Source organism: Erinaceus europaeus, chromosome 5, assembly GCF_950295315.1.
Source record: "Erinaceus europaeus chromosome 5, mEriEur2.1, whole genome shotgun sequence".
NCBI classification, from domain to species: domain Eukaryota; kingdom Metazoa; phylum Chordata; class Mammalia; order Eulipotyphla; family Erinaceidae; genus Erinaceus; species Erinaceus europaeus.
The window spans coordinates 127,249,364-127,321,452 of record NC_080166.1 but is presented as its reverse complement, the minus strand read 5'-3'; the positions used below and the strand labels follow the sequence as shown (position 1 = coordinate 127,321,452).

Sequence of the window (72,089 nt, the reverse complement as noted above, 5' to 3'; positions counted from 1 at the left end):
GTTCTTTACAGTGAAACTAAACTTTCTTTTTTCATTTTAAAAGTGGCAAAATGACACCGTATTTTTTTATTAGTGACGTAAATGATTTACAAAATCGTAAGGTAACAGGTGTAATTCCATACATTTCTCACCACCAGAGTTTTGTGTCCCACCCTCTCCACTGGAAACTGCAATAGTTCTCTCAGGGTCACTGATATGGGCTGATTCTATAACTACCTGTCTATATTTGTGTGTGTGTGTGTGTGTGTGTGTGTGTGTGTGTGTGTGTATGTGTTCCTCTCTCTCTCTCTCTCTCTCACTCTCTCTCTCTCTCTTTTTAATTGCCACCAGGGTTATCACTGGGGCTTGATGCCAGCATTACAAATTCACCACTCCTGGTGGCCATTTTTTCCTTTTTTCTCCTTCTTCTCCTTCCTCCTCCTCCTTCTTCTATTTTATTTGATGGGGAGAGGGAAATTGAGAGAGAAGAGAGAGATAGAGAGGGAGAGAGAAGGATAGACACCTGCAGACCTGCCTCACTGCTCATTAAGTGTCCCCTCTGCAGCTGGGATCCCTGCACAGGTCCTTGTGCATAGTACTATGTGTGCTTAACCGGATGTGCCACTGGGCTACACCCCAGCCCCTGCCCATTTTTCCAATGGTCCTGCCTTCATTTCCTTTCTAGTTCATCCCTACACCTATTACTACTTCCAAGTGCAAAATGACACCTTATGAAAGTGTCATCAAACACATCATAAACAAGACACACCACAAGTTAACACTCATCACCTTCTGAAGATCTATCTAAAGATGAGTGTTGGAAGTTATCTAGGTGTCCAGCCTTCTGCAATTTTGAAAATTGGGGTGAAGACAGTGTAAGGCTAGCCGAATAGGTCTAGAAGTCAAATTAAAGATGCCAGAAAAAATAGCTATGGCCACAAATCAAACCTTGAGACCTGCAGCTAATGCTGTTAAATTTAAGATTCCTGCCACTTATCTGGTTTGGGAACACCAAAGCTGAAGTCATCCTATGACTGTGATCCAATCCCTGTCCAACGTTGTCTTCTAAAAAGAGAGGAACCAGAGTTGAACTATTGGCTCACCTGGACCTCTTGGGCTGTTTTTTTTTTTTTCCAGTTTTCTTTCCATTTTTTTAATTTGTGATTTAATAGCGGGTTACGAGATTATAATGTTGGGGTATAGTTCCACACCCTCTGCCTAAGCTCTGTGTCACCACCCTTTTGGAAAATTGTGCAGATGTGGTTGAGCTTGACAGGGCTCACAAAGCATCCTACATTACATGCTGCTAATGGCCCGTCCAGCCCCTCCCATTTTTTCCGCCCCTCTCTCCAATGTATAGATTGTAAAGCCACTTCAGGGACAGGTTTGGCTCTTCCTTCGGCGGGGGGGGGGGGAGGCATGCAGGGGGAGGCAGATGCAGGCCATTACAGTTTTTGGCTCCACGTGATTTTAACCAGGTGCCTACACGTGGACTCTGGGGCACCCGCATGAATAAAGATTTATATTGGTACCACCACGAGCTTGCTTCCTGGGTCAGCTCTCTCTCCCGTGAAGCTAGCCTGACACCTCCCCTTCTCTCATATCCCACAGATAACCACCATAGTTTTTGCAAATCTTAGAAACAGTTTGACTTTTTTATAAGTTCTTGTAAATCAGATCTATAGATTCCACATACAAGTGAAACCATCCAGTAGCTGTCTTTCATCTCTTTATATTTATCTTACTAAACATTTTATTCCAAAAGACACAATATCGTATTTTTTGATGGCAAAGTAATATTCTGTGGAATATATATCCCATAACTTCTTTAGCTAGTCATCTGTTGGTGAGCATTTAGGCTGTCCACTTTTCGGCTATTGTGAATAATGCAGCTATGAACATAGGGGTGAATTAGTGTTTGCATCTCCTTTAGATAAATGCCTTAGAGTGATATTGCTGGATCGTAAGCTAATTCCATTTTTATTTGTTTAAGGACTGTCCATACAGTCTTCCAGAAGGGCTACCCCACTTTGCCTCTTGGGTTCATTTACTTGGACTTCCTAGTCCACCATGTATCTTTTTGTCCAAAGTTCAGAGGGCATGTATAATGTTATCCTTAACCTTTCGATCTCAACAGCCAAACATAGTTTCTTTATATAGTCAGTGCCAAGCAAATACTGGATGGGTAGTTGGGTGGCTGGCTGTGGCTGTAGTCATGGATGAAGACAATAGGATTTAGAGTGAAGGGAAAGACCATCTAACTGAAGAATGTTGCCACTACTGTGTGAAATAGAGAGTGGTTGGAGGAAGGAAACAATTGTGATATCATAATGAACAGAGTTTGGGGGCACGGAGCATCTGTAGCTTGGTGGAGCATCTCTGAGTCTTGATCCGTGGCAAGCTGGGCTTCTGTAATGTGTGTGCCTGACCAGGTGCACCCCTGCCTGCCCCACCTAAACTGGGCTTCTGTGTCCTCATGGATGAAACCAAAGGTTTGGACCTAGTGAGCTCTACCTTCAAGTAAAATGATGAAAGGTGTGTTGTAATTTAACTTAAAAAGGAGTTTTGGGGGGTTGGGCGGTGGCGCAGTGGATTAAGCGCATGTGGCGCTAAGTGCAAGGACTGGTGCAAGGATCCCAGTTCAAGCCCCCAGCTCCCCACCTGCAGGAGAGTCGTTTCAAAGGCGGTGAAGCAGGTCTGCAGGTGTCTGTCTTTCTCTCCCCTTCTCTGTCTTCCCCTCCTCTCTCCATTTCTCTCTGTCCTATCCAACAATGATGACATCAATAACAACAGTAATAACCACAACAATGATAAAACAACAAGGGCAACAAAAGGGAAAAAAATAGCCTCCAGGTGCAGTGGATTTGTAGTGCAGGCACCGAACTCCAGCAATAACCCTAGAGGCCAAAAAAAAAAAAAAAAGGAGTTTTGGGGCTGCTTAGGCACGTAAAAGGATTCACAGTGGGAAGCTGAGAACTGGTTTAAACAATACATGGTTTATAGGGTGAAACAGGTAAAAGGCAAAATAAGCACTTAGCATCAAGGGTTAAGAGTATGCTAGGTCCATAAAGTCTGAGTATAGTTATCAAAAGTTTAGTCCCACAAGATAAACAATTGTCAGCTGAGGTATAGGTTGCTCATGGCTATAAAGGGGTCTAAAAGTTTACCAGCTAGCAGAGTCACACGTGTTCAGTTCCTAAGAGAAGCAGCCATGACAGTTACCTGGAGCACCTCTGTCAAGATGCTTCTGACCAGGAGAAGAAGCAGCAGCCAGAGGCCTGACTTCTGTCTGGCTGTGCTTTTTAGTCTATTCAGCCCACCCACAATGCTTTGCACACCAGCACAGACTGGATCCTCCCACAGTCCACCATGCGCCTGCACAGACCACTACACACTCTGTCTCCAAGGCTGACATCAGCACTGTGCCAGGACTTCCATCTGTGGTCACCGGTATACTGCTTTACCACAAAGATGGATAAGGGTAGCTCTGCCAAGGTTTAGTGGTAACTTCAGTGTAGGAATGTTCTGTTATCAGCAAGAAGGCAACTTGTTGTTGAGTTATTTATTTATTTATTTTTGCCACCAAGGTTATTTCTGGGGCTTGGTTTCTGAACAAACAATCCAGGGCTCCCAGGAGACATTGTTTTCCTTTTTTTTTTTCTTTCTTTATTTTTATTTGATAAGACAGAGAGAAACTGAGTTGGAAGGGGAAGATAGAAAGGGAGAGAGGTAGACACCTGCAGCACTGCTTCACCACTCATGAAGATCCCCCCATCCTGCAGGTAGGGATCAGGGGGCCTGAGCTCAGGCTGTTATAGGTGGTAACAGGCGCAATCAACTGGGTGTGCTACTACCCAGCCTCTATGTTGGGCTTTTTAAATGTTTCTTTGAACCCTTCTGCTCATCAAAGGGATTTGTACCACTTGCATTTAAATCCAAGTAGATTAAAATTAACTTCTCTTTAGCAGATGGTTCTTGAGATTCCTGTCCTGTGTGCTGAAAAAATTTGACAAGAATCTTTTTCTTTTTAATATTTGTAGCTGGAATCTAAGAGAATAACTCTGAGAAAAGGGAAGCTTGGGCAGATCTTGAGGATGGCTTGACTAAGTAGTATCTTGGATTAAACAAGAGCTTTCAACATATCTTTTTAACCCATTTTTTTGTTTTTGGATTTTAGTTTCATCTTCTGAGCCAGTATTTTCATTGTCTGGACTGACTGTTTTGCAAACTCAGTAACACTTTCTGCCAGAACCAAATGCACTCTCTTTTGCTCCCCCAGATAATTAACTCACACAACCTTGGACCAAACTCAGCAGCCCCATGCCAGAAAGCAATGTTTTAGCTCCTTGTCTACCAACATTATTATTCTATGCATGAAAGAGAAAGTGAGAGAAAGAGAAATGAAGGAAAGAAGGAAAGAAGGAAGGAAGGAAGGACGGAAGGAAGGAAGGACGGAAGGAAGGAAGGAAGGAAGGAAGGAAGGAAGGAAGGAAGAGAGAGGAGAAAGAGGAAGGGCAGAAGGGAAGGAAGAGCAGTGGCAAACAGTACTGCGCTTTTTATATTGATCCTTCTTTTAAAATTTCTTTTCTTTTTTTTGAATTTTTTAATTTATTGGATAGAAACAGTCAGAAATTGAGAGGAAGGGGGAGATAGGGAAAGAGACAGAGAGACACCTGCAGCCCTGCTTCACCACTTGTGAAGCTTTCCCCCTGCAGGTGGGGACTGGGGGTTCACACCTGGGTCCTTGTGCATTGTGACAGTTGTGTTCAACCTGGTGCGCCACCACCCGGACCCTTTAACATTACTTCCATTATAGACATCTAAATATTTTATTTGTATATGTGTTTTTCTTGTGTTTGCCTCTTGCATCCTCACTTGTTTTTTTTGTCAATGATTAATAATGATTACCAAGATTGTAAGATATCAGGGGTACAATTCTATATATTTCCCACCACCAGAGTTCTGTGTCCCACCTGCTCCATTGGAAAGTTCCTTTTTTTTTAAATTTTTATTTATAAAAAGAAAATACTGACAAAACCATAGGATAAGAGGGGTACAACTCCACACAGTTCCCACCACCAGAACTCCATATCCCCTCCCCTCCCCTGGTAGCTTCCCTATTCTTTATCCTCTGGGAGTATGGACCCAGGGTCAATTTGGGGTGCAGAAGGTGGAAGGTCTGGCTTCTGTAATTGCTTCTCCACTGAATATGGGCATTGACAGGTTGATCCATACTCCAAGCCTGCCTCTCTCTTTCCCTAGTGAGGTGGGGCTCTGGGGGAGCAGGGCTCCAGCACACATTGGTTCAATGGCATACTGTTTTTCTTCTTCTTTTTTAAAATTTAAAAAAAAATTTATTTACTTATTTTCCCTTTTGTTCCCCTTGTTGTATTTTTTATTGTTGTTGTTGTTGTTGTTGTAGTTACTGGTGTTGTTATTGATGTTGTTGTTGTTAGGGCAGAGAGAAATGGAGAGAGGAGGGGAAGACAGAGAGGGAGATAGAAAGATAGACACCTGCAGACCTGCTTCACTACCTGTGAAGCGACTCCCCTGCAAGTGGGGAGCCAGGGACTTGAACTGGGATTCTTACACCAGTCCTTGTGCTTTTCGCCACTTGCGCTTAACCACTGCACTACCGCCCGACTCCCATACTGTCTTTCTTCTGCCACTAGAACATACCTGGATCCCTAAAGCACACAGAACACAACACCATTGCAAAGGTTTGTGGAACTCACACCTAGTGAGGAGTCAACAATTTTCAATGGCTCCCCAAGCAGTGAATTCCCGCAGCAAGTGGAAATGTCTTTGACATGTGCTACATTCGTGCTCTTATTATTTCAGTTGCTACCAGAGTTATCATTGGGGCTTGCAGCCTACAAGATAAATTCATGGCTCCTGGTGGCCTTTTTTTTTTTTTTCCTTTAGTGTTTTTTTCCTTTTATTTGATAGGACAGAGAGAAGTTGAGAGGGTAGGGGAAGATTCAGAGGAAGAGAGAAAGAGAGAATTGTAGACCTGTTTCATTCCTTCTAAAATTTCCCCCTTGCAGGTGGGGGCTGAGAGCTTGAACCCGGATCCTTGTGCACTGTGACATAGATGCTCCACAGGGTGTGTCATCACCTGGCTCCTTCTCTGTATAATTATTACTAACCTTCTTATCGGTTGTTCTCCCGTCCCCTTTGTTTAGACTGGGTATGTATTTTTGAAGAAAATCTGCCTGAATTTTGTTTGGGGAGAAGACTTTCCCCCTCCCCAGGGAATAGTCAGAACTGTTGCAAAGGAAGGAAGGAAAGAAGGAAAGAAGGAAAGAAGGAAGGAAGGAAGGAAGGAAGGAAGGAAGGAAGGAAGGAAGGAAAGAAGGAAAGAAGGAAGGAAGGAAGGAAGGAAGGAAGGAAGGAAGGAAGGGAGGGAGGGAGGGAGGGAGGGAGGAAGGAAGGAAGGAAGGAAGGAAGGAAGGAAGGAAGGGTTGGTTCAAAGGAAAGAACAAAAATTTGATTCCTAGGTTTCTAATTCTTCTGGATTTGAAGGAGGAAAGAATTGGGTAGGCAAATTCTATTCCTTGCCCTAGAAAACTGAGAACACTCTCAACCAGGTCTGTTTCTGAAATGCATATAAAATATTTATGTATTTAGTATTCATCAATCTCTTTAAGGCTAGCTACCCAAGATCCACACCCCCAAATCCAACATTGCTTATATAATTCAAATATCCTGACTCTTCCATTTTTATTGTCTTTTTAATTAGTGAATTAGTATTGATTTATAAAGCTACTTGCCAACAGGGGTATAATTTCACACCGTTCCCACCACCAGAGTTCTGAATCCCTGATCCCTCCATTGCAGTCCACCATGGCTCTCCCAAGTTTGCAGACATGGGCTAACCATCATCTCTACAGCCATCGGCCTACATCTGTACATACTCGTCCCTTTTTCTTCCAGGTCCAGACTTCTCTTCCCCTCCAAGCCGCACATGACCCTATTACTTCATCCAAATCTCTCTCTCCTTTTCATTTACTTTCCTGAGAACTGATGGAGGTGAAGTTCAGAACCCTCTTATCCTCTTCTTCCTTATCACTTCTCCCCCACCAGTAGTACGGATCAAAGTTGTTTCTGGGGTGCAGAAGACAGGAGTTCTGCCTTCTGTAATCGCTTCTCTGCTGGATTCGGGCACTGGCGGGTGGATCCACACCCCTAACCTGTGCCTCTTTCCGTATGTTTTCCAGATGAACTTTAAGATAATTTTCACTAACTTCTTCAGAACTGTCATTTTAACTGATATTGTATTAAAATTAACATCTTAATAATACTGGCTTTTCCCAAAGACTCAATACATGATTTTTTTCAAGTACTTATTTTGGGTTTTTTGTTTGTTTGTTTGTTTGTTTTGTTTTTGCCTCCAAGGTTATCACTGAGACTTGATGCCTGCATTATGAATCCACCATTCCTGGAGGCTATTTTTTTCCCTTTTGTTGCCCTTGTTGTTTGTTGTTGTTGTTATTGCTGTCATTGTGGGATAGATCAGAGAGAAATGGAGAGAGGAGGGGAACACAGAGAGGGGGAGAGAAAGATAGACACCTGCAGATCTGCTTCACCGCCTGTGAAGCGGCTCCCTTGCAGGTGGGGAGCTGGGGGCTTGAACCTGGATCCTTAAGCTGATCGTTGTGCTTTGCACCATATGCACCTAACCCCCTGCACCTCCGCCCAGCCCCTGGGGTTTTGTTTTTGTCTTTTCTTCTTGTAAACTTTTCTCACTTAAGGTATTTTTATGTGTTTGCTTACTTTCTGAGTTTGCAGTAATGAGTGGGGTCATTTTGTTATATTGGCAATGATATACCAATTTGCATGCATGTTACAGTGGTTTTCTGACTCTTTTTTTTTTTTTTTTCTCCAGGGTTATTGCTGGGTTTGGTGCCTGCACCATGAATCCACCACTCCTGGAGGCCATTTTTTCCCCCTTTTGTTGCCCTTGTTGTTGTAGCCTCGTTGTGGTTATTGTTCCTTGTTGGATAGGACAGAGAAAAATGGAGAGAGGAGGGGAAGACAGAGAGGGGGAGAGAAAGATAGACAGCTGCAAACCTGCTTCACCGCCTGTGAAGCGACGCCCCTGCAGGTGGGGAGCTGGGGGCTCGAACCGGGATCCTTACGCCAGTCCTTGCGCTTTGTACCATATGCACTTAACCCACTGCGCCACTACCCGACTCCCTTTTTTTTTTTTTTTTGCTTTTCCCCCAAGCACTGTGGTGCTGGGGATTGAACTAGGGAAGTTAGTGCCTCAGGTATGATAGTCCTTTTTGCATAACCATTATGTTCTCTCTCTAGCCCTCTAATTACATTCCACGCTTCCAAATAGACAACATGAATACTTCTTCTTTTACTTCATACTAATTCTTTCTTTCTTCCCTTCTTTCTTTCTTCTTTTTCTCTTTCTTTTTCCTTTTTTCTCCTTTTCTTTCTTTCTTTCCTTCCTTCTTCTTCCTTCCTTCCTTCCTTCCTTCCTTCCTTCCTTTCTGTCACTAGGCTATTGCTGGGACTTGGTGCCAGCACTATAAATCCATCACTCCTAGCAGCCATTTTTTTCTTTTTTTTTCTTTTTCTTTCTATTTTATTGGGTAAAACAGAAAGAAATTGAGAGGGGAGGAGGAGATTAAGAAGGAGAGAAAAAGAAAGACACCTGCAGACCTGCTTCGCCACTCGTGAAGTGTTCCTCCAGTAAGTGAGGAGTCAGGGACTCAAACGTGGGCCCTTAGATATGGTGATGAGTGTGTTCAACCAGGTGGCCCACCACCTGCCTTGCTCATACTAGTTCTTATCACTCTCTTTTTCTTGTTTTACTGAATTGGGTAAAACTTCTGGGACAGTGTCAAATGTTGATGATAGGGTGATTGTAAGGCACATCTCTTGTCTTTGGATTCTGGGGATGATTTCTATTGTATTGCCTTTAAGTTAGTGTGAATGTATGTGTTAAATGGTAGTAAATCAATGCAGTGAGTAGAAAGCTGTCCTTGACTTTTGGCATTTTGTGGCTTAGTTTTTACTGCTTTACTGGCAATTGAACAGGGAATTGGAAGCACATAGACAGACCCCCAGACTTGCTGCTGATCTAAAATCAAACACATACATTTCAGAAAGACTTTTAACAAATGGTGCAATATATTATTGCCTAATTAACTTGAAAATTCAATTCATGTCCCTAAGCATCTAGTCTCTTGAAGTGAGATTATAATTAGCTTCTCCTAATTAGATTTATCCCACACTCCATTATTTCCATTATATGTGCTCTTTCTACCTCCCCTTAGAATTTCATTTTTCCAGACTGGGAACAAAGAAAACTTGGAGTTAATAAGGGAAAATCTCTCAGACTGAAAGTCTGTCATTCACCTCTCTCCAAAATTCTGGCACCTCAATATCTTCTGTGAAACAGGGTGACTTAGTTCTGGCTCTCCTGAGAGTTCTTGATAACCTCAAGGTCAAGTTTAGCCACTGATCTGCACTAAACTGGCATTTCCTAAGGATAAGAAATGTGGCGATGTGGTGGAACTTTTATTTTTCTTCTCTCTCTCCCCTTTTCATTTATTTACTGGAGAGAGACAGCTAGAAAGAAGAGGGGGGAGACAGAGAGGGAGAGAGACAGAGAGACACCTGTAGCCCTGCTTCACCACTCGTGAAGCTTCCCCCTGTAGGTGGGGACTGGGGGTTCAAACCCGGGTCTTTGCACACTCTAACTTGTGTGTTCAACCAGGTGTGCCACCACCTGGCCCCTTCTTTTTCCTTTTTTTTTTTTATTTGCCTCCAAGGTCATCACTGGGACTTGGTAACAGCACTACGAATTCACTGCTCCTGGTGGCTAATTTTTCCATTTTTTGGATTGGGCAAAAAGAAATTGAGAGAGGAGGGGGAGACTGAGAGGGGGAGAGAAAGACAGACACCTGCAGACCTGCTTCACCACCTGTGAAGTGACTCCCCTGCAGGCGGGGAGTGGGGGCTCAAATCCCGTTCCTTGTGCTTCATACTCTGGTAGGGGAACTTTTCGAAGATGATTTCTTCATCTAGAAAAAGTATCTTGGTCATATATTTATTTGCTATGTATGTTACATACAATGAAGTGTAGTTATAATGGTAAGAGAGCATTTTATCTCTTAGCAGATCCTTACCACATTTTTATTATTGTCGCATTAAACAACATCCCATGAGTCACTAAAGGGAAATGCATTCCATGAATCAACAAAGGGTTGTGCTTTAAATCTGGTAGAGTAACTAATCTACACTGACACCACATTATAAACCTTTAATGGCTACAATAATGCCCATTTCATGCAACATTGTAGAGGGGTAGGCCAGGAGTCAAAGGCGCTGTGGAATTACTGAAATGTAAGTTAACAGTCCCCAGCAAGAGTGTCAGATAAATTTCCACCCTTTGTTGCTATAATTCTATTTCTAAGGATCTAATTAGGGAAAAAAACAGGGCTAATATATTCACCGTTGTATTATATGTAACAACTCAAATATTCAACAGAGAAACTGCAATGTAAAACATGATATCTCCACATGAGAATATTTTTATTTACATATAGTTAACCATATAATTTTTTTCTTTATTGGAGGATTACTCAGTCAAGAGTTTCTTTATTGGAGGTTACTCAGTCAAGAGTAAAATATAGTAGTTGGTACTTATGTAGCATTCCTCAGTTTTCTGTATAGCTAACCTCTCACCTAGGTCCTCCTCCGCTACCATGTTCCAGGACCTGAACACTCCCTCCAGCAATGATAATAATTACTATTGTTATTTTTATTGCCACCAGGGTTATCACCAGGCACCTGTGATGAATATACTGCTTCCATTTCTTCTTCCTTTTTCTTTTCTTTCCTCTCCTCTCCTCTTCTTTTCCTTTCTTTTCGCTTGATAGAGCAAAGAGAAGTGGAGAATAGATGAAGGGTGGGAAAGATAGTATAATGGTTATCCAAAGAGACTCATGTCTGTGGTTCCAAAGTCCCAGGTTCAATCCCCCATGCCACCATAAACCAGAGAGCTGATAAAAACAAAACAAAAAACAACAGAGAGTGGATGGAGGGATAAAGAGAGAAAGAACAACAACTACAGCCCTGCTTCATCGCTCATGACGCTGGACCCCTGAAGGTGGGGACTGGGGTCTTGAACCTGGGTCCTTGTGTGTGTATATGTGTGTTCAACTGGGTGTGTCACCACTCAGCCCTGCAAATAAATAATTATCAATAACATGGTAGAATATGACAACATCAAGAAATTGTACTTAAGTGTCAGTAGCTGTCCTTATAACCCATTATTTCTTCAATAAAATGGTTAGAAAAAAATGTTTGAATTAAAGAAGACATGGCCTTATAGTGGTGGGTGCATGCTGTTATCCCTCAGTCAGGACCCACAGAGGGTCAGACTTCAAGAGGGAGCCATAAGGTGCACTGTGGACTTGAGGGGACAGAGATATCTCAGTAAGTGGCGTCATCACTCTGCTGTGGGAGGCTGAGAGTGGGAGCACTTGTCTGCAGGGAGAACTCTCTGTACTGTGAACCTTAATCAGTGCTACAGTTAAGTTTATTTAAATGTGTCTGTGGGCTGAATCGACCCCAGCAGTAGGCTCAGCGCCCTATCCCAGGAGCTCACAGGCTCCATCTCTGCTCCTGTTGAATGGCTGGGGTCTCGCCATGAAAATTCCTTGGTGTCACCGGAACCAAGGTAGAAAGCTAGATTCAACAGGCCTGTTTTCCCAGAAGGCTCCCCTGTCTGTTCCTGCTCATCTCTCCTTTTGTTTCTTTTTTTACTGTTGCACATTCATGCTCTTGATCCTGAGAGGCCTGAGCAGACGATCCTGTGAGATAATCCTGGTTTCTATACCCTGAGACCTCCTCTAATAATCCTCCTCTCATTCTCCACCTTTTAAAAAATGCACTTCTGAGGGGCCGTGTACCGCATGGGTTAAGCGCACGTGGCACAAAGCGCAAGGACCGGTGTAAGGATTCTGGTTTCTGATTCGAGCCCCCAGTTCCCCACCTGCAGGGGAGTCGCTTCATAAGTGGTGAAGTAGGTCTGCAGGTGTCTATCTTTCTCTTGCCCTCTCTGTCTTCCCCCTTCTCTCTCAATTTCTCTCTGTCCTATCCAACATCATCATCAATGGCAACAATAACAACAAAGGTAACAAAAATAAGGGGAAAAAATGGCCTCCAGAAACAGTGGATTCATAGTGCAGGCACCAAGCTCCAGCATTAACCCTGGAGGCAAAAAATAAAACAATGCATTTCCCATCAGTGGGTATTAGTGCTATACCTGCCATCTGAAACAAACCCAAACTGGCATGTTCCTATAATTTCTAGAATGTTTCAAAACCTGCCCCGTGGCTAAAAGATCTAGGAAATTATCAATATTTTGCTCTCACTTTCTTGGAGGGTTAATAGTTGACAGTCCAGTTGTTGACGCATGCGTATAATTTCTCATCTCCCTGTGACAGGTATCTGGTAACTTCGGTCTCTTCTCACCACCCTGCAGCAGCACCTCAGTGCCCTCTCCACCCCACCCTTCACTTCCTTCCCCTGAGCTTTGGAGCAATACCCCAAGCCCCATCCAAGTTTCATTTCATGGTTTTTCCTTTCTGTCTTTATTTCTTAAATTTCATCTGTAAGTGAGATCATCTGATATTCCTCCTTCAAGCTCCATCCAAGATGAAGCCAAGATGGGGTTATTAATTTTAACAGCTGAGTAGTATTTTATCTGGGAATCTTCTAAGTTTAGGCTATTACAAATTGTGCTGCTAGGCAGATAAGTGTACATCAATCTCTTCTGGAGATGTTTTTGTTTCATCTGGGTAAATCCCCAGGAAACAAATTTCTAGGTCGTAGGGTAGATCCATTTCTAGCCTTTGGAGAAATTTCCAGACTGTTTTCCACAGGGATCAGACCAATTTGCATTCCCAACAGCAGCGTAGAAGGGTTCTTTTTCCTTCCTATATCCTCACCAAAACTTATAGTTTCTGTCTTTTTTTAAAAGAATTTATTTATGTATTCATGAGAAAGATAGGAGGAGAGAGAAAGAATCAGACATCACTCTGATACATGTGCTACCGGGGATCGAACTCAAGACCTCATGGTTAAGAATCCAAAGTTTTATCCACTGTGCCACCTCCCAGACCACATGTCTTTTCTAATGTATGTATGTTTTCTGTCTTTCCTAATTCTTTGTACCCACAGGAGTAGAGTGGTTGCCTTAATTTGCCTTTCTCTGATAATTGGTGACTGAGTAATTACTTTACAAATACTGAGAAGATTTGATGATGAGATCATTGTCAGTGTCATTTGTTGTGATCTGGGATAGGGGTATTTGGGAATATTTAGAGTTGGTTCTTTTCATCTCAGAGGCCATTGAAAACTATCGTTTCGGGAGCCAGGCGGTAGCACAGCGGGTTGAGCATAGGTGGCGCAAAGCACAAGGACCAGCGTTTAAGGATCCCAGTTCGAGCCCCCAGCTCCCCAACTGTAGGGGAGTCGCTTTACAAGCGGTGAAGCAGGTCTGCAGGTATCTATCTTTCTCTCCCCCTCTCTGTTTTCCCCTCCTCTCTCCATTTCTCTCTGTCCTAGCCAACAACATCGACAGCAATAACAACAACGACGATAAACAAGGGCAGCAAAAAGGTAAAAAGTTAAAAATAAATAAATAACATATAAAAAAAGAAAACTATCATTTCCTATTGATTTTAACTGCCAAGGAATTCAGAATTCAGTAGGAAGAGCTCAGCTTCCAAATTCACACAGCCCCTGGCATGTCTCATGAATAATAAACTTAGCCCCCTCAATAAAATAAAATAAATTCCATTGTTTTCTAATTGTTCTGCTTTATAACTCCCTCCAACTTTATTTCCTAGCCAATTAATGCTTTTTTCCCCCTAGTCTCCCAAGACATTTAAAAGAATCACATTGTTTTAAAAGATTTCAGTTCTCAGCATGAGTATTTCTTTGTACATCTTTGCTGGATGGTTCAATGGCATACTGTCTTTCTTCTGCCACTAGAACATACCTGGATCCCTAAAGAACACAACACCATTGCAAAGGTTTGTGGAACTCACACCTAGTGAGGAGTCAACAATTTTCAATGGCTCCTCAAGCAGTGAATTCCCGCAGCAAGTGGAAATGTCTTTGACATGTGCTACATTCGTGCTCTTATTATTTCAGTTGCTACCAGAGTTATCATTGGGGCTTGCAGCCTACAAGATAAATTCATGGCTCCTGGTGGCCTTTTTTTTTTTTCCTTTAGTGTTTTTTTCCTTTCTTTTATTTGATAGGACAGAGAGAAGTTGAGAGGGTAGGGGAAGATTCAGAGGAAGAGAGAAAGAGAGAATTGTAGACCTGTTTCATTCCTTCTAAAATTTCCCCCTTGCAGGTGGGGGCTGAGGGCTTGAACCCGGATCCTTGTGCACTGTGACATAGATGCTCCACAGGGTGTGTCATCACCTGGCTCCTTCTCTGTATAATTATTACTAACCTTCTTATCAGTTGTTCTCCCGTCCCCTTTGTTTAGACTGGGTATGTATTTTTGAAGAAAATCTGCCTGAATTTTGTTTGGGGAGAAGACTTTCCCCCTCCCCAGGGAACAGTCAGAACTGTAGCTACGTCATCCAGCTTTTAATTTTAATGTGACCATGGGAACAAGGAGCAATGCTAATAAACTCTTGATGACTCTGAGGCTGCACTAGATGTTATGCTCGGTTCTTCTGTATTTTCTGTTAACGCTGGGCTGATTGCAGCACATAACTTGCCAGATGGCAACGGGAGGTGTACGGCATTTAATCTTGTTAGGAGACTCATAATGATGTCAGGTACATGTCTGATGCCTCATCATGTTGAGTAAGTGGGTTTGTGATAAAGGAACGGATGGGTGATGACTAAAACTGAGCAGGCTTTAGCTTGAACATTCTGGCAGGCCATTTATGGGAAAGGAATTCCACTGTAGGCAATTCAGATGCATGGGAGAAAACACCTGCTCAAAAAAGAACGTCAAATTCCCCTTGATGTCGCAGGTGCTGAGACAGGGCTTGAGGTTTCTAACATTTCCGTGAACAGTGTATTTAAAGCTAGTCCCCCAATGAGTGCCTCTGATGGTCTCAAGCATTCTTGATACCTGAATTTTGTCCCATATGCCAATAGTTCTTCTTTGTTCTCTAAATATTATAGACAGTGAGTCAGAAGAAAAAGAAAGAGCCAGCTACCAAGAAAGAGAAACCATAGAATTGAGCATCCAAACTCCACCTCATATATGCAAAACTGTTCACACAGTCGGCGGTGTCTGGTGCATACATGCAGAGTCCCTTGTTCAAAATTACTAAGAATTTCAAGTCTGGGTCAAAATGATCAAAAGGTAAATGGCTCTAGGTATAAGATCAGCAAGTCCTGGGAGTATGATGTATAGCATGGCAGCTGTATTTAATGTTGTGTTGTCATTTGAATTCTGCTAAGACTAGAGCATTGTGTTATTATCAGAAGGAAAGCATTACAAATGTACGAAATTTAAGAATCAGCCAAACTACAGGCAATCAAAAAAAAAAAAAAAAAAAAAACAACTGTCCCGGGACCTGGTGGTGGTGCACTCTGTAGAGCACACATGCTACTATGTCCAAGGACCTGGGTTCAAGCCTCTGGCCCCACCTACAAGAGGAAAGCTTCAGGAATGGTTCAATAATGCTGTAGGTGTCTCTTTCTCTCTCCCTCACTTTCCCCCCCTTGCAATTTCTCTCTGTCCCATCAAATATAAGAATAAAATAAAGTAAAAAAAAAAAATAGTTGCATATAGAAAAAATTATGACAGTTCTTACCACAATGAAATATGAAACAAATTATGAGAATAAACTGGCAGTACCTTTTATATTTACTGTTGTGAATTGCTGACAACAGCCAAGCTTGTTCCAGTGAAAAGTTGTAGGCTCATTCCAAAACTCATAAACAGAGGAACTTTCTTAAGGCACAGAACTGTGCAACTTGGAGGCTTCCAAACTGCCTGAGGACAGACAGTTAGTTTCCATGGTGCTGGGGGGAGAGGGAGAGAGAGAGCGAGCCCATCCAAAGGTAATTAGAAGTGAGTGAATGGCTAGGGTATCTAAATTGCTTGCTTCAAGTATGTTTACCTGTAATTACATTTTTCGAAGGCACAGGTGTGCTAATATGTCAGGCAAGTGTTTGGGGGTGAGGCTGGCAAGTAGCGAGAAAGAAATTTGGGCACAGAGGTCCAGGTGGGACATTAGAACTCTGTCCATAGAACAAACAAGAAGAGGCATCCTGTTTGACCACTCTTTCTAATTCCCTTGTCCTGCTAAGAAGCCCAACCATTATTTTAGGGTTTGCCATGATTTGTAATTTCACATTTTTCCATTGAAGATTCCCACCAGGCCTTAGTTTAGAAAACCTCGTGTCTCAAGGGTGAATCCTGGTTTCCAGTCAGTCCTGCCGTTGGCTCCTGGAATTCTTTCTGCTCTCTGTGCTTATTAGCTCAGGGTCACAGGCATGGGCCAACCGGGGTGATTCTAGGAGAGCAGGCCCTCTGCCCCTCCAGAAACATTAACACTCACTGTCATTCTGGTTTAAAATCTATGCTGACAAATCCATTTTATTATGGTGTGTGTGTGTGTGTGTAGGCAGGCTTGCCATGAAAACCATGGAGAGTGGTAATAAGAATGATGAGAAGGGTTTTTTTCATATGTATTTAGTTTTAGTTAAACATCACACATCACTGAGTGGTGCATGAAAACTTGCAGAGTTGCTGAAGGGAGCTGATGCATTATTTTAAAGGAGAGAGAGAGAGAGAGAGGAAAGGAGAGGAGAGGAGAGGAGAGGAGAGGAGAAGAGAAGAGAAGAGAAGAGAAGAGAAGAGAAGAGAAGAGAAGAGAAGAGAAGAGAAGCGAAGGGAAGGGAAGAGAAGAGAAGAGAGGAACAGCTGGGTCACCACCAGACCACAATCCTCCTCAAAAGGAAATCAAGTAATGACTTAAATAGAAATTGTCAGTGTTTATGATGTGGACACAATCTAGTCACAGATACGGGTCACAAATGAGACAAAAAAAAAAAAGGAATGACAAGGAGAAGGAGGGATGAGAGAAGAATGACACTTGCTTGAAGGGGCCAATGCATGTCTCTTTAACATCTTTCATACGTGGCTTCTCCAGGTCAACACTCTGCACTCTTTCTTTTGCATCTGTAACCCAGCTATCTTTAATTCGTGTGGTTCAATCACAAAGGTAGAAAAAAAAGTCAAGAGCCTCGTTCTTTAGGGTGTGAGTATAATGAATATCACTTAAAGGAAAAGCCCTTTTCTTATCTCTATTTTTAAAATATTTTATTAGTGATTTAATGATTAACAAGATTGTGGAATAAGAGGGGTACAATTCCACACAGTTCCCGCTACCGGAGTTCTATATCCCATCCCCTCCATTGGAAGTTTCCCTATTCTTTATCCCTCTGGGAGTATGGACCAAAGATCTTTATGGGGAGCAGAAGGTGGAAGGTTTGGCTTCTGTAATTGCTTCTCTGCTGGACATGGGCATTGTCAGGTGGATCCATACCCCCAGCCTATTTCTATCTCTGTAAGTGAAATTTAACTTATGCTTACTTCATACTCAAAGCTCACAATGTTATTTATTTCCTGCCTATCTTGTTAGCTCTGTGCCTGATAAGCATTTCCTGCTTGTCTGTGGTCCCCTGGACATTCTTTCTGGCCGCATGTCATGGTTGGGAAGAGGTTGAAATCAAGATAAATGGCTCAGGGAGATAAATCAGAAGGAAAGAGAAAGACAAATACAGGATGATCTCACTCGTGTGGGACAGAAAGACACAAAGCAAGGGAACAGATAACACATTCACCCCAAAGCAAATCCTTGACTGCTGACTGCAAAACTAAGATGACCTGAGGATGGGGGTGGGGGGGCAAAAGGTGGAAGAGGCCCAGTGAACTGTGGTGGAATGAGTATGGGGAGAAGAGGTGTGAGACCTATGCATATTCCTGAGACCTACGCCATCCTGTAAACCTATCAGAACAAAGGCGAATAAAGACATCCATGTTGGGAGTCGGGCAGTAGCATAGTGGGTTAAGCGCAAGGACTGGCGTAAGTATCCTGGTTCAAGCCCCCGGCTCCCCACCTGCAAGGGAGTCAATTCACAGGCAGTGAAGCAGGTCTACAGGTGTCTGTCTTTCTCTCCTCCTCTCTATCTTCCCCTTCTCTCTCCATTTCTCTTTGTCCTATCCAACAATGATGACATCATCAACAACAACAATAATAACTACAACAATAAAACAACAAGGGCAACAAAATAAAATAATAAACAAATATTAAAGAGAGACATCCATGTTGCTGTGGACAAAACAGGGATTTTTGCAAGCAAATTGAGTTCAAAAAATGTGTGGGCATTATTATAAACATGCCAGGGGCTGGGGAGTGGCCCTCCTGGTAAAGTGCATATATTACAGTGTGCAAGGCCTCAGGTTCAAGTCTGTGTGTGTGGGGGGTGGACCTCATGAGTGGTAAAGCAGGTTTACAGGTGTCTTTCTGTCCCTTTTGATCTCCCCATTCCCTCTCAATTTCTCTTTGTCTCTACAAAATAGATGAAATATTTATCTAAATATTTTTATTTGTTTATTTCTTTTACCAGCGAACTCCTCAGTTCTAGCTTGTGGTAGTGTGGGGGATTGAGTCTGGGACTTAGGAGCCTAAAGCATGAGAGTCTTTTTGCATAACCATTATGCTGTCTACCTCTACTATATAAATAATTTTTTAAAAGACACACCTAAAAAAAAGAATCTATCACAATCATTAATTCTGTAATCCCTTTATGAAGTTCAAAAAAACAAAAAGGAAATCAAGGCAAACGGAAACAGAGAGTAAGTACATAGTGCATCTTTAGAGATCTGATACTCTGCATGGGGAGACAGAGGCAGCCTCCAAGGGAGAGCGGTCCTCCCCCCATGCCCCACACCCCACCCCCAGGCTCCCATATCCTCACTTCCACCTCTCTAGTCCATTCCCAGAGGGGGCTGTGACCTGACAGGCTGGCTGGACAATGGCTTTGTCACCCTCATCCACTTGCAGGTCGAGGTCCCTCCATGAGCAAGGCCCTGGTCTCCCAGCTTCCCTGCTCCTTTGATGAGTCCATGGGCAGCTCCTCCGGGGGTGTCCTCTGAGCCAGGATCTGGGGTGGGAGCCCCTTGCTGGACACTGGAGTGGAATTACTGCCCCAATGGATTGGGCTTCTTCTCACTAGCAGAGGAGGTCTGGTGTTCCCTTGTATTAGAGAGGCAAGACCTGGATTCGGAACTAGATCTCACAGCAGAAGAAGGCAGGGGCCTTTTCATAATATCTATCTATCTTCTTTCTATCATCCATCTATCAGTGTAGTGATGTATCAATCTGTTTGATCTATCATCTGTCTATCCATCTATCTAGCTTTCCTCCCATCCATCTCTGTCTTTGTTTTATTACTTCTGTTCTTTTTTTGCCTGCAGGGTTATTGCAAGGGCTTGGTGCTGGCACTATGGATACACAGCTCCTGCAGGGCATTTTTTCCATATTATTTGACAGGATGGAGAAAAATTGAGAGAGGGGAGAGAGAGAGAGAGAGAGAGAGAGAGAGAGAGAGAGAGAGAGAGAGAGACATCTATAGTCCTGCTTTGCCGCTTGTGAAGAACCCCCCCCACCCCCCCTTACAGGAATGGAGCACAGGGCTCCAACCCGGATCGTCGTGCGGGTCCCTGAGCTGAGTACTATGCACTCCTTCTCTGACATCCCTTCCTTCCTCTTTCTTGCCTTCCTTTTTCTTTCTTTTCTCTTTTTCTTTCTCCCTTCTCTTCTTTCCTTTCTTTCTTCCCACTTTCCTTTATTTCCTTCCATCCACCCACCCATTCATCTATCTTATCATCTATTTATTCATCTGTGTGCAAGACAGAGAGGAACACCAGAGCATCTCTCTTCCGTGTGCGATGTCCCACCTGCTTTTGGTCTTTCCTCTTGGGGGGTGCTGGGACCTAACCCAGAGCCTCCTGCCTACAGAACACACTCCCTGCAGAGTCGCCTCCCCCTGGTGGAGGCCTTTGCACCTGCTTCTCATTCAGGGCCTCTCCAGCGGATCCCCAAAGGTCTGAGGGGTCCAGTGTGTGCATGAGAACTATGCACCAAACATTAAACACGCAGACAGTAACAGTCCCCCCCCCCATGTTTCAGGGTATATGTATGTGTATTATTACATGACTTTGGGGTGACATGAACCCATATCTCCCTTAGGAAGACTTGGAGAAGATCAGGGTAGAACTCTGGGATTCCTGAATATTTGGACCTATGTTCATTCCCGCCCCCTAGTTCTGAGGGGCTCACATAGGTTTGATTCCACTCCCAGGTCAATTTTTTATTTTTAATTTCAGATCAAAAGAGAGGGAGAGGTACCAGAGACCCTCCTCACCCTCCATAGGGCTTCCCCTGGTCTTCTCCATGATGCTGCTATGTGGTACTAGAGCCCAAACCCAGGTCCTCAAACATGGTAGGGCATGCACTCTGCCGGGTGCAGTGTCTCCTGGTGCTGACCTTTCGGGGTGTCTCTCTCCTTCTCCGGCAGGGTGTTCTCCAGGGGAAAGGTAACGGGCTGGTTCTTTCTCGCTCACGACAGGGGTGACATGAAGTAATAGACACCAGGGGACTCTTAGCGTGAATCTAGAATCTGAGTCCTTAGAGTCCCAGAATCCTAGAGTCCGTTTATTAGCAAAATTGACATGAGTTAAATAGAAAAGCAATGGAGGTAATTATTGTCGAAATATGACAGAAATTACAGGTTTCTTAACAGTCAGCATGCCCCTAAGGTAGGGGGCTGGTATGACAGGAATTGATGAGATACAAAACAGTTATTCTCCATGACACAAGCAACTTAATTATCCAAAGGTATTTGAGAGAAGCATAGGGGTTAAACTCGTAGGGTGAGACAGAGAGAAGATGGATATCAAAAGGCCATATAGTTTGGCATTTCTCTTGTCTGGGATCTGAGGTGTGTGATGAAATGTGTGATAAGGTGTCATCAGAAGATGACTTTGAATAAGTGAGTCTGTGGCCATGTGGCCTGTGGTTAATGGAGGGAAGTACTGGGGTATCTGTGGGCCTGAGAGTCAAGAAGGAAAGAACCAAGTCTGAGTTTCCCCCCTTATGCTCACCTCGGTTGAGAGAGACTTACCAAGAGGTTATCTTCTCAGACCTCCATCCAAAGATGGGGGTGGTTCTCCCTAAGCTCTATCAGGCTCACACATGTTCCCAACAATTACAGATCAAAAGAGAGGGAGAGGTACCAGAGACCCTCCTCACCCTCCATAGGGCTTCCCCTGGTCTTCTCCATGATGCTTCTATGTGGTACTAGAGCTCAAACCCAGGTCCTCAAACATGGTAGGGCATGCACTCTGCCGGGTGCAGTGTCTCCTGGTGCTGACCCTATGCTTTCTCAGCTGTATCCCAAGTCACCATTCGCTAATAAGGTCAAGGTCACTGATGTGTTACCAGACCAGAGGATGGGTGCCACAGTGTGGGAGGCCAGGTCCAGGCTGCTACCTGCCAAGAACAGCCCTTTTGCTGTGAGTCAGCCAGGGAGAGGACACACTGCCAACAGCACGGGCAAAGGGAGGGAGCTGGCATTCTCGTAGACCTGACTTTCTCAGTTTTAGCTTTCTTTCTTTCTTGGCCTATCTGATAAAAAAAACAGAGAGAAAAAGAGAGGCAGTGGGGAGATAAGAGAAGAAAAGAAAAAGAGATACAGGGGCTGGGCAGTGGTGCATTGGCTAACAGCACACAGGACAAAGCAGAAGGACCTGCATAAGGATCCAGGTTCAAGCCTTCACTCCCCACTTGCAGGGGGGATGCTTCACAAGTGCTGAAGCAGGTTTGCAAGTGTCTCTCTTTCTCTCTTTTTCTTTCTATCTCCCTCTCCCCTCTCAAATTCTCTCTGTCCTATCTAATAAAATGGGGGGGGGGTGGCTATAAGGAGCAGTGGATTTGTAGTGTTAGTACTGAGCCCCAGAACTAATGCCGGAGGCTGGAGATGAGAGAGAGAGAGAGAGAGAGAGAGAGAGAGAGAGAGAGAGAGGGACCTGCAGATCTGCTTCACTGCTCGTGAGCCATCCTCCTGCAGGTGAGGAGCTGGGGGCTTGAACCTGGGTTCTTATACCGGCACCACCTGGCTCCTTTTCTCCCCCCCCCCACACCCCAAAGTATAAGTTTTAAGGATAAAGTTTATGTATGTAACTGAAGGAAGTGGTCAAAGTTACAGTGCTTCTTTGGCTGCCTTTCTTTCTCTCTCTCTCTCTCTCTCTCTCTCTCTCTCTCTCTCTCCTAGAATTCTCAGTGAATCCAAGTCCCTTCTTGCTTGCAGTTCCCACCACAGATCTGGGAGGGCAGATATCAAATAGCAACATTTCCTGAACTTTTCTCCAGAGAACACTGCCACATATGAGATGAAACTCCCTGAAGTCCTGACGGTTGAAAACAGCCGACATATTGTGAAATACAAGATGCATTATCCGAAGTTCTCTGAACTCACCTGACTTTAGAATCTTTTTCTCCCACAGATTCCAGGGCACTTGCATTCTTCAGAATACACGGAGCTAAAGCCCCCTCCAGAGAAACCAGTGTTTCATCTGCTGACACAGCTCAGGGGTGGGTTTCCCTTGGAACCTGGACTCACAGAAGTAAGTCCCAGCTGTCTCACTTCCTTTTAAATAGTTATTTTGTTCCTAGGATTGTCCCTGGGATTCAGTGTATGCACAATTCATCCACCACTGCTGGTGGTCATTCTTTTCTCTCTTTTCTCATAGAGACAGAGAAAAATAAGAGATGGGGTTGGGGAGAGAGAGAGGCTCCCGCAGCACTGCTCCACTACTCATGAAGCTTCCCCCCTGCAGCTGGGGACCAAGGACTTGAACTTGGGTCTTCATGCATGGCAACGTGTGTGCTCCACCAGGTGCGCCACCACCCAGCCCACTTTCTCACTCTCTTACCCTGTGGAGGTGACACACAGGACTAAAGAAAATTAGTCCCTGGACCAGGTTAAGTGCACATAGTACGAGGTGCACAAGGATCTGGATTCGAACCCCGGCTCCCCACCTGCAAGGGGGTCACTTCACAAGCAGTAAAACAAATCTGCAGGTGTCTTTCTCTCCCTCTCTGTATCTTCCCCTCCTCTCTCCATTTCTCTCTGTTCCATCTAACAACAACAACCAACTGGAAAAAGTACAGCAGAATTGTAGTGCAGGCACCAAGCCCCAGTGATAACTCTGGAGGCAAAAAGGGAAAGAAAATTAGTCCCTAGAGCCTCTGGTCACAACTTGTCATTTCTAGTCTTGTTCCCACCTTCTGACTCTCTTCACAGATACTCTATTGCCCTCCACTAGTAATATATAACTTCTCTTTTCTTAAAAAAAAAATATTTATGTGTTAGAGACAGAGAGAAACTAAGAAGGGAGGGGGAGATAGAGAGGGAAACAGACAGAGTGACACCAGCAGCCCTGTTTCACCATTTGTGAAGCTTTCCCCCTGCAGGTGGGGACCAGGGGCTTGAGCCAGTAACATGTGTGTTTAACCAGGTATGCCTCCACCTGGCCCCTTCCTATAACGCCTCTGTGAGTAGCTCTCCACCCAGCAATGGTCTCCTTCAATTGCTCTGAGCCTCTGCGACTCACCCATCCCTCATTTTGTACTTGGTCTTACAATAGCACTTCTCAGGGGGGCTGGGCGGTGGCGCAGCGGGTTAAGCACACATGGTGCAAAGCACAAGGACTGGCACAAGGCCCCAGTTCCAGCTCCAGGCTCCCCACCTGCAGGGGGATCACAGGTGTCTATATTTCTCTCCCCCTCCTCTCTCTATTTCTCTCTGTCCTATCCAACAATAATGACAGCCGTAACAACAACAATAAATAACAAGGGCAACAAAAGGAAAAAAAAAGAACAATACTTCCCAACCCTGGCATTGTTAACTGCACATCTCACTGAGACCTGAAAACGTGGGCCCAGAATTTTATGTGTAGAATGTTCCACCTCCAGGAGAGAGTGTTTTGGGCAGACCCTGCTGCTAGCTTTGAAGGTTTCACTGGTGAGTAGCCTCTCCAGGGTGAGTCTTGCATCTGACCTCAACTCTTCATGTACCCAACACCTTGTGTTTCCAGGACAGAGTAGCCTTGGCTGGTCTTGAAAGAATGAGCCAGCAGTGGGCTCTGTGGGCTATACCAAGGATTCCTGTTCAGCCTGGTGACAGAAGCACCAGGGGAACGAAGCAGACATGGTATAAAGTGAGGCTTCACTGCCAGTGGGTGACTTTGTCTGCCTTGTGGGGAGAAACAAGGGAAAGGAGAAAAGTGTGGTGTCACAAGCTCAATGTCTCCACCCTCTTGAAATCTGTACCTGGCAAGAGAGTGAGTCCCCCACGTGATGGTACTAGATGACGAGGTTAAACAGGTGCAGCCCTCACAGAGGGGATTCGTGCTCTGATGGAACAGAGCTGCCTTTCCTCTCTGTCTTGTGAGGCTGCAGCTGTAGTCTTCAACCTCAAAGTGGGTCTTCTTCACCAGATAGCAAGTCCATCCATCAATGCTAAGTCTCTAAGCTGAGCCGGGAGGGCAGGTGTAAACTACCCAGTCTGTGGTTTCATGTGGCAGTTCAGATAGTTCAGAGGTCTTTGTGTGTGGCGGCATCATGCCGGGTGGAAGAGACATTCTCAATGGCCAAGAAGCCCAAAATGAGTGGACACCATTGAAGTCAAAGAATTAACAGTGAGTGGGAAAAGGCATTTAAAGTTAGAGGTTTGGCTCTGCCTCTCAGCTTTGCCACCTAGTACATAGAGCCAGTGTCTCTAAGGAGCATAAAATAATCCCGTGTGCGCGTGTCTGCAGACGTGTATGAGCAGAGGGGTGCTTGCGGGATTTGGAAGCTGAACGGCTTTGTCTCTTTCTTCTTTCTACTTTTCACTGATATAAGAGGAAAAATGTAAATCACCCCCAAATGCTGCTGCCAACAATGATCATGTGATAAAACGATAAAATCTAAGAATCTTTTCAGTCTTTGATGTGGGAGGGCATAATTATTCCTTCGGGTTTTTTTTCTAATTCATGCATACTAAATAAGTATTTATTTAATTTTTATTGCTACCGGGGTTATTGCTAGGCCTTGGTGCCTACACTACAAACCCACAGCTCCTGGTGGTCATTTTCCCTATAGATAGATATTTTTTCTTTCTATTTTATTTTTACTTGACAGAACAAAGAGAAATTGAGAGGGAAGAGGAGGGAGAGAGGGAGACACCTACAGACCTGCTTCACCACCCATGAAGCATCATCCTCCCTGTAGGTGGAGAGCAGGGGCTCAAACCCAGACCCTTGTGCATGGTAATATGTGTACTTAACCAGTGCACCACCGCCTGCCCCCCCACGTAAGTCTTTGCATTTAATCTTGCAAGTAGGTGTCTGCTTCTCCAACAGTAAGGCTTGAAACAAGTTTTAGAAGGTAACATGGGAAAATACTGTTTTTGGTTTTTTTTTAGATACAGCTGTAACAACACCTTCTTTAAAAGCAGTAGCTCTTTTAAGATGTAACACTTTTTAAAGGGAGAGCCCCCAAAGAGAAATAGCTCATGTTGAAATATAAAGACTATGAAAAAGATTCCTTTGTTCACAAGTGCCACTATGTCTTACTCAAATTTATATACTGAGACACATATTTTTTAAATTAAGACATCCACGGCTTTTAAAAAATATTTATTATTGGATAGAGACAGAGAAATTGACGAGGAAGAGAGAGAGGGAGAGAGACACCTGCAGCCCTGCTTCACCACTTGTGAAGCTTTCCCCCTGCAGGTGGGGACCAGGGGCTTGAACCCGGGTCCTTGTGCACTGTAATGCATGTGCTTGACCAGGTGCCTGGCCCCATCCATAGCTTTTGAAAGGAGTTTCTGACAATATCCTTCGCTTCAGACCCTGAGGTCCTGAGATAGCACTTTCTTCCTAGTTTTTTCTAATGTGTCTTTTTAGCAGTGTACAGTACAGCAAGAGAATCTCAAAAGGTATTTTTCAGTCCCCAAAGAAACTCTCCCAGATGAAATTAGAAATCGCTAAGCTTAATATCTTACATGTGCTTCCAATGAGACTGACTCCCGTCAGCTGACATTATATTACAAGGCGGCCATTTTACTTTCAATAGTTGAGATTCTCTCTAGGGCCTCTGTAAGCTCATTCAGATAGTTCTAGCCGTGTAAAACAATGACGCTTATAAACTGGTGGGATGCTGCCAGGGGATTGCAACCAAGTCTGAAGGCCCCACCACCAAAAGGCAGCTTCAGTTGCCTTGGGGGATGAATGGGCGCATTATCAGAGCAGCTGAGGGCTGTATAGAATGAAAGCATCTGTCTGCAGCCACAGGGCCCCGCATACAAGGAGCCTCTTCCAGCTTCTGGCGTCTCCTGGAAACTAGCCGTGACGGAAGGGAGCAGCCCGCAGCTTCCCCGGGAGGACAGGGGATACATTTCAGGGATGATGGCAGGGCCGCTGATCAGTGTCCATAATCTAAAACAAATTCTGTTGACATTGGCATCCGAGCTTTCTACTAGCCAACTGTTATCAAAAATACAAAACACCCAGTGCTATTGTCACAGAGATATTTTACATCTGTGATCAATGATGTTAAGGTCTTGCATTAATTATAAAGGGTTTGAAGAAGATCTACTTGTCTCCCTTTTAAAAAAATTTTTAAAAATTTATTTTCCCTTTTATTGCCCTTATTTTTTTATTGTTGTTATAGTTATTATTGTTGTTACTGATGTCATTGTTAGATAGGAAAGACAGAGAGAAATGGAGAGAGGAGGGGAAGACAGAAAGGGGGAGAGAAAGGCAGACACCTGCAGACCTGCTTCACTGCCTGTGAAGCGACTCCCATGCAGGTAGGTAGCTGGGGGCTCGAACTGGGATTCTTATGCTGGTCCTTGAGTTTCGTGCCATGTGTGTTTAGCCCACTGTGCTACCGCCTGACTCCCTTGTCTCCCTTGTTTTTATGATGTCTTTTTCAATTTGATTTGGCTTGAGTATTTCTGGCACGGTTTGAATGAGTCTACAGCAATTCATTCTATGGAGACCTTTAGCTGTTTTTATTGTCACTTACAAACGGGAACAAAACGAAATGAACCCAGAGGAAGTTTCATTAAATAAATTTATTTGTTAAAATAATTTAACTCCAAATACAACTGTTGAATTTGCATTGAGTTATAACCACGACTCGTGTTTTAATTGAAATGTCAAGGCTTGACAACTGACATTGTTACAAAAACAATAAACTGTCATTCAATTGTAAATGGTCAGTTGTATTAGAGCTCAACTATTAACTGTGAACTGTTATCTCTGGGAAACCCCAAATCAATAATGGTAAGTCTGTTTCCAAAACCCACGTCAGTCATTCTTAAAACCCTGATCAAGATTTAATAGATGCACAATGATATGTTAATGAAGAAAAAAAAAAAAGACCCCCGTAGTCTTTAACATTTATCTGACTGGCTAAGGAGACAATTAAAGCTTACTCAGTACAGTGCTAACAACAGACTTACCGAGGACAAAAAAAAAAAAAAAAAGGGATAAGGGAAATAAAAAGAACAACAGGAACATAGGAACATACAGGAAAAAACTTCAACAAGCCAAATGAGCACTTATTGTAGTCAGATACACACAGACAAGACTCCCACTGGAAACACATCCTTAGGCAGCATTTTTACAAGTATCAGTAGTCTGACCCCGGGAAAGTGATGGTGACTGAACATTTGGGAGTCCAAAGCTCAGTCCTAATTCTGCAAACCAAAGGAGAAATTTATCAAAGCACCTTTCAGGAGTTGAAGAAAGATTTTTTTTTCTTTGTGGCGTACTTTTGATACGATGCCAGCTTGCTTTCTGAAAGCTGAGCAGCACGGAGGGCGTCAGTAACCATCACTATCACAGCTTAAAAGGACCCAAAAATCATAAGAAAAAAAGGGGGGAAGGGAGAGAGACTTTAAAATGCTGCCTTTTTGTATAAAACAGGACAAAGGTAAAACAAAAGGAAAACATTATCATAAGACCTAAAGAAAAAGTGGGTCTTTGGATCAAACCACATTTTTTTAAGGCATGTTAGAAAAACTTTCACTTTTCCTAGTGGCTGGTCTGATCAGGGGACACTGTGTGTAGCAACACAATGTCACTGACTTTTCTTTATGGTCACTGTTCTTTCCTGTGTCAACACACGCTGTCTTCCTGCTTCTTGAGTTTCTCAATGAAGATCTCCACAGATGAACTCATGCGAGTTCAAGGAGGTGATGTTCACATCAGGAAAGACTGGCACGAGGATCTCTGATGCTCTGATCACTCAACGCGAAGGACTGTGTGGAAACACTGATCAGGCAGCTCCATCAGTTGTTTTCAGCATCTTAGTGTCTTGTCACAAACACTAAGTAGAATTCCCCTTGCATTCTGCTGTGACTTCCCTATGACTTACTTCTGATATTGGCATAGCAGCACGTGAAGGAAAACTTGAGAATCTCACCAGGTGTGTGTGTATGTGTGTTTTTTTTTTTTTAATAGGGAATTGTAGATGTCATAAACTGCTATTAAATGTGGGAATTTTAAAAGACAGAACTGTGTTCTGAAACAGTAGAGGCTTCAAGAATCACTGTGCTAACAGAGTAGGTTGTGGTAGGTTAAGCCCTACTTCTGGAATCTCTGCTTCTTCCACGTATCTGAGTCAGGCCGATTTTCACATAGTGTAATTTGCTTGGGTCACCTTGGTTCAAATGTTGTGTCCTGTGAACAAGTGCGTTCATACATCATACTTGGTGATTTATTTTAAAAAGTCATACTGAAGAATGAAAGTATTCACAATTCCAAGACTCCAGATGACCATGGCCTGCTTTTACCCACAGTTCTAGCTTCTCACCTATGAAAAAAAGGTGCCATCCACCTTTGTTTCTGCTATCTTCCAATGCCGGTTTGCTAAAACATTGGGGGGGGGCGCGCTACCGATGCTTTCAAGGATTATAAAAATCACATAAATAAGTTAAAAAGAAAGAAGCTTTTTCATACACTATATTTTGCAGTACAGCTTCTTAGGAGAGGCCGGTCTGGTCTCTCTCTCTGACTTGTGCCAAATTCTTAGGAGTCACAAACACACATGCACACACACGAATACACACTTGCCCTGGGGACGCACGCGAAGACCAGAGGTTATCTGCACAAGGATGGGAGCCAACAGAACTCTGTAGGTGGTGTAAGCGCCCAGGCTCTGTGACTCTGCAGCTCTGATGGCCAAATTTCTCTCCAGAGGACCAGCTTGGGACAACCCTCTCCAGCATCTCCCGTGCTGAAGGGAGTTGGAACCCCTTCCTCCATTTGACTGTAAAGCTTCCAGGGAGGTGTTTTTTTTTTTTTTTTCCCCCAGTGCCACAAAGAGTCATGCAAATGATAAATATTCCACAGCTACGAAAACCAACCCGCAATATCAGAGCTGAAGCACCTTTTTCAAAAACCAAAACACCAAGAACCACTGAAACATTCACCTAGCTTTCTTCGCCCCTTCACAGAGGCAGGGCAAAGCTGTCATCAGGAAAATCTTGATCCTGCTGGAAAATTAAAGATAAAGGGGGCATTCTTTTCTTTCTGTTCTTGTTGTCCCTTTACCTTCCAACCCTGTAAATGTATGTGCTACTCTTTAAGCCTGGACTCTCTCCCATGGTTATTCTGCTTTGCAAGAACTTGCAGCGGTGCTCTGCGGCAACTGCGGCAAACTTGACTTTGAAAGCAGACGGGCTGAGAGCCACACCGCCGCCAGGGCCCTGCAGACAGAGGCGAGCGGGGCGCTAGAGATCTCTGGACTGTGTCTGTCCTGTGAGGTCGCTGCGAACGGGACACGTGCATGCGACATGGCTTCACTTTCCTGACTCTGTAGTGCCAGTTCATCCCCGAGAACCTGGAATCCTGGCAGTGAGGCCTGGCAATCTCTCATTCATGGTGGCTTCCTTCCCGTGTGGCCATGGAGACCCGTGCTGCTGGGTTAATGGAGTGTGCGTAGGGTGGGCTTCTGGCCGGGCTGACCCCTCGCTCACAGCCTCCATCAGTGGTCTGAGGCCAGGTAGGGCTGGTGGACACAACATCCAAGAGCCAGGCTTGCTTCTTTTTATTTTTTTGCACAACCTGTCCTGACTTTAGCTCTGTGGAGACCTGACAATTCGTAAGTAAGCTCTGTGACACACATCAGGATAACCTCTACCAAGAAGCATCCGATTTGGAGAAAGAAAAAAACAAGAGCAGAAACGAAACAAAACAAAAAAGGAAACACACACACACACACACACAGCACAAATGTGTCAGCCGAGCAGACTCTTGCCTCTGTAATTCCTCTGGCAGCTTCAGCTGTTCTCAGCTCGCCTGGCAGGAAACATTGGTTAGAAGCACTCTCTTGATTCCTGAAGTTCAGTACTCTCGTAGGAAAATATTTCTCCTTTATACTTAATTTTTTTTTTTTTAAAGAAGACAAAATATTTTAACTGTCCGGTGCGCCTAGGATTTCTTCTGGTCACTCCCTCATGATCACTTGTGGGTTTGTTTTTTTGTTTGGTTTGGTTTTTTACAATAGTTGCTTCTGTCAGCTCGGCCAGGTTCCCAAGGAGGTCGCCCCACAGAGGGACGACTGGCCAGGCCTTCCAGCTGCAGGTGCAGAAAGGAGGCTGAGGACAGTGGTGACCACAGTGGTTCCCAGGCCACTGAGAATCCCTGCTCACGCTTCAGCACAGGCTCCAGCCACAGCAGCCCGTGTGCTCCCAGGAGGGGTGGCAAGGCTGGCACACGCTTCCCCTGTGTGGTCGACGCTCGCTACTGGATGTTGCAGGCGGAACAGCACGGGTCGTCTTTGTCAGGCTGGGCGGCATAGTTCATCTGCCTCACGATCTCTGCAAAGAGCTCGTCCACCATGGTCTTGCTCTTGGCAGAGGTCTCCATGAATGGGCAGCCCCACTCCTCCGCCAGGGCTCGGCCCTCGTTGGAGGACACTTCTCTCTCGCTTTCCAGGTCCACTTTGTTCCCGACCAAGATGACCGGCACTTTCTCATACCTATGGACAAAACACAAGGGCGTGCGAGAAGTTAGCCGCAGGTTTCTCTTTAATCGCACGGCAATGATCTGCTCCCTACTTGTCCACGTGGGGTGGGGTGGGGTGGGGTGGGGTGGGGTGGGGTGGGGAGGGAAGCGTCTAAAAGCTGCTCTCATAGTGGACCATGAAGGGGTTTTTCAGGGCTGTGGAGAATAGCATAACGGTTTTGGAAAAGATCTTTTGTGCCTAAGGCTCCAGAGGTCTCGAGTTCAATTCCCAGCACCACCATAACCCAGAGCTTAGCAGTACTCTAGCCTCCCCCTCTCTCGTTAAAATAAAAGTTATGGGGGGTCTGGATTTGAACCCCCCAGCTCCCCACCTGTAGGGGGAACACTTCACAAGTGGTGAAGCAGGTCTGCAGGCCTGTCTTTCTCTATTTCCCCACTTCTCCCAATTTCTCTCTGTCCTGTCCGATAAATAAATAAGTAAATAAATAAATGTTTGGTGTTTAAATTATCAGTTACAAGTCCCTTAAAGTCAATTTATGCTTCCAGATAAACCTGGAGAGTAACTTTCAGAACCCCTGGATAGATCCACTTAGAGTAGTTTGTATTTTTCCTTTATTATGAGATGCTTACTCAGATTTTACAGTTGTTGAGCTAACAGACCTACTGTGTAAACAAATGTCAAGTATTTTTAAATTTTTTTAAAAAATTATTAGTGATTTATATTGATTTACAAAATTACATGTCAATATACTTGTATATTATAACTGTGTAGTATAATTCCACACCATTCCCACCACCAGGTTCTGAATCCCCAATCCTTCCATCGCAAGCCACAGTAGCTCTAAGGTTGCAGACATGGGTCAGCTCTCCTCTACATCTGTCTGCATTTGTATATGCCTGCCCCCTTTTCTTCCAGGTCCCACCCTCTCTTCCCCTACAAGCCACTCATGACCTTATCACTACACCCGATACCCCTCCTCTGTCTGCAGGTCCTGATGGAGCTGGAGTTCTGAGCCTCTTATCCTCTCCCTCCTGTCACTTCTCCACTGAGAGTATGGGTCAAAATTGTTTTTGGGGTGCAGAAAGTAGGAGTTCTGGCTTCTGTAATTGTTTCTCCACTGGATATGGGCATTGTAACTGCCACTGTAATGTTTTTAACTGCCAGCCTACAAAATTTTACTCAGTGCACAGCAATGAACAAATCCAATTTCCTAATTAGCCTGAAAACCACCTAACGTGACCATACCATTTCTCTACGAAACTGTCCAATTAGCCAGCTGAAAGGCAATCTTTTCAGCCTGACAAGTGTTAAACATTTCAACTGTTAGGACATTTTTAAATTTCATTTTCATTTCTGTATTGCCTGGGCTTCACTACTCCAGGCTTTTATTGATAAAGACAGACACACACAGAGATGGACAGAGGGAAAGACATCATAGAACCGAGACCTATCCCAGCATGGTGGGAGGGGGTAGGCTAGAACCTCGATCACACATTCAACAAGATGGGCACCTTCCCAGGAGAGCTATCTTGGGGCTCTTAAAAACAAAACAAACAAACAAAAGACTTTACCGACTTCTCAGATAATGACACACACACAGGCAGAAGAACAGTGCTCCGCTCTGACTTGTTCTGGTGCCAGGAATTGAACCTGGGGCCTCTCAGGTGTCAGGCTTGTAAATGCTGCTCTCTAACATGCAGTTACTCCCGGGACAGCAGCCATTAGTATTCTTCGATGTCATCCCTGTTTTTGTCCTGCCCTTCCCCGGACACCTGTGCTAACGAGACTAAATGGCTGACCCTTTCACACCATTAGACCGGTGACTCCCCAAGGTGGTGGTTTTCTTTTGTTTTTGTTTTTTTATTTATAAAAAGGAAACACTGACAAAACCATAGGATAAGAGGGGTGCAACTCCACACAATTCAAGGTGGTCACTTTTAAAGGCTCTGCCCTGGGGGGTGGGGGGGTGGGAAGAGTGTTCTTCCAAGAGCCCTGCCCGGTGGAGGCTTCTTGTCCTTACTGCCTTGTGAGGTCAGAGTGCAAAGGTGACCCTTCTGGAGCCTGGATCTTGGACTTCTGACCACCAGAAGAACTAGGAGAGAAATTCCATGTGGAATCCTTGTTAGAGCTGGCAGGTGAACTCAGATAAGGTTTCTCTGAATCAACATGTTTGAATACAGCTAAGCTAACAGATACCAAGTGATAGGAAAAGGAAGGAAAGAAGGTCCCAGTATCTGAGCATGATTCTCTCTACAAAGGGCGCAGAAATACATGCTCCGTCCCTCGGGTCCTGGATATGAATCTGGGTGATTCTTACCTAAGGACCTGTTGGGAATTTATTGCTTACCACCTCTGCCCGGTGATCTCTTGCCTCAGTCACACCAAGGGCTCAGAAGGTAGGGCACTGGGGCTTTCCCAGGTGAGCTAATTTGTGTCTCTTTAAAAAAAAAAAAAAAAAAGGAAAAAAAAAACCTAAACCTGGGGCCTAGAGTTGGTGCACCTGGTTGAGCTCACATCACAATGAGTAAGAACCCAGGTTCAAGCCCTGGTCCCCACGTGCAGGGGGAAATCTTCACCAGTGGTGAAGCAGTGCTGCAGGTCTCTCTCACACTCTCTCTCCCCCTTCCCTTGCAATTTCTTTTTCCAGTGAGTAAATGAGACACCAGGAAGGGCTCTGAGGCAGGAGCTTAGCGGTGCCCCTGCTCCCGTCGCCCAGATCTCATGTCCTTGTTAGCAGAAAAGGATCCAAGCGTCTGCTCTCATGCACAGCGTGGCTATGGGGCAGGCCGGGGGACTCAGGGCCTTGACTCCCCCTCGTGCCATTAGGGCTGCAGTGGCCAGAAGTGTGGAGAAGCAGGAGGAACTGATGGAGGGAGGAGGAAAGGAGCTCCTTCAATGGTGGGTCAGGGTACAGAGACAGGCCAGAGAGGAATGGAGGCCTGTGGAACATGGAGGCCAGCTGCTGTCAGCCCGGCCCTTGCCCAGGCCCTGGCATGAGCATCCTAGTGACAAGGGACCAGAAAGGGCAGGAAGCAGGGTGGAGATAAGTTGGGAGAGGGGGTGCAGATCTCACCGAAGGAAGACGGGAAGAGGCAGAGAGAAAGAAACAGTGCTGGGGTTCCCTGACCTCCACCTCCACCAGAGCAATGGGCATTTTTTTAAAAATTTATTTCTTTATTGGGGAATTAATGTTTTACATTCGACAGTAAATACAATAGTTTGTACATGCGTAACATTTCCCAGTTTCTATATAATAATACAGCCCCTACCAGGTCCTCTGTCATCCTTTTTGGGCCTGTATTCTCCCCACCCACCCATCCCAGTCTTTTACTTTGGTGTAATACACCAATTCCAGTTCAGGTTCTACTTGTGTTTTCTCTTCTGATCTTGTTTTTCCAACTTCTACCTGAGAGTGAGATCATCCTATATTCATCCTTCTTTTTCTGACTTATTCCACTTAACGTGATTTCATCAAGCTGCATCCGGGATGGGCTGAAAATGGTGAAGTCGCCATTTTTTATAGCTGAGTAGTATTCCATTGTGTATATAAACCGCAACTTGCTCAGCCACTCATCTGTTGTTGGACACCTGGGTAGTTTCCAGGTTTTGGCTATTACAAATTGTGCTGCTAAGAATGTATGTGTACACATCTTTTTGGATGGGTATGCTGGATTCCTTAGGATATATCCCCAGGAGAGGAATTGCAGGATCATAGGTAGGTCTATTTCTAGCCTTCGGAGAGTTCTCCAGACTGTTCTCCACAGAGGCTGGACCAATTGACATTCCCACCTGCGGTGCAGGATGGTTCCTTTGACCCCACACCCTCTCCAGCATTTGCTGCTGTTACCTTTTCTGATGTATGACATTCTCACAGGAGTGAAGTGGTATCGGTATCTCATTGTTGTCTTGATTTGCATTTCTCTGACAATCAAAGACTTGGAGCATTTTTTCATGTGTTTCTCGGCCTTTTGGATCTCTTCTGTGGTGAATATTCTGTCCATGTCCTCCCCCCATTTTTGGATGGAGTTATTTGTTTTCTTGTCGTTGAGTTCGGCAAGCTCTTTATATATATTTTGGTTATTAGCCTCTTGTCTGATGTATAGCATGTAAAGATCTTCTCCTATTCTGTGAGTGGTCTCTTGGTTTGGGTAGTGGTTTCTTTCGCTGTGAAGAAGCTTTTTAATTTGATGTAGTCCCACAGTTTATACTTGTCTTAGTCTTCTTTGTAACTGGATTTGTTTCATTGAAGATGTCTTTAAAATTTATGCAGAAAAGAGTTCTGCCAATATTTTCCTGTAAGTATCTATAGTTTCTGGTCTAACATCCAAATCCTTGATCCACCTTGGAATTTACTTTTGAATTTGGTAAAATATAGTGGTTCAGTTTCATTGTTCTGCATGTTTCTCAATGGGGTGTTTTAATTAAACAAAACATACACAACAAGATGCCTACATGGGGCCCCAGCCCCAGCCCTCACCTCCCACAAGGTCTGACAAGTCAGAATGTCATTGCCTCCTTAACTGCTGCTTGAACTGACCAAGGAGCTGACTGGACATGGTGAGGTTAGAAACTGGGGCACAATGGGGGAGGGGGAGGGGGTGCTTGCCCCTATAACCAACACAGCATTTCACCGAGCAACTGTTCAACTCGAGGCTCTGTTCTTACATGACCTCCAAGAGCTGTTTGAGTGTGGACAGCAGAGCGACAGTGACTTTCAAGGGGACCCGCAGAGACCACAGATTGAAGGGAGAGGCACCCCCACTCCGTCAGCCCCCAGTGCCAGCGCTCTGACTGTACTGTCCCGACACAAACTCTGGGGTGTCTAGCTGAGTCTGCTGCTGGGTAAGAGCCCACTACACACTGCTTTTAGGCACTCAAGGCACATCTGTCATGGTGGTCAAGACCTAGCTGGGGGACAGATGGCGACGAGTCACAAGAGTCAGTAACAGGCTCACTGCAAACTGCTCCATGCAGACCAGGGCGTGGGCGGCACCTGGGCAGTCTGAGTGAGGGGCTCACGCTCCCACCACATGTCCAACCCTGGCTGACCTGCCTGCCCTGATAGCTCCTCCTTGGGGCTCACATGACTGGGGGCAGGTGGCGACAGCTGCAGCTCAAAGAGCTTTATTCTTGTTCTCAGTCTGGGGACAAATGCCGTCTTATCCACATGAATTTCCGCACTGTCTGCTGTGCCCATGGGCAGGGTGGCATAGTGCACTGATCCACAGACTGGCTCTTCTAAGCCGCCCAGCCTGCTGAACGCAGGGACGCAGCACCAGTGTTGTGTGTGGATCCTGGCTGCGGGAATTTTGTGCACAGCCAGAGCGTCAGCTGGGTCCATCAGCAAACTCGAGGTTGTCTTCTCCCTTCCAGTAACTGTCCCGACTGTCCTGAATGTGCTGGTACAGCTTTCTATCTTCTTCTGGCTGGGTGTAAACTAGAGGACTGAACCGTCCTGATTCTTGCACATTGCTCCAGAGCTGCTGAATCAGAGCTGGTGAGACCGAGACTCCAGAGCCAATTAAATGGCATACCACTGGGTCAGTGACATAGTTCACCTGGATAGTGCACTGCTTGGCCACATACACGACCTGCCTGGGTTCAAGCCCGGCCCCTGCTGCACTGAAGAGAGAGCTTCAGTGCTGTGATCTTTCACTCTCTCTCTCTCTTTCTCTGCCTCTAAGAACAAAAGCAAAGACTATGAGAGAGACAAGCTGGGAGTATGGATCAACCCACCCAATGCCCATGTCTAGCGGAGGAAAAAATTGCAGAAGCCAGACCTTCCACCTTCTGCACCCCACAATGGCCCTGGGTCCATGCTTCCAGAAGGGTAAAGAATAGGAAAGCTTTCAAGGAGGGGATGGGATACAGAACTCTGGAGAGAGTAGCAGAAATTGTATCCCTCTTATCCTATGGTCTTGTCGACATTTTTATTTTATAAATAAATGAAAACAAACAGTGTGTCCTCATTTGTAAGTTCCAATGGTGAGGCTTCAGAATTTCAAGATTGCCGGCTTCACCTACTAGTCTGTGAGCCTGGACTATATTCTGTGTGACAGGCTCAGGCCTTTCTACCGTGGCAGGCACAGTCAACTCCTCCTCTCTCCATCACTGGCCAGCTGTAGGTAGCCATCACCGCTGCTAGTTCCCTTCGCTTGCTTGTGAGGGTCTGCAGCCTAACAGATGAGGGCTAGAGTGCACCTGACTGCTACCACTCCGCTGTCTCCTTGAGTCCTTTTGTTTGTTTTCACAACTGCACTGAAATATGAGTTTCTTTGAATTTGGAAAGGACCTGAAGGTTTTTATAGGCCCCCTGGCTCAACCTCTCACCCGTTGTTAGACATGTCCTATACTCAAAAAGTCACAGGCAAAATGCCACCAATCCTGGTGCCTTGGCGGCTTCATGACATTAAGTGGCTACGCTCAAGCATCTTTTGAGAGATGCAGACACAGACCTCAGGCAACCCATTTTGCCCTCTTGCTGAGTGCTAAAAGGCTTTATTTAACACACTGTGGTCTACACCATCACGGCCCTTCTTCTGACAGATTCCAATTCGTTCACCCTTGACAATTATCCTTTTCATTCTCTCCAAATAAAAGTAGGTTTTCTTTTGCCAGTCTCTGCTCAAATTAAATAAGCAATGGTTCCTGATGAAAATAAAATCCCAGAGCTGAGTGTTGGCACAACCAGTTGAGTGCACCTGCTACCATGCACAAGGACCCGGGTTCAAGCCCCTGGCCCCCATCTGCAGGGCGGAAGCTTCAAAGGTGGTGAAGCAGGTCTGCAGGTGTCTCTCCCTATTTCCCTGTGGACAAACGCTCGTCTCATTCACATGAATTTTGCACTACTGTGCCCGTGGGCAGGGTGGCATAGTGCACTGATTCACAGACTGGCTCTTCTAAGCCGCCCAGCCTGCTGAACGCAGGGACGCAGCACTAGCAACGCTGGCCGGCGGGTCGCCTCTGGCTGAGGGAGCTTTATGCATGGCTCGGCAATGGTCCCTTCTCAATTTCTCTCTGTCCTATCAATGGGAGCAGTGGATTTGTAGTGCTGACACTGAGTCCCAGAGATAACCCTGGTAGTAAAAATAAAAATAAAAAGTCCTTGGCAATGCTTAAATAGGTAGAGGGGAAAGAAAGCAACTCTTGACCTCATCTCTGTGAGAATCATCACGACGACTACTTTGGTGTTTACCAACTTAGGTGGTTTGCATATGTATAGAAATTCAGAATATTTACCAAAGATGTTCATTAGATGTAATGTTCATATGATCTCATTGAACTTTCTACACCAGTACATGAAGGATATCACATTGATGGCTACATAGGATTCTCTTTTGTAAAAAAAAAAAAAAAAAAAAAAAAAAAAAATCTGTAACTGCTCCGTGACCTAAGTAACTCCTTCTCCATCCTGCACAAAGGTTTGTCCCTTCAAGGTTTTCACTAACAGAAATAGTAATTAGATGAACCGTACCCAGAGGCGGAATTTTCTTTCTCAGAGACACACGTGTGTGTGTATCCAGACACAGCTTTGGACCAGAAAAACCACATGTCAAGGTTGGCTCATCAGACACACACACACACACACACACACAGACACACACACACACACACACAGACACACACACACAGACACACACACACACACACACACACACTTTCAACAAACTTCCAGAAATGTGTACTAGTGCCAACAGTGCCTGGGATTCATAGAGTCTTGTGGCACATCTGAAGAAAGGTTGTTCCTGGCTAGGAGTTGAAGGCTTCTATCACAGTCTGGCATGAAACCTCAATACTTCTTTTAAAGATGGAAAACATGAACTCCATCAGGCCACCCTCTTCCTCTACACTGGCTTATTTTGAAGTGACTAAATATTTCATCTTAAAAGGGCATTTCTGGGAACTTAGTTTGAATAATGAGAGGAAACCACAATCCTCTGCTCTTGCTGTTGATTTCAGGATGTGTTCTGAAGAACAGAGAGAAGTTGGTAAATGTAATAAAAAAAACTAAGAAGAGGGAGTCGGGTGGTCGCGCAGCGGGTTAAGCTCACATGGTGTAAAGCGCAAGGACCGGCGTAAGGATCCCAGTTCAAGACCCTGGCTCCCCACCTGCAGGGGAGTCACTTCACAGGCGGTGAAGCAGGTCTGCAGGTGTCTTTCTCTCCCCCTCTTTGTCTTCCCCTCCTCTCTCTATTTCTCTCTGTCCTATCCAACAATGACGACGACATTAATAACAATAATAACTACAACAATAAAACAACAAGGGCTACAAAAGGGGAAAAGAAAAAAAAAACCGAGAAAGGATGCTATGCTCAGAGTTAATTGGGGGCACACTTGGTTGAGTGTACACGTTACGGTGCACAAGTACCTGGGTTCAAGCCCTTGGTCTCCTGCAGGTGGGACTTTTCGAGCAGTGAAGCAGAACTGTAGGTGTCTCTCCCTCTCTCTCAATTTCTTTCTGTCTCCATCCAATAAAGTTATAAATTTAAAAAACCGCAGCAAAGTTAACTGGGATACTCCACATCAATGTATATAATCTGCTTCCATAGGAATTAAGAGATCACATTACGTCAGACTGTATCAAAAGCTGATATACCAAGATTCCCAGTAGTATGATCACTCAGTTCTCAAACATGCTCCTGAAGAGCCATTTGAGTGAGAAAAATACTTGCAAAAGACACATGATGAAGGACTGTTATCTGGACACGCAAAGGAACTCTTTAAAAAATTCAACAATGAGAAAGCCAACTACTGATAAGACAAAACTGGAAAAGCTTATCAGGCATCTTTCCAAAGGACTCTGGGGAAGGAAGAGGAAGAGAAGGGAAAGGAGGGAGGGAACGGAGGGCTTTGGGGTTCTGGTGCATGGTGGCGGCAAAGGGCCTGAATAAGGCCGAGTGTGTTCTGCAGACAACTATCACAGGGAGATGGGGAACTTTATCAATGTGTCCACAATGTACTGCTAACCGCTAACCCCTCAATAAAATGACAGAGGACAATGAAAACAATTTAAATATTGTTAACTACTTATCTATTGGATAGAGAAATCAAGAGGGAAGGGGAAGGCAACAAGGAAGAGAGACAAACACCTGCAGCACTGCTTCACCACTTGCAAAGTTTCCCACCTTCAGGTGGGGATGGGGGCTTGAACTTTGGTCTTTGCACACTGTAACATGTGCATTCAACCAAATGTGCCACCATCCAGCTCTGAAAAACGGCAATATTCAAGTGACAAATCAGTATATGAAATGCTTGTGTAACAACGTAACCATTTGAATGGTCCAAGTCCTGAATGGCGACAACAGCAAGTGCAGGCGGGGATGTGGCACGACTGACACTCTCACCCATCACTGTGGGAATCCAAGATGGCGCCAACACTTTGGTGGTTTGCTACACACTTTTTTTTTTTTTTTTTTTTAACCAGAGCCCTGCTCAGCTCTGGCTTATGGTGGTGTGTGGGAATGAACCTGGGACTTTGGAGCCTCATGCTTGAGAGTCTCTTTGCATAACCATTATACTATCTACCCCACCGTTACACACTCTTGACACAGGACTAGTAATCCTTGGTACCAATCCAAAGTTGTTGAAAATGTGCGGTTTACACAAAAACCGCACAAAGGAATTATTGGAGCAACTTTGTTTATGGATTGACACAACTTGGGAGGCAACCAAGATGTCCTTCAGAGGGTGACAGATAAAGTGACGGGTGAACCCAAGGAACGGGGATATTTATTATTCAGAATTAGACATGTGGGGCTACAAAGGGAAGAAAAAAACTGTTGAGGTCTTTGCAATCCATCTATGTGACAAAGGACTTTTCTGTCAAAACTGTATAGATAATTTCTACCAAATATAAAACAAAAGGTAATGAATTTACATGGATAAAATAGTTCTTAAAATAAGATACCTAAATGGTCATTAAGTATATGAACAATAAGAAAAAAAAAGAAAGCAAACAATGGTTGGCTTCTTCTGACACAGTCATGTCTAACTGACATTCAATCTACATTTTAATGTACATTCAATCACCCAATGAAAAAACAATGTCTATGTCATTTTAAAATCTGTCCACAAAGTCTGCTTCCTCTTGCATAACTTAAATAGCAGGGGGAAATTTTAGCTTGGAGATATCTATGAAGAACACATAGCTCTCATCTATCAGCAATAAAGGTGTCTGGACATAAAAGAGGCCTTTTTTTTTTTTTTACTCTTTAGTGAGAGTTGAAATCTGAAACCTGTGCATAAAAAAAGAATAAACAAAAACAGGTCCAACTGTTCTACTTAAGAATAAATTGAGTTAACTGCACAGTGATATGCAAGCTATTAGAAGTATTATCTAAATTTCTATCTGGAGTAAATGAAAGGATATGTCCTTTCAGCACTTGTTCATTTGAGAAGTCATGGGGAAAAATGTTTATCACTGAAAATTCACATGTGTCTGAGGTAGAGTTAAAATTCAATTACAAATAATTTTTCAAAGCAACACCTGGATGAAGATTTAAAAGGTGCCTCAGAGCTCTGAAGAAACAGACTGTTTTCAAATTTAAGCTTCTCAACAGAAGTGCGTGTGAGAATGCTGGAATAAGATCGTGGGATACTTACTGCCGAGAAGTTTATCAAATGCAAACATCGCCAAAGTGAAACCTGAATCATTTGCTCAAACCAAAAACAATTTCTCTAGCCCAATTTTCTAGAAAACTCAGGTCATCAGCACACAGAAAGAACATCAAGGACGTGTGACATGCTGTAAACGGATTCGTTCAATAGACATAAGATGGCTTGGTTACGTCTATTAAGAACTTTTTTTTTTCCAGTTGAACCAGGAGAAACAACAGGTGACAGATGGAAAAGGCAAAAACAAACCAATGGACAAGGAGGAACAAAGCTGAAAACAATCATCTGTGGCAGAGATGATGGCACCCAACAGAAAATGTTGATGAAGCCAATGTTAAGAGCAAAAGGCGTTAGGTACCCAGGTCACTGCAGGGGGGGGGGGGGGGGGGGGGACCGAGTCTCCAATAATCTCTGAGTGTTACCAGATGGTTACAAGGGGCGAAGTAACTGCATGTAAGATATCTGTCTCTGTTTTCACTTAAGAAACCCTTTCATTTCTGTAGGGGAGACAGCCTAATGGTTATGCAAACAAACTGTTATGTCTTCAAGGTCCCAGGTTCAATCCCCTGCACCACCATAAGCCAGAGCTGAGCAGTGCTCTGGTAAAAACAAAGAAGCCCGTTCATTTCCGAAAGAACTCATTTCTTCCCTCCCGCCGCCCCCTCCAGCCTCTCCAAACTATCTAATCTACCTTCTATGCCACTTGCAAAACAATCATCTGAAACCACTGCTTTTAGTCTTCTCTCCATTCCCCGCCACTACCACCAAACTACCTAAGGAAAAAATACGGTGGTCCACCAATGACCAGCTCACGTCTATCCCCTTGGTTACTAGTGAAGGCCAGTGAGTTGGGCCACTGGCTAAAATGAACATGCAGCGAGGTCTGCTTGGGCAAGAGTGCTGGATTTGGAGAATCTAGGAATAAGCCCCAGCTTTGTTTGGATGTGTCACATGACCCTTCTCAGTCTCCCTGTGAGATGAAAATCTTTACCACACTCCGGTAGGGGATTAAGGGAGATGAGGTGTGACTTCGCCGACACTAGGCGGCACTCAGAGAGGAGAGGCCCTTGCTAAGCTGCCCACCTGAGTGATCCTTTAAACGGCATAGATACTGCAACATGCTCCAGACATGCTGGTCATTTTTTTCTAACTGGCTAAGTCAGTTCTAAATTCTTAAATGTATATAAAAATGTACAAACTAGGGACTCAGGCGGTAGCACAGCGGGTTAAGCACACGTGGTGCAGAGTGTAAGGACTGGCAAAAGGATTCCGGTTCAAGCCCCCAGCTCCCCACCTACAAGGGAGTCGCTTCGGTGAAGCAGGTCTGTAGGTGTCTTTCTCTCCCCATCTCTGTCTTCCCCTCCTCTCTCCATTTCTCTCTGTCCAATCCAACAACAATGACATTAACAACAAAAATAATAACTATAACAATACAACAAGGGCAACAAAAGGGAATATTGTTTTTAAATGTACAAACTAGCTGATATCTTAGGTTCATACTCTGGCTTTCATTATTTTCTGGAAACGGTGGACATCTAGTCCAAAGACCACCAATCTTTACAGAAAAGACAAACAGGACAGATCCTATTTGCTCGAGCAGCAGAAGCTGACAATTTACCACCTCCTCCAAACACAAGTCCTGTTCCTTACTCTGTTTACTGTCTTACTCTAAACCCTAAGGCAACATGGGGTCAAAGAATATATGGGGGGGGGGGGGAGGAACATCAGTAGTTCAGAAACAAAACTCTTTATTGCCTTAAACCTCTGAAGTCTCATTTGCGTTCCCAGGACTCTTGAGGGCCATGAATGTTTTATCTGTAGCCGGATGGCCAGAGCTAAAATCAGTTCTTGACACTCTCAAACAAACAAAATAGAATGAGCTAAGGAGGTGAGGAGCCTCAAATGGGACTGTTTTCCATGTCGTCCTCAACATTTCGAGTAAGGGCAATGACACAGGAGTGATGCCAACACACCTATGGTCACATGGGTGAGCATGCTACCGATGGCGCTGTCTGTCTGGCTATCTGTCTTCTTTGTCAGGCCTTATACTCTGGCTGACATGCCTCAACTGCTCCAGGGTCTCCCGAGACCTGGGAGGAAAAATGGCCCCCACAGAGGACGAATGCAGCGACCCAAACGGGCTTTTGTTCATTACCCAACAAGCAGCTGATGTCAGTTTGCCTGGAGTTGCAGGTTCACACGGGAGAAAAAGAAAGCAGTCTGTGCTGGTGTGTGAAGACATGTGGGCCGCATGTAACTTTAAGGGGGAGGTTTTGGATTCTATAGCTTGATACATAACATCACTGGAAATTTCAGTTTTGCTATGGGCAAACTCAAGATAATATGCTATTGTTCTTGATCTAATGACTGTTGTTGAGAACAACAACAAAATGCTTTGAGAGACTGTTCCACGGCACAGTGTTCCTAGATAGCGGCCAGGGGCTTGAGCCCTGGTCTTCCGCATGGGAAAGTGTGTGCTCTACCTACCAGGTGAGCTCTCTCCCAACTCCTAAACTTTAATTTTTAACCTGTCTCCCAGATAACAAGCATCCTTAGTACATGAACCCAGCTACTGCCCCCTGAACTAAAGGCCTTTAAAAATGCTTTGCAAAAATAAACAATTCTGCTTAAAGGTATTCCACAACCAGACACAAAGATTTTGTTTCCAGGGAGGGTCAAGATGGACTAAGTGTAAGGAGGTCAACATGTGAGCAGTCAGTCAGAAAGACAGGCCCTGGCCTTCAGTCACACTGCAGTGCATCAAAGACTCCTTTTCAAAGGAGGCGCCTACCTACTAAAAGCAACTTGGGGGGAGGAATGGAAGAAGAGGGGAGGGGAAAATATGGTGAAACTTAGAAATAAAATTGTGGTTTAATGTGCTTCTGTCTAAATATAATTAATTCAACCCTGTCAAATATATATTCCTTTACAGTTCATTTTGGCATAGCAGAAGGCTAAAGATAGCTTAACATACTGCTCAAGGCAATAGTATGCAAATGAGATGGTTGAAATCACAGAATTATTCTGTTGTCAGTGTTATCTTTTAGACAAAGACAAAACTTTTTTTTTTTTTTTTCCTGAATTCAGTGTATTAAAAAGCCCTGTTGGGAGTTGGGTGGTGGTGCATCGAGTTAAGCCACATAGTATGAAGCACAAGGACTGGCACAAGGGTTCCGGGGGGAGTGGCTTCACAGGCAGTGAAGCAGGTCTGCAGGCGTCTGTCTTTCTCCCTCTCTTACCCTTTCTCCAATTCTCTCTGTCCTATCCAAAACAACAACAACAACAAAAAAAAAAACAACAAGAAGGCCACCAGGAGCCGTGTATTCCTAGTGCAGACACCGAGCCCCAGCAAATAAATAAATAAATAAATAAATAAATAAATAGCCCTGCCAACACATGCATGTGAAATGAGCAACAAAGACTCTTATAGTCGTCTCCCCCTCACACACTGCAGTGCTTTTTGGTATGTATGAAGAGGTCTACTGGCCACGCAACTTTCACAACGGAACAGTAGTGCTGCGTAGTCGCTGAGATGATGTCAAGCCCCTGCTCCCCGCCTGCACTTCCAGAGGAAGCTTCACAAGTGCGGGAGGAGCGCCGCAGAGGCCTTTCCTTCTCTCTGCCTACCTCTCGGTCTCACCTCTATCAGCGGAGGAAGCTTCACAAGTGCGGGAGGAGCGCCGCAGAGGCCTTTCCTTCTCTCTGCCTACCTCTCGGCCCACCTCTATCAGCGGAGGAGGAGGAGGAAGAAAGTGAGAAAACTGATAGGGAAAATAAAATAAATAAAATAGGATAAAATAGGGAGTAGGGAGCATAATGGTTTTATGCAGAGACTCTCATGCCTGAGGATCCAAAGTCCCAGGTTCGATCCCCCTGCATCACCATAAACCAGAGCAAGCCGTGCTCCAGTTACAATAAATAACAAAATAAAAATGAATAAAAATAAATAAATGGATATATCTGACTTTTTAGACATGTTTCTTGTTACTCCGTTAGTTATCTCGCCCGCATTGCCGGGATGAGACTGGGATGTGGGCAGCATGAACTCATCCCAGTTAGATGATAAATACCCGAGCTGAGCTCTCCCCAGATTAACACTTAGCGTCTCGGCAGAAGAGAAGGGTCAGTCCGGCCCGCACAAAGAAATACGGAGTTAAACAGCTGCAACACGTCCTGTACTTAATCGGTTCGTGACAAATTCAAGAGTGGGTGTGTCCAGAATAAAATGATCTGGACAGACAGAGCACACTGAGGTTTTACTCAGACAGAGAACTGCAGAGATACCTGGGTAAAGAGGGGAATGCTACTAGTAGGCACTGAGTCATCAGTGTCACGGAGGATTTCCACACTTGCGTTACTCATTCTGAGGGGACTTGCTTCTAGGAACGCCGTGAGGGGCAAGCACTCAGAACGCTTTAAGCAAAGGCCCGCAGTGTTCCTCCAGGGTAGGTTTGCTGAGTGAGTTTAAGCTGGCTCTGGCTGTGGTCACCTCTATCTGTTTCTACCAGCCTAAAGGCAGAGTGGAGTCACTGTGATCCTGGACAGCTGCAGCAAGGATCCCCCTCCTCCACATCCTGCGGGAATGACGGCTGACTCCTACGGCAACAGCCCCTTCTCTGCTCTACTTTCCACAAGAGGGGAGCCAGCCTTCCTGGTTGGAGGGAACCGAGTTACACCCACAGTTTGTCCAAGGATGACAAACAGTAATATATGCTTCCATTAGAGGTGCACTTTCTGTATCATCTTATCCAGTAGGAAAAGAGTGGGAGTGAAATGTTAGGGGACGATGACCAGAGGGTTGGTTCCCTGAACCCCAGTGCCACTGGGACCAAGAACTTCTGTGGCCAGGAACCTTTGTTTATTATACCATCATCAAGAGGGAAGAGATTCCGGAGAACACCTGAGGAAATCTGGCACAGTTTCTCTCAACTGCGAGGGAAGAGGAAAAAGGAAGGACAACTATGGGACGATTATAAAGAACTGGAACACATGAACTTGATGAAGAAAAAAAGGGGGGGTGGGGGCGTGGGCAGTGGTATACCAGCTAAGTACACATAGTACTAAGCACAAAGAGCTATGCAAGGACCCAGGTTTGAGCCCCTGCTTCCCACCTTAGGGGGGTTGCTTCACAAGCAGTGAAACAGGTCTGCAGGTGTCTTTCTCCCCCACCCATCTCAGCCCACCCCAATTTCTTTCTGTCCTATCGGATAAAATAGAAAAGGAAAAAAATGGCTGCCAGGACTAGCACTGAGCCCTAGTGAGAACCCTGGAGGGGGAAATATATATATATATGAAGAGAGAGAACCCATAACTATAACCTTGTGAGAACTAGAGCGGTTACTACTGGGACAGCAGAGGAGACAAAGAACTTTGGTGGTGGGAGTGATACCTTTGGTGATAGGAATATACCCTACTATCTTGCAATCTTGTCAATCACTTATAACAATATTTAAAAAGCTGTTTTAATCCAGAAAAGTAGGAGTTTCAGTGACCGAGGCAGCAGGGAGAGTCGGTGAGAGCGCTCAGGACGGTGTGCTACTCTGCTGTGCGCACCACCCAGGGTTGAGCTCGGCCCCCAGGACCCTGAAGAAGCTTCGGGGTTGTGGTGTCTCTCACTCTCTGCCTCTCAAAAACAAAAATAAAAGCAAACACACACACAAAGTAGCGGCACTAATGTGCAGCGGCTTCCTGGCACTGCCGGGGAGTAGGAAATGGAGAATGACAGTCGCTTCCAAAAGGGGCAAGTCCTGTTAGTTTTCCTTCCAGTGAAAGCAACACGCTGCCAAAGTTCCCAAGCTGTGCGTGACACATCCGTGGAGTGGGTCCGGAGGAGCTTTTCACAACAGTGAAGGAACACAGAAGAAAGCAAGCAGAAAACACGTCTCGGGCAGGCTATTGTTTCGTGAACCCTTATCGTGTCTGTGTGCCATCACCAGGTCCGCAGCATTTCTCACCGGGCCCGTGGTGACGGTGGGAAAGCTACTGCCGGGTGAACATACAGGAAAGGACAGAGGCGTGTCACTTTTCTCAGTTTTCTCTTGGGGTTTTGACAGCCACAAAGCTCAAAGGTGATCGAGATGGAACGACAAAGCAAGCTGATGGTGATGCACACAGACAACAAGGTGGTCTGTGATCAGAGTCTGCAAGCGCCGCTGCTGTTAAACTATCAGTTGTGCCCAAAACAACCGGCAGATACAACGCAGTGACACTCTGCAAGACTCCAGCAGCATCTTCATATGTGCAGAAGCAGCAATTCAAAAATATGGTACCAGAGAGCCTATGCAATCCTGAGACAGAACGAAGCTGAAGGCGTCACAGTTATTGATTCAAAACTACAATGTAAAGCTACGGTGACTCAAACAGTGTGGTAATGATGCTTTAAAATAAAAGAACACAAAGATCACTGGGGCAGAACGGAAGACCCAGAAATAAGTTCATACATATAGGATTGACTAATTTACAACAAAAGAACCACAAAAACGTGCAATGGGGGAAAGGATAATCTGTCCCATCGATGGGGGTGGAGAAATCAGACGGCATCGCACTGAGAATAAGACTCGATTACAAGTTATATCGTTGATGATTTTCAACTTGAAATGGTGTAAGACTTGAACATAAAAAATGAAAAGCATATGCTAGAAAAAAATATAAGAACTAAGTGGCCTGAAGCCAGTCTCTTGTTATCTGATTATTTATTTACTTATTTTATTTTTGCATAGAGATAGAGAGAAATTAGAGGGAAGGGGGAGAGAGGGAGGGAAGGGGAGTGGGGGGAGAGAGCGAGACACCCTGTTGTGCTACTTAGGAAGCTTCCCCTCTACAGGTGGGGACCGGAATCTGGGTCCTTGCACACTGCTAAGCATGTGCAATCAACCATGTGTTCCACGCCGTCCCACCATAGCAGTCTTGAGTGTTTAGGTCTGATGTCAAAAGGCAACCGAAGGAAAAGCAGCCAAGCTCTCAGGCTCCTGCACAGCAAAGGAAATCATCAGGAAAACGAAGTGCAACTACCTACAGAATGGAAGAAAACACTTATACTCCTCTATCTGGAAAGGGGTAAACATCCACAGTATACAAAAAACAAAACAAAACAAACAAAAAAACCACACAAGACTTAATGAGAAAAAATAGCAGCCAGTCTGATTTCAAAACTGACAGACAAATTTCCATAGAAGAGATGCAGATGGCCACGGTACATGAAAAGGTCCCTCATTAGCCATCAGGGAAACGCAAAGCAAACCAGAGAGATGCCACATCACACCTGCTCAAAAGCTTCACATTATCAAACAGATGAGAAGTAACAGGTGTTCACAGGCTGTGCAGAAAGGGGGCCCTTGTGCTGGCAGTGGAAATGCAAACTGGAGGCGCCAACATGGAGAACAATGCTGAGATTCTTCAAGACTCTAAAAGCAGGATTCCCATCCAATCTAGTGTTCCTGCTTCTGGGTACTTACCTGAAGAAAACAAAATTACTGTCATTTTTTTTCCCACTCCAGGGGCTTTGTGTTTCTGTGTGGCTCCATAATTCCTGGTGGACTCACTTTTTTTTTCCCCCAGATAGAGGATATGAGAGAGAGAGAGAGAGAGAGAGAGAGACACCAGCACTGCTCCACCACTCTGAAGCTCCCTCCTTTTTTGGGTGGTACTCCTATGTGGTGGCCGGGGGCTTGAACCTAGGTCCTCACACGTAGTCAAGTGTGTGTGTGCTACTCAGCAAAAATTAGCAGTCTGGAAGAGATTTGCAGGCCTAAGTTCAGGTCAGCATTATTGACAATAACCAAACGCATGGGGACAATAAAACGTCTATACAAGACGAAGGGATAGAGAAACCTAGTGAGTGTATACAGCACTGCCACAAAGAGGAAGATCTTGCCCCCTGCACCAGGGATGGGCTCGAGGCCCTTATGCTAAGTGAAGGATGTCAAGAAGACAACTATTGTATGATCTCACTTCTATGTAGAAATTAAAACAAACAAACTCACAGATCCACAGAAGAGAGTGGGAGCTAGCAGAAGCAGGTGTGTGTGTGGTATGTGAAGCCAGTCAAAAGGCACAAACTTACAGTTATAAGATACCTAAGTCCTGGCAAAGTCAGGTGCAGTGTGATGGCTAAGTAATAATACTGCATTGCATATTTTAAAGTCACAAAGAATAATAATAAAAAAAAACAGTAAAAGTTTTCATCACAAGGAAACAAATTATGCGTGGTGATGGCTGTTAACTTACTGTGACGGTCAGTTCCCGACACAGGCACACACCTAACCATGATGTTTTCTGAGAAGTGACACAAGCTTTTACAATGAGCAGTTTTTGAGAAAGATTATCAGGGACATACAAAAGTAAATGAAATCTTAAAATCTTAAAACCTGTGAAAGTAGTTAAGTCCCCGTAGTAAGCCCCCTCTCCCCAACTGTACCTATTTCAGTATGTTTTCAAATCTAAAACATGTTAAAAAGGGACTAAGGAAATGTGTGAGACGACAGAATACTAACTACTCTGAGAGAATCACATTGAATGAGTTAAGTCAGAAGGAGAAGGAGAAATACTAGATGACTTCACATAGATGGAACTAAAGCGGCAAAGGAAAGGGCAGACAAGAGTGGGACTAGGAGCTTCTATTAGAATAAGGCTCTGAAGGGGGGAGGCAGGAGAGGGTTGAGAGAGTTTTGGTCTGGGGAGACAGCATAATGGTTCTGTAAAAGACTCATGCCTGAGGCTCCAAGGTTGCAGGTTCAATCCCCAGCACCACCATAAGCCAGAGCTAAGCAGTGCCTTGGTCCTTCTCTCTATATCTCTCATCAAAATATTGAGAGAGTTTGGGGTGCCCAGTACATCTTGTTGGTGGGGGTGGTATGCAGATACCTATCATGGGGAGGCAAGAAGCCATACTCATGTGCCAGCTGTCTCATAAACCAGTAATACCCCCAACACAGTGATTTGGTAAATGATTATTTATTAGAGAGAGAGACCGACCCCAGAGCACTGCTCAGCTCTGGCTTATAGTGCTGCTGGAAATTGAACCTGGGACATGAACAATTACGCTGTTCCCTAGCCCAGATAAAGATATTTTAAATACTTGTTCAAGAAAACAAACACAATGTATCCAATTCTGCCAGTTTGATTATCCAGTAGAAAAGTATATCATTTACAAGTCTACTTAAATCTACACACTGTAACCTACTTCATATAATGTATTCAGATAGAATTTTCAGCAGTGTGTAAAAAGTACATACTCAACATTAAGTCAATAAATGCAGAAGAATTAGAATTTGTGTTTACATTTACATGAAAGAGAGAGAGACAGTCACAGACCAGAACCCTGCTCAGCTCTGGCTTATGGGGGTACTGAGGATAAAACCGGAGACTTTATAGAGTCCCAAGCATGAAAGTCTGTTTGCTTAACCATTGTGCTGTCTCCCCAGCCCCAAATTCCAAAACCTCTTAATGTTCCGTTGTCACCAAGCTTCCCAAACTCCAGATACAGTTAACTGTTGAGACCTGACTCAGCTCCCCACCAGGCTATTCATTCTCACTCATGGAACAAAAGTCTTATCTGAAAATGTATTAAAAACCAGGTTAATGTAGGAGTTTGGTTTTTATTGGAATTCTCCTCCAAGGATAAAGACAAAGTAGTTGAACTATCAACCAGTATTTCTAAAGCAGTTTTTAATCTTTGAGAAGTATAAAATTAAATGTATTTAGTGTGTAACATACATGATGACAAAAATCTTAGCTACTACTGCTAATTTACCAATATTTCACTACACATTTTTCTGAAATGGAAGAGTCTAAAATCATAGCAATGCCATTGATATCACTTTGTGAAAAGGCTCAGTTTGAACTCCTGAAGCAGAATGCTGTGTTTAAGCTATTCAGCTTTATGTCACTCTGAGAGTAAATTCTGATATGATCAGCTACAAGTCTCACAGTAAAAAAGCAGTAATGCAAATATACATCTATATATGGTCTATTTTTGCACACTATTATATTTCAGGGTATATTTCCTATGGAAATATTCTCTCTGCGTGTCTACCTTTCTAACTATTCTGCCTCCACCAGTTCTATCTCATTTCAAAGTCTACTGCATGCAAACTCGAATATTGCTCCCCAAATCATTTAAGAGTATTTAAACAGTTTATACAATAGGTCATAAAAATGAAAGTAGGTCCACACATGCACAACAGTAAGTAAAAAGCAGAAAGAAACAAACAATTGGGACAAGTGTAAAGAGAAGCAAAGGAAATTTGAGAGTGGGACACACATCCTTCCTTTCCTGGAGGCTTAAGTTCTAAGGGCAAAAACTCAAGAGAAAACTGAGCAAAGGGAGGGGAGGTGCCATCATGGTTCTGCAAACAGACTCTCATGGCTGAGGCTCCAAAGCCCCAGGTTCAATCTCCAACACCACCACAAGCCAGAGATGAGCAATGGTCTGGTAAGGAAAAAGGAAAAGGAAAGAAAATGAGTGAAATATAGTTTAATTTCTAGGGAAAAAAAAATCCCATAAACTAAATATGGTATACAGGCTTTATGTTAAATTGTTTTATATATATATATATATATATATATATATATATATATATAGAGAGAGAGAGAGAGAGAGAGAGAGAGAGAGGGAGAGAGAGACAGCATTTCTTGCTTTTAAGTTCTTATTTATTTATTTACTGAGTGGAGACCTCCAGAAATCAAAAGAAAGGGAGAGACAGACACCTGTAGCACTGCTTCACAACCTGTAAAGCTTCCTCCTGCAGGTGCACTCAACCAGGTATGCCCCCACCTGGCCCCTAGATACACTTTTACATATGTATATATTATATATGCATGAATACATATACATAATGTTATGAGAACCATCTCACTGTGCCATATAGAATCTTCTAGAAGATATGTACCACTGCTAGAAAGCCACAGGAAATAACAAGTTTCTGACAGTGGCAGCTCTTCCTGTTGGTTGCGTCATCTAGAGATGTTCTGTTGGTCCATCTTTCTCTAGTGTTTAATTAATTACCTGGCCTCCCTTCCCCCACACACACAAAAAAAAAAGTCCTAGAGAGTAACAGTCACACACTTGCCTGGAGGCCTGCAAATATTCGGTCTTGCTCAGCAGTCATGTCACCATTCAAACCACACATTCCTCCCTGTCAGGGGAATTACCCACATGCAGGGGAAGCTGGTATTTTTTTCCATGCAGTAGAATGTCTGGCTGGCTCCTAAAATTACTTTTGCTCCCTCTCCCTTAAAAGAAAAAAAAAAAAAAAAAAGCTATCATGTTTCCTCTGGCCCACTATCATCAAATCTTAACTAGACAAAACCCACAGGTCATTAACTGCTGACTCTTTTTTTTTGTTTTAAATATTTATTTATTGGATACAGATAGCCAGAAATCAAGAAGGAAGAGGGTGACAGAAAGGGAGAAATATAACACTGCTTCACCAATCGTGAAGCTTTCCCCCTGCAGGTGGGGACCAGGGGCTCGAACCCAGGTGATGTGCACTCAACCAGGTGCGCCACCACCCAGCCTCATGACTACTGACTCTTTAGTGCTCATATTCAATACTACCTCTTCTCTCATCTCAACTGAATACAAGTACTTGGGAGTGTCTGAGCTAAAGTGAAATCATTTACTCTACAAAGTTAAAAAAAAAAAAGAAAGAAGGAAAGAAGGAAAGGGAAGGGAAGGGAAGGGAAGGGAAGGGAAGGGAAGGGAAGGGAAGGGAAGGGAAGGGAAGGGAAGGGAAGGGAAGGGAAGGGAAAGGAAAGGAAAGGAAAGGAAAGGAAAGGAAAGGAAAGGAAAGGAAAGGAAAGGAAAGGAAAGGAAAGGAAAGGAAAGGAAAGGAAAGGAAAGGAAAGGAAAGGAAAAAGGAAAAAGGAAAGGAAAGAAAAATCTCCAGCCCTGGGATGGCAACAAGAAAACCACTATTTTACAGTTTAGTAAAAACAAGTTTCTGTCTCGGGAAAATACTCAGGGCTACAATGGGACTCACAGTACTGGGTTCTGGAGCTCAGAGGCCCAGTTTTGGAGGACAGTTTCCTGGGGAGGGAGGTGTATGTGAAGCAAGGGCTGTTGCAGACTCCAGAAGCTTCCTGTTAACTTGGGATGGGACAGAAATCATTGGGGGTGTTCCTTTGCCTCTCCCATGACACCACTCCACCCTGGGCCAGAGCTCCAGGGGAGCAAATAGCTCTCTTTTAGAATAACTGGCTACTGACTGAGAGAAAAAAGGTAGTCTAGCGGGCTGGGTGGTGACACACCTGGTAGAGAGCCCATGCTACAATGCTCTAGGACCTGCAGGGGTTCAAGCCCCCGATCCCCACCTGCACAAGTAGTGAAGCCACGCTAGAGGTCAGTCTCTAAAATTAATAAATAAATTTGTATATTTTTAAAAGGGTACAATCTGAGGCCCGATGGTGGCACATCTGGTTAAGTGCACATATTACCATGTGCAAGGAACTGGGTTCAAGCCCCTGGTCCCTACCCACAGGGGGAAAGCTTCATGAGTGGTGAAGCAGTGCTGTAGGTCTCTATATATATCTCCTCCTTCCCTCTCCATTTCTTTCTATTCAAAATAAATATATAAAAAAATAAATAAAAGTATAGTCTATCGGGTGGGTCACTAACAAGTAAGCACTGCCATCACACAGCAGTTGTTACCGAGCTGTCAGAAAAGTCATGATGCATTTTTGCACGGGGAAACAGAAAACTTCTCCAACTCAGCAGGGCAAATCAACCTTCCTTCCTTCCTTCCTCCCTACATCCCTTCTTTCATCTCATTCTTAAAAGGCCCCACAGCATCTAGTCTACTGTGAGACAGGAAGGTCTCACCCATGTCTTGGGATTCTCAACCACATTCATTTCTAATGCATATTCCTGGTCATATTCACTTCTTTCCTGCCTTCTCTCTCTCTCTCTCCCTCTCTCTCTCCCTCTCTCTCTCCCCCTCCCTCTCCCACTCTCTCTCCCTCTCCCACTCCCTCTCCCATTCTCTCTCCCTCTCCCACTCTCTCTCCCTCTCCCACTCTCTCTCCCTCTCTCCCTCCCTCTCTCCCCCCCTCTCCCTCTCTCTCTCTCTCTCCCCCTCTCCCTCTCCCTCTCCCCTGCCTAGCAGGCCTCATCTGCTCTCCAAGTCTGAACTATGCACATGATCCTGGGTCTTTATAGTCATAAAAATGCTGACCTTTCAGGTTTTGCTCAAGAACCCTAATCACTGATTAGGTGCATCTATTTGCTTGATAACCAGCCCCCACCCCATAATCCTTTGGACTCGTGTTCAAAATGTCAAGGCTACATCTGTCCTGCCCTTCCCTGCCCCTTCTCCCACTCAGCTTGGTTAATTCATCTTCCACAACATCATATGCATCCATTCTTACCTTTTCCCCCTACTGGTGACTGCGCCCTATCAGAATGTTTGTATTTCCTTCTGATTCTGGTCTTGGGTCACCGAGCCATCGATCACATCACCATCGTTACGGTCCTCAATTATTGGTAGGAGGCTAGGCGGTAGCACACCTGGGAACCAGGTTTGAGCCTGGTTCCTGATCATGTTCCTCAAGTGCAGGATCAAGCACAAACCCTCACCTTCTGTCTTTCTAGTGTTGTGTCTTTTAGCCTTACCCCTCTCTCACACTCTGTAAGATGTCCTCCTAAATATCCGTCCATACTACAAGAGGGGGAAATGTTAGGGGAGAGGACCAGTGGCCTCTAAACCCTAATTCCATCAGGACCTGGAACATTTATCACCAGCAATCTTTGTTTTTATACCATCACTGAGAGGGAAGAGAATCTTGAGAACACCCGAGGAAGTCAGCTGTTTGTCTTATGTGAAAGAGAAGGGGAAAAAGAAAGAACACTCAGAAGTATTAGCAGGTGGAGGTGTGACTTAGAAAGGAAGTGAAGGGGCTGGGCGGCAGTACAGCAAGTTAAGTGCACATGGCGCAAAGCACAAGGACCAGCACAGGATCCCGGTTCAAGCCCACAGCTCTCCACTTGCAGGGGGGTTACTTCACAAGCGGTGAAGCAGGTCCACAGGTGTCTTTCTCTCCCCGTCTGTCTTCCTTTCCTCTTTCAATTTCTCTCTGCCCTATCCAACAACAATAACAATAATAATAAAAACAAAGACAACAAAAAAGGGGAAAAATAGCCTCCAGGAGCAGTGGATTTGTAGTGCAGGCACTAAGTCCCCAGCAATAACCCTGGAGGAAAAAAAAGAAAGCGAAGGCAATACCAGAGAAGTGAATAAAAATGTGTGTGTGTGTATACATATATATATATAGAGAGAGAGAGAGAGAGAAATACTATATGCTACACACACACAGATGTTATAGAGAAAGAGACACACCTGCAGCCCTGCTTCACCACTCATGAAGCTTCTCCCCTGCAGATGGGGGAATAGGGGATCAAACCTGGTTCCCAGGTGTGCTACCGCCTAGCCTCCTACCAATAACTTAATTGTTTTGTAGTTCCTCGGAGCCAGTCTGGCCACATGGTCTGGACTTAGTTGAGGAAGGCTGACTGCGCACAAGTGATTACATAAATAGCAGCACGCTGAGACCTAGGAAAAAAGACAAGCCGGGGTGGCATGAAGCTAACCTATGGTGGGAGACAGGACAGAGGAAGTTCTGGGGGCCAAGTGGTGGCGCACCTGGTAGAGTGCACATCACAGTGCACAAGAACCCAGGTTCAAGCCCCTGCTCCCTACCTGCAGGGGGGAAGCTTCAGGCATGGTGAAGCAGGACTGCAGGTGTCTCTCTCGCTTTACCTTTCCCTTCTCCTCTCAATATTTCTCTGCCTCTATCCAAAATAAATACATGAAACAAAATATTTTAAAGAACCAAATTTAAGGGAAGTAAGGTGGTAAAGTTATTCTTAATAAAGGAACAACAGTTGAAAGTTTTGTGAGCAATCTTGTGTTGAAGGTCGGACACCTGAAAATTTACTTTCTCCGAGGCTGCGCGGTAGTGTAGGGGGGTCGCTTCACAAGCGGTGAAGCGGGTCTGCAGGTGTCTATTTTTCTCTCCACCTCTCTGTCTTGCCCTCCTCTCTCCATTTCTCTCTGTCCTATCCAACAACAACAGTGGTAACAACAACAAGGGCAAAAAAATAAAAATAAAAAAAAAGGCTTTCAGGAGATGTGGGCTGTATGTCCTCTCCGGCGATGACTGGCTGGTGTGGCCCCAAGCCTCTCTGCGCTCCTGTTCCTTATGTGGCCATGATGACAAATGTCTCAGCTGTTGCACACAGTAGGCACAGCAGCTGGCAGGCAGAGGAGGAAAGCAATGACTGAATACCTCTCACAACAAATGATCTGTCTAAAATGATTGAGGTCTAGAGAATAAGGAGAAGATCGACTTCAAAAGTGATGTTTTGTTCTAAGTGGGAGGAAATAAAGAGCTAATACAGGAAGTGCTGGCTCTGGAGAAACACATGCTTCCTACGGGGAATGCCAGCTTTGGCACCATGCGCGCTTTCTGGAGTCTAGCGTGAGTTAACAGCCACAGTGCCTCCGGCTAGCACGACATGCTGTAGGCTGGGGGGCCGCAGGTCGAGGGCACGGGGAGGTGTAAATATTAGGACACAGAAGGGTCCAGGTCACTGAACTCCAGTGAAAAATGTTTAACAGCTCCTCAGCTGACCTATTCTTTTCCTTACCAGGGCACCGCTCAGCTCTGGCTTATGGTGGTGCAGGGAATTGAACCTGGGACTCTGGAGCCTAAGGCATGAGAGTCTGTGTTAATTATTTTGCTGTCTCCCAAGGCCTTACATTCAGAACTGAAGCTACTGAATAAAATCCTACCTGTATATGGAACCGTTAATATTTTTCTTCTTCCAGGGCCTAGTGCAAACAAGTGACTTTTTCTACTACACTACTACTCTGCACTAAATCTCAGACTACAAATCAAAGACAAAGAAGTGGTGTAGTAGATAAAGCCAAGGTCTGTTAAGCGTGAGGTCCTGAGTTTGATCCCTGGCACTGCATATGCCAGAGTGATGCTCTAGTTATTTCTCTTGTCTCCTCCACGAATTAATGTGGATAAACCTTAAAACAATGACAGCAAAGGAAACCACAGAGTTACGTGGCTCACACTTTCCAGTGACACTTTTGCTAAACTCTACTAACATTGGCATGCAACAGTATTTTAGGCTGTTTTGTTCTCTAGGGCATTGCATTTTATTTTAGTAGCAGTAGTATGGGGGAGTTAGGATCAAGGATTTGAGTCACTTACGCTTAGTCCCTTAAATATCATACATCTATGAAGCTCTCGCATCAGAATTGCTTCTGTGATATTGCAGTCATAATCTGTAACTCTGACTAAATAAGAAATGAAGGCTGAAGAAGTCAGAAGCTCTCAGATTCATGGATCTCAGGTCCCCATGCATGACAGGCCATGAAAATTTTCACTTTCTTTCTAGTTTGAAATTTAATTGAAGTGGTACCTTACACATTTTCCACTCCAAAGTAAATAACTCTTCAGGGAGTTTTGGAGGGGGTGGGTGACAGAGAGAGAGAGAGAGGGCTTCCTCTTTGATTTCACTTGTTGCACTTGGAATGAACGTCTGAACCACCCCTGAGCACATGTGACTTGGCCTTGGCTCTTTCACAATGAGGAAGCTCAAACTGGCTTCCAAAGTGATGGCGCCTACATTGCATCAGTGTAGGGATCTAGGCAAAATCAGTGAGGGAGGGAAAAAGGGGAAAAAAAAAACAAACACTGAATCCAAATCTTTAGCAATTATTATCTAGCAATAAGAACCTAACAGAACGGTAATGTGTAATTAAACAGTAATGAGAGAACGATCTTGTCCCAACTCCTAACCCTAACCACTTGCTATTAATATACATCACTGCGAATACCTGAGCGGACAGGGAAAAAAAAAAAAAAAAAAAAGACGCTCCACTGAAGGGAAAACAAACATTTCAAACTGTAGAAGCCCTCTCTTCCCAAAACGCATGCTGTCGAAAAAGAGCTTGTGGGGGGGGAAGGGGGGGCTTCTCTGCGCTCACTTTAAATGAGCTAATATTTGAGCCACACCTTGGGAGAAAGGTCTGTAGTTTCCAGGATTAGCCCCCCAACATGTTGTACTTACTTGGGGAGAGGGGAGGGAAATAAAGTCACTATATTAAAAAGAAATAACTATGCCACATGTGTAATCGGCGCTGTTTTCTCCACCCCACTAAGCGGTGGGGATGCTCAGTGGCCCCCAGCGCCTGGGCACCTTCCAGACCCGCAGGAGATGAGAATGGCCCTTTTCCCTCTGAACCTGTCCGTACCACCACCACCCTCTCCACCCCTGAGCCGTCCTTTTGCTGCCAGGCAGGCATGGCCAGGCCAGATTTGTCCCTTCCCTCTTTTTATTTATTTATTTTCCTTTTCCAAATGTCAGACCCGGTCCGAACACCCTCTCCACGTGTCCGTGCAAGAAGAGCTCCCTTCCTCCCCGCCCTTCCCCACCCCACCCCACCCCACCCCACCCCACCCCACCCCACCCCACCCCCGGCTCCCTACAAGTTTTTTAAACTTTCTTTCCTGTGGGGCTTCTTCTTCTTCTCTGCACCGGGGCTGCTGAGAATTTCCGGGAGACAAAGAAGCTGTGGGCTCCCGGGGTGGGGGGTGGGGGTGATGCCCAATTTGCCCAGTTGGGTGACAAAGCTCTCCAAATTTGAGATGATGATGATGATGATGATGATGATGATTTGGGGGGTGGGGGTGGTGATAAAGAGGGGAGAGGCACTGGGGCCGGCGTGCACCCCGCACACACACACACATGCAAACATGCGTTTTGCACAGCCTGAAGCTGCACAGCCCGGGTGCCTGCAGGGCTGCCCTCCCCCCGCGCCTCCGGGGCACCCCTGGGTGCTGTGGCCCCGGGTCCCGGCGCCCCCCGTGCTGCTTGCTCACCGCTTGACGCGGATGATCTGGTCCCGCATGGGCTTGATGTCCTGGAAGCTCTGCTGGTTGACCAGGCTGTAGACGAGGATGAAGCCCTGGCCGTTCTTGATGTACAGGTCCCGCATGGACGCGAACTGCTCGGTGCCCGCCGTGTCCAGGATCTCCAGCACCGACGGCGACGAGTCCACCTCGATCTCCTTGCGGTAGAAGTCCTCGATCGTCGGGTCGTATTTCTCGATGAACGTGCCGGTCACGAACTGCACGGTCAGGGCGGACTTGCCGACCCCGCCCGAGCCCAGCACCACCACCTTGTACTCGCGCATCGTCCCTCCTCCGCGCCCGCCGCCGCCGCCGCGACATAGACAGAGCTACGCCCGCTGCCACCGCCGCCCCTCCCGGCCGCCCCCGGCCCGGCCCCGGGCGCCGGCGCGCGCTGCCGCCACGCTGAGCATAGGGCCCCGGCCCGCGGGCGCCGGCTGCGAGGGAGCGAGCGCCGCCCCAGCCGCCCCAGCCGCCCCAGCCGCCGGCCCGCACTGCCGCCCTCTAGCCGCCGCCGCCGCCGCCGCCGCCCCGCGCCCCGCCCCGCGCCCCGCCCGCCCAGGAGCCGCCGCAGATCGCTCGAGGGGGCGGGGTCTGTGGAAAACCCCGCCTCCTCTCCGCAAACCCCGCCCCCGCCCGCGGCGCGCGCTCCAGACTAAACCTGCGCTGCCGCCCCCCGGGCTGCAGAACTGAGCATGCGCAGGACGACGCGACCCGCCCCGCCCCGGTGTGCCGAAGCAGCCCACCTGCCCGATGGGGCGGGGAGGGACGGAGAAGGCAGGGCAGCCTCCATCGGGCGCGCTCCTTTGAGGCTCGGGGTTCCCGCCCCAGGACGGGTGGGGACCGCTCACCGGCCACCGCCCAGGCGGCCAGTATGATTGAACTTCGGTTTCTTTTCTCTGTAGGCTGAACGAAGAGCGGCCCTGCGCACAAACGCAAGGAGAAGGAGCTTTCTGGGAAGCGTGAAGACCAGAAGGAAGGGACAGTGTGCCGTCGCCCGAAGCGGGGACAGCAGGAGGCAGGCCCACTTTGATGACGCCATAGGCCTTGTTCATGTCCCCCCCAAGTCACGCCCTTTCATTGCGCTTAGCCGAAGTGGAGTTCTTCCCACGCCCTGTCAGCAAGGGAAGCCGGGAAAACCCGGATAGCGGAAAGGCGAGCCCCAGCCCCAGCCCTGAGGCCCAGATACAGATCCTAGTAACAGCCGGCCGAAATGCCTAGTGAGAAACTGGGTTCGTCCCAGCCTATCAGGTCACGACTTACGAACCCGTGGTACTATTTTCGACCAATAGAGAGCTGTTCTGTACCACGTGATGAGCAGACGTCAGCCAATAAAGAAAGAGTCTATGCTCTGGCTCAGCCCACACAACTGCCATTGCCTGGCGGTGCTGACGAGCGGCCTTACGCACGCTCCGCCAGCCAATCGCAGGTGCGTTTATCGATGACGCAGGTTCAGGATGAGCCAACCAGAAGCCGCGGTCCGCTTGCTCGGGCGCGCCGTCGGTATGGAAACAGGGCGGAGGTTGGCGGGCTGAACCGGGGATTAGTGATGGAGGGCTTCGGGCGCCTGTGCAGTCCCCGCGAAGGAACGAGCGGCTTTGCGGGGCGGAGTGAGGAGCGCGGCTCTGAACGTGGCCTGCGGGGTTTCTGCCCAGAAGATGGGCGTGGGAAAGCAGCTGAGGGGCGTGTGGGTTGGGGGGGCTGAATGCGGTCGGCTTCCTTCAGTCTCCTTAGGGAGAGAAAATGGCCCGCAGCAGTGAGGGGCCGGGTTTCCCAGGTACAGAGGACCCCCAGACACAGACAGACACACAGACTGCCCAGGCTCAGAACGCGGGGTTCAGTCTCTGTGGTTGGCTCTGTCTTGGTAACTCTCCCGCCCATCACATCTAGGACACTCCCTGTGCCCGCGGAGTGACTGGCCATTGCACTGACCTTTCTGTCTTTATGATTTTCTGTTTGTGGGAAATAGTGCAAAACCGCACTCTGTCTCTGCCTTAAAACAAGGACTAAGACACCGAGAGCCATGAGCAAAGCAAAAGGTGTGTGTGTGTGTGTGTGTGTGTGTGTGTGTGTACCAGCAAGCACACCAAAGGCGATCTTCAGAGACTTTTTATACATTACTGGACATGGGAACAAGCTGCCCTCTTCCCCTCTGGCGAGAAGGAATTGGCCTCACAATCTAACCACGTTCAGGAAAAGGGGATGAGGGGAAAGGAAGTGCAAGGAAGGGGATTCTGGCCAGGACAATGTGACTATACTGGGAAAGACAGATTGAGGAAGGGGCTTTTGGCCAGGAAGTCCGAGTTTACGATGTGGCTATAATGGGAAAGGGAGATTTAGGAAGGGGCTGGGAAGTCTAAGCTAATTTTGAAGAAAAACAATGCGTGGTGGTAATCATGTAGACATAAAAGTCAGGGGTCTGTAGTCAGACTGCATTGATAGACATCGATGAAAAGGCTACAACCAACTGGGCTATTTCTCACACTGTTGTTAGTTTGGACCTGCTCAGCTCTGGTTTACAAAGGTGCAGGGTGGGGAGGGGGTCGAACCTGGGACTTGGAAGCCCCAGGCATAACCATTCTGCTTCCTTACCCCCCCCCCCCCAGCCGCATTGAAATGGGCCCTTCTGGAGCTGGAGGTCACCCACCGCCTCCCTCCAGAGTGTCAAGGCAGATAGTGAAATATAGGTGCCGGTTTCCTCATGACACAGCGGTACAGAAGTCATCTCTGGTCCACCAGAACCAGCAGTTAAAGCAGCCACTTTCTCCTTCCCCTTTTATTAAAAAGAAAAAAAAAAGATTTAATGTTTTACAGTCGCCAGTAAATACAATAGTTTGTACATGCATGACATCTCTTGGTTTTCCACATAACAATACAATCCCCAGTAGGTTTACTGGCGACTGAAAACATCAATCCCCCAATAAAGGGGAGGGGGAGAAAAAATTAAAAGCAATCATAAGGGGGGGGGGGAAGAAAAAGAAACGTTGGAAATGAAGTGTGTTCTTATGTTGGATAATGCCATGCCATCCAGCTTCCCCTGTCCCGGACTAGAGCAACCTATTTAAAGGATGTCACGTTTGAGTTCCTCTCTGTGTCTGTGTCTGTGTCTCTGCAGTGCCAGCCCCCCCGCTCATTCAGTTTCACGATTCACAAGATACTTTATCACAGAGAGAGGGAAATACACCACGGCATCCTTGGTGCCTTATCACCTGGGCCCAGGGCTCTGTGTGATTCCCACGAGCTCTTCCTCTGGCCTGCAGGAGCTCTTTTATCAAACCACTGCAAAGATCTACTCAGATTTCAGTGACTTACTATCCTGTCACCCCGCGAGAATGAATGACTCACTTTTCTCACAACTTGTGTGCATGTACACACCACACACACACACATTTGTGCTTGAAATAATTGAGGATTTGTGTCCTGTCGAGATGTTAATTAGAATACAAGTCATTATTTATGATGTACCAGAATACAGAACTCATCTCTGATCCTCTAGCAGTTAAGGCAACCATTTTCTTTTTTCCTTCTAATTTTGAAAAAAAAAAAAAAAAAAAAAAGCAAGAACTAGAGGAATGTTTTAAGTGTGTTAAAGCCAAAACACACCCTGCACTAGTAACATGAATGAGTAGACTGAGATTGAGAAAACTCACATAAATGCTGCAAGTGTACTCTCAAGGGCTGGGGAGACAGCATAATAATAGATGCCATGCCCGAGGCTCTAGGCCTCCAAATTCAATCCCCAGCATCAGCCAGAGATGAACAGTACTCTCATTTAAAAAATTAAATTTAAGGGGAGTTAGACGGTAGCACAGCGGGTTAAGCACAGGCGGTGTAAAGCACAAGGATCACCGTTTGAGCCCCCAGCTCCCCACCTACAGAGGTCGCTTCACAGGCGGTGAAGCAGGTCTGCAGGTGTCTATCTTTTTCTTCCCCTCTCTGTCTTCCCCTCCTCTCTCCATTTCTCTCTGTCCTATCCAACAACGACATCAATAACTACAACAATAAAACAACAAGGGCGACAAAAGGGAATAAATATTTTTAAAAAGAAAAAAAAAGATTTAAATAAGTGTCTGGCTGGAAAGTACCATTAGAATGGTACAAGCAAATGCAGTATTTACCTAGATTTTTTTGTTTTGCTTTGTTCTTCTAGAACATTCATAGTTTGTGTTGCATTCATACTTACTTGCAATTGCTTTTGTTTGGTTTGAGGTCCACATTATGCACCATGGTGACAGAAAGTGTCTTAGATGCTAAATGACCCCAAGCAGCCTCATGCTTTTTCCTCTTATAGAAATCATTGCCACCTGCACAACGCCTGCCATTATAGTGGAGCTAAAAGCCACTCACTTTTGCAAGGATTCAAGGTCTGATGATATTTAAGGGGGAAAAAAGTGTTTAAACTGTTAGGGTTAGGATTCTAGAATATAACTTGAAGCAAAACGTTTTATCTCTCCAGTCCCCAGAAATTGAAGCACTCTGCATTGGAGTGCATCTGATAGGAGTTATTACACACACACACACTCTCTCTCTCTCTCTCTCTCTCTCTCTTCCCTACTGATTCTGCTTAGTATAATATAAAGAGTAGGAGGGCTGTTTGACATTTCTTTCTGTTCTCTGACCTTTTAGCAATCCTGACCTTCCTGATAAGGAGAAATATGAAAGAAAACTTAGATTTCTCCTACTGACAGACGTTAGTTTTCATTCTGAACACTACAAAGGTAGATTTTTTAAATGTATTTATTTATTGGACAGAGACAGCCAAAAATCGAGAGGGAAGGGAGTGATAGACAAAGACACCTGCAGTCCTGCTTCACTCATAGAGCTTTCCCCCTGCAGGTGGGGACTGAGGACTTGAACCCTGTTACCTTGTAGCATGTGTGCTCAGCCAGGTACACCTCCACCGAGCACACTCAAAGGTAGATTTTCCACCACTAAAAACAGAAGGAACATGATAAGTAGAAACCTCTTCTGCCTTGAACAATAGTACTTGCCCCAGTGCAGTTGGTAAGTGGAATGCTGGCTGTGGTTTGGGCTGCTGCAGGGAGGGCCATTGGGCTGTGCTGAGAGTCTGAAGATTTTGGGTGGGAGTGCGTCTGCCTCCTCACCCCCAATCCCGTTCAGTCCTATGTCAGCATGAACTGTCTACTCTGCCAGTGATTTTAGAAAGAGAAACACATGCTTCCATTCATTTGTAGAAAAGACAAAGTGAAATTGCCTCCCCCCCCCCAACCCCAAGAGCTATAAATCTGTGTGACTGTAAAAACTAAACACTTCACTGACACCTCTAGATCTCTTTGGCTTCAGGAATACACTGCTGGGAGGGGAAAAACAAAAAAACTTCATTTTTCCTCTCCCCATGGAACCTGAGAGTTCTCTCACCTATGCCCAGATAGCCTCAACTGTCACACTTGTGTTACCATGGAAACCCAGCTTCTGGGCTTCTGTGAAAAATGTTGGTAAAGGTAGCATGAAGTGGGGAAAAAAACACCGTGCATTCTGGGACTTCCTGGCCACAGCAGGAAGCAAATATGCAAAGCGTTTAACAAAAACAACTTAGGGCTTTTGTAATATTCACCCGCACTTTTTGGCTCCAAAGCTTCCTAGTTAAGCCTACACAAATAGCTCTGATCAGCCATAAAGGGGGAGAGCCCAGCAAATACATTACACCTACGAAGTGCTGCTGGCGGATGGAGAGGGAGCAGAAGACATTTCCCTGACCTCTGAGGCTCCTAATGGACTCGAGAGGCAGAAATACCTACCACGAGTGGTAAGGCAAGGATGAAAATGAGGTGGTTTCTCTTTTTGAAAATGTGATCATCATTGCAGTGCTCTTCAAAAGAAGGCAGAAATGAAGCAAGCACACAAGCGACGCAACACTCTGGGTCAAGGAAATAAACAGCCCAAAAGGCAATTTAAAGCAGAAAATAAAAACTGAAAGAAAACTGTTGATGACTAAGGCACAGAGAGAGAGAAATCCCCTCCGCCCCCCAATTTTTAAAGTACCGAAGGTGTGGAGGGAAATAGAGCCTTCCTGTGGTTCATTTAACATAGCAGACAGGCAGGAACAATGTTACATCCACACCCAGCAGACTCCTCTTACCTGCTTTGATTCCCCTGAAATAATTAGGGTGAGTCAGGTTTAGTAATTATGGCAGTGCTGCTCCCACAGCTACTTCACATGACGGTTCTTGTCATCAGCAAGGGAGGAAGACCCAGAGCTCTGGGAGATTTCTGGGACTCCAACCAGAGGAAATATGCAGATATATATATATATATATATATATATATATATATATATATAATTTCACTGGAGAGGGGGTAAGGGTTTACAATATAGTTATTGACACATGGGTGCAATTTCTCATCTCTCCATAACAGGTGTCTGCAGGACACCCTCACCTCCCCCCCCCCCCACCGTAGGTCCTTTGCTTTCTGCTCTGTACAGTGAAATATAAGGATGTGATGGCCGCCTGTAATAGTATAGTAGCAAATGCTGATAGAAAAGTCAGAAGATTATAGAATTATGTGGTTTGTGGTCAGGTATGGTTGTCATTTTTATGCTATTTTCTATACTACCAAATATGTATCAGCATGTATAAACATTTTAATGCTCTTTTTTTATATTGTCATATATATATATGAACGTGTTTTAAAAATTTAGATACCGTAGCCATATGAACACTGATGATTATGCATTTGTAATGTAGTTGCTTTTGTATAGTGCTTGCCATTTACAAAGCCTTTTGCTGCTCAGTAGAAAAGTTAGCTGAAATTACAGAAGCCAGACCTTCCACCTTTTGCACCCCATAGAAATCTTTGATCCATACTCCCAGAGGAAGAAAGAATAAGGAACCTTCCAATGGAGGGGAGAGTATGTGGAACTCTGATGGTGGGAACTCTATGGAATTGTAACCCTGTTATCCCACAGTCTTTTTTTTCCTTTTATTTCTTTATTGGGGAATTAATGTTTTACATTCAACAGTAAATACAATAGTTTGTACATGCATAACATTCCCCAGTTTCCCATATAACAATACAACCCCCACTAGGTCCTCTGTCATCCTTCATGGACCTGTATTCTCCCCACCCACCCACCCCAGCGTCTTTTACTTTGGTGCGATACGCCAATTCCATTTCAGGTTCTACTTGTGTTTCCTTTTCTGATCTTGTTTTTCAACTTCTGCCTGAGAGTGAGACCTTCCCATATTCATCCTTCTGTTTCTGACTTATTTCACTTAACATGAGTTTTTCAAGGTCCATCCAAGATTGGCTGAAAACGGTGAAGTCACCATTTTTTACAGCTGAGTAGTATTCCATTGTGTATATATACCACAACTTGCTCAGCCACTCATCTGTTGTTGGACACCTGGGTTGCTTACAGGTTTTGGCTATTACAAATTGTGCTGCCAAGAACATATGTGTGTACACAGATCTTTTTGGATGGATGTGTTGGGTTCCTTAGGATATATCCCCAGGAGAGGAATTGCAAGGTCATAGGGTAGGTCCATTTCTAGCCTTCTGAGAGTTCTCCAGACTATTCTCCACAGAGGCTGGACCAATTGACATTCCCACCAGCAGTGCAGGAGGGTTCCACAGTCTTGTTGATTATTATTAAATCACTAATAAGAAAAAAAATTAAAAAGAGAGTTTAGCTGAACTGAGGCCAGGTGGAGGCGCACCTGCTTGAGCACACACACTACAATGCACAGGGACCCAGATTCAAGCCCCTGGCCCCCACCTGCAGGGGGAAAGCTTCAGGGGTGGTGAAGCAGGGCTGCAGGTGTCTCTCTTTCTCTTTCTCCTCTGTCTCCCCCATCCCTCTCAATTTCTCTGTCTCTATCCAATAAATAAATAAATAAATAAATTTTAGAAGGAAGTTTAGCTGAACTGATTAATTAAAAAATTAAAAGAAAATCATGGTTTGTCTGCAGTTTGCAAAATGTGTACCTAAAGGACAGAATCTATAAAAGTTGAGTGAAAAGTGACCTGATCAGGTGTTCTGTCAGGCAAATTGTTAATCAAAAGCATGCGGGTATGATGGCATTTGTACCAATTAAATCTATTTTTCCAAATGTATTCTTTTTTTATAATTAAAAAATTTATATGGGTGTCGGGCGGTGGCGCAGTGGGTTAAGCGCATGTGGCGCAAAGCTCATGGACCGGCGTAAGGATCCTGGTTCGAGCCCCCGGCTCCCCACCTGCAGGGGAGTCGCTTCACAGGCGGTGAAGCAGGTCTGCGGGTGTCTATCTTTCTCTCCCCTTCTCTGTCTTCCCCTCCTCTCTCCATTTCTCTCTGTCCTATCCAACAACGAATTGTGTCAACAAGGGAAATAATAATAACCACAACGAAGCTACAACAAGGGCAACAAAAGGGGGGAAAAATGGCCTCCAGGAGCGGTGGATTCATGGTGCAGGCACCGAGCCCAGCAATAACCCTGGAGGAGGAAAAAAAAAAAAAAAAGGAAAAAAATTATATTTATTCCCTTTTGTTGCCCTTGTTGTTTTATTGTAGTTATTATTGTTGTTGTTATTGATGTCATTGTTAGATAGGACAGAGAGAAATGGAGAGAGGAGGGGAAGACAGAGAGGGAGAGAGAAAGACACCTGCAGACCTGCTTTACCGCTTGTGAAGCGATTCCCCTGCAGGTGAGGGGCTAGGGGATCAAATTGGGGATCCTTATGCCAATCCTTGTGCTTCGTGCCACGTGTGCTTAACCCCTGCGCTACCATCCAACTCCCCAAATGTATTCTTTTTAAAGAATTTTTATTTTCTTAGAGAGAGAGAGATTAAAGCACTGCTCAGCTGTGCCTTGTGAATGGGGGATGAAACCAGGGCCCTGGGACTTTTTTCATAATCATTATGCTGTCTCTCCAGTCCTTGCCAAAGGTTTCCTTAGACACTGAGAGAATTACTGTACAGTGACCAGAGATCTAGTATGCCAGGATTTTTATCATATGTGCAGTCACAAAATAGCTTCAAATTATGGAAAGCACATTCTGATCGGACTCTGGACATATGGGTAAATCCACCATCCTAATGCACATTCATCTCTCAGTTATTGCAACTCAAGAAGACAACAGTTAAAGATATTATAGAATTGACTAGAGAACTGAAAACATTGGACTCATGGACAGATCAGAATTCTGCCACCAATGATTAGAGCAGACATATTTGTCCCAGGATGTATAGAACATTTGCAATAGCGCATATACTACATTGCAGAAAAGAAACCAAACAAACAACATGTATCAAGGAATATATTTTAATCAGAGCCTGAATTAGTAATTTAATCAGAACTTTAAAAAGAACTAAAGATAAACGAATAATACATGTACTTGAAATTTTTAAAGCCTCATAATGCTAGTGAACTGAAGAAGAAATTTAAAACATAATTAGTACTAAACAACACTGAAAATATAGTATCTCAAAACCTCATAGATACAGCCAAGTGGATCTTTGATGAAAAAGTTCTAGCTTTAATGCTACTGTTGGAAAAGGAGAGTTGAAATTAATTAAGAAGTGTACTTCTTTCAAAATTAGAAGATAACTTATGGGAAACAGAAGGAAGTGAAGATAAAATAAGAAAATGAAATGAATGAGATGCAAAGATATAATAGTAAAACTTGCACATGAAATGGTCTTTAAAAATTCATCTTTTGCGTATATGTACTGAAAAGCCACAAACCCATGCACATATGGAACAATACTTACGAGAAGACAAGTCACTTTAATGGAGTAATTGGGGAACACCATTTAATGAGGAAAGTTAAAATAAAAGTGGTCATGGGAAAACATGAAACTCAATTTCCTCCTTAGATCATACATAAAAGACAACACCAGTAGATGTCTAAAGACATCTTTAAAACTGTCTTTAGGCTATATGTTCTCAAAAGGTACCAAAACCCCTTGATGCTAAAAGTATTTATATGTGTTTCTGTGAAAAGGAAGAACCTTCATACATAAAGAGACAAAGTAAACATACAAGTCAGCGGGAGAGGTTCACAGTACACACCCAGGATGCAATAAGAGCACACAGTGAACACCTCAGAGTAAATGCCAACAAGAAAGCCAGTGGGAGAGTGGGCAGATAACCCAGCGTTCCAGAGAGCGGGAGACACATGTGACCAGCCAGAGGAGCGAGAAATGCTCAGTGTTACCAGCGATCAAAGGAAATCAACTTGGCTCCATTGTATTTCCGTTGGGCAGACATGAGCCTGTCAGAGCAACATTATATATTAGAAAGTACCTACATTCACAGGAGCTCTTCAAGATGGCACATGGAGTTCCAGTTAGTACAATCATTATGTCATACTTAAATGTCTGTATCCCAGTTAGGAGTATGAATCAACCTGCCAAGGACATGTCCAGCAGAGAAGCAATTACAGAAGCCACACCTCCAACTTTCTACACCCCTTAGAGATCTTTTGGTCCATACTCCCAGAAGGATAAAGAATAGGGAACCTTCCAATGGAGGGGGGATAGGATATGACACTCTGGTGGTGGGAACTGTATGAATTGTACCCCTCTTTTCCCACTCTTACCTCACAGTATTGTCGATCATTATTAAATCACCAATAATAAATTTTAAAAAGCTGAAAAATAAGAAAACACAAAGCAGAACTTGAACTGGGTTTGGGGTATTGCACCAAAATAGACTCTGGCTGGGATGAGGAGGAGGGTTCAGGTCCTGGAACATGATGTCAGAGGACCTAGAGGTGGTTGAATTGTGAGGTCTGCAGGTGTCTGTCTTTCTCTCCCCCTCTCTGTCTTCCCCTCCTCTCTCCATTTCTTTGTCCTATCCAACAATGACGACAACAACAATAATAACTACAACAACAAAACAACAAGGGCAACAAAAGAATAAATATTTTTTTAAAAGATAGCTTTCTTGAGCCGGGCGGTAGTGCAGCGGGTTAAGCGCAGGTGGCGCTAAGCGCAAGGACCGGCATGAGGATCCCGGTTCGAGCCCCCGGCTCCCCACCTGCAGGGGAGTCGCTTCACAGGTGGTGAAGCAGATCTGCAGGTGTCTGTCTTTCTCTCCTCTCTGTCTTCCCCTCCTCTCTCTATTTCTCTCTGTCCTATCCAACAACGACGACATCAACTACAACAACAATAAAAAGACAACAAGGGCAACAAAAGGGAAGATAAATAAATAAAATTACAAAAAAAAAGATATTTCTTTTAAATCACATTAAAACTTCTACTACACTGATTTCTTCCCATTTCTTGAGTTTTTTTTTTTTTAAATATTACCTCTTTGGAAAGACCCCATCCACACTACAATTATGTTACCACAGAGACAATAATAATTTCTAGTCCTGGATCACCCTCTTACATTACTACTCGATTTTTTTTCATATACTCACTATTACTAATCAGAATTATTATTATTATGATTATTGTCTATATCAATAAACTGTATATCCTTCTCTCTTGTTCATTGCAATCCTTAGTACCCAGGCCAGTGTCAAGCTCAAAACAAATGGGGTTTAGACTATCAAAAATTCCTTAAGTCTAAAATGTAATAGAAAAGGCATTATGGGGCCAGGCGGTGGTTCACCTGCTTGTGCACACGCGTTACGATACACAGTGACCCATGTTCCAGTCCCCACCTGCAGGGGAAAGCTTTACAAGTGGTGAAGCAGGGCTGCAGGTGTCTCTCTGTCTCTCTTCCTCTCTGTCTCCCCCTTCCTTCTGGATTTCTGATAGCTTCTATCCACTCAATAAAGATAATTTTAAAAAAGAAAAGGCATGTTATTACAATTCATACTATACTATTTAGTTGCTCTCTTTCTTAGAGATAGAGACAGAGAGACAAGAGGGAGAGAGAATGAAGGGATGAGACAGACCACAGCACTGGAGCTTCCTTCAATGTGCTGGGGGCCAGACTCAAAACCTGGGCTACGCACCTGGCAAAGCAGCGACGTTATATTTAGTATCTTAACGGTAGCATTTAACAAATAATTTTAGGTGACCTACTACCTGCAAGACACTATGCTAGGAGTAGAGAGAGGGACAGGGGGCGGGGGAGAGAGAGTGTGTTTGACCCTTAATGTTAAAGCTTAGGCTTGGCGTTGAAAAAGTGACTTCGGACAGGGTGGGTGCAGGATTACTCAATGTACATTTCCACGTGTGGTGTGTAGGGGCATCAACATCTGCCACCGCCACCCCACGATAAGTCTGTCAGAAGGTACATTTCTTACGAGCAGCCCTGTTGGCAGAAAGGAGGTCCTTAGAGATGCGGGCACTTCTAGGGAGACTTGGGTGGGTAGGGGTGGTAGAGCTTGGGTCTGCATGCTTTTCACACTTTTCAGTAACTTCTTACCTGACCCTCCTCTTTTTATAATTTTTTAAAATTATATTTATTTATTTATTGGATAGAGACAGCCAGAAATCAAGAGGTAAGGGGGTGACAGAGAGAGAGAGACACCTGCGGCCCTGCTTTACCACTCATGAAAGCT

General features: G+C 45.0%; 1 protein-coding gene across 1 annotated transcript; it reads right to left on the bottom strand.

Annotated features, from left to right (window-relative positions):
* Positions 1-27,170: 27,170 nt before the first annotated feature.
* Positions 27,171-60,134, bottom strand: RAP2A (RAP2A, member of RAS oncogene family). The gene is made up of 2 exons (XM_007521910.3): positions 59,598-60,134; positions 27,171-31,103 (listed from the first exon to the last, which is right to left on the bottom strand). Exons 1-2 carry the CDS (start codon positions 59,909-59,911, stop codon positions 30,866-30,868), a joined length of 552 nt encoding a protein of 183 aa, XP_007521972.1. The 5' UTR covers positions 59,912-60,134; the 3' UTR covers positions 27,171-30,865.
* Between the last annotated feature and the right edge of the window lie 11,955 nt (positions 60,135-72,089).

What these genes read in the sequence shown, in the direction of transcription:
- RAP2A (XM_007521910.3), bottom strand. Translation starts at nt 59,911, where the DNA reads ATGCGCGAGTACAAGGTGGTGGTGCTGGGCTCGGGCGGGGTCGGCAAG. An exon ending in CAGATCATCCGCGTCAAGCG is followed by an intron (nt 31,104 to 59,597) that starts GTGAGCAAGCAG and finishes TTTTGTCCATAG; the next exon opens with GTATGAGAAAGTGCCGGTCA.